Source organism: Phacochoerus africanus, chromosome 8, assembly GCF_016906955.1.
Source record: "Phacochoerus africanus isolate WHEZ1 chromosome 8, ROS_Pafr_v1, whole genome shotgun sequence".
NCBI lineage: Eukaryota > Metazoa > Chordata > Mammalia > Artiodactyla > Suidae > Phacochoerus > Phacochoerus africanus.
Genome location: NC_062551.1, coordinates 153273683 through 153345771, shown reverse-complemented (window position 1 = coordinate 153345771; position 72089 = coordinate 153273683). Strand labels below are relative to the sequence as shown.

General features: G+C 39.4%; 1 protein-coding gene across 4 annotated transcripts; it reads right to left on the bottom strand.

The window, feature by feature from the left end:
- Nucleotides 1-15519: 15519 nt before the first annotated feature.
- Nucleotides 15520-54833, bottom strand: MYSM1 (Myb like, SWIRM and MPN domains 1). Of its 4 annotated transcripts, none has more exons than XM_047788890.1 (21): nt 54734-54833; nt 50451-50526; nt 48874-48944; nt 46950-47027; nt 46835-46858; nt 45637-45715; nt 41503-41601; nt 38652-39430; nt 34982-35112; nt 33765-33868; nt 32131-32208; nt 30396-30484; nt 28252-28306; nt 27853-27903; nt 27057-27131; nt 26318-26506; nt 25288-25420; nt 20853-20958; nt 20617-20674; nt 19366-19543; nt 15520-17042 (listed from the first exon to the last, which is right to left on the bottom strand). In XM_047788890.1, the coding sequence occupies exons 1-20, from the start codon at nt 54796-54798 to the stop codon at nt 19376-19378; spliced, it is 2508 nt and encodes an 835-aa protein (XP_047644846.1). In that variant the 5' UTR covers nt 54799-54833; the 3' UTR covers nt 15520-17042; nt 19366-19375. The 4 variants fall into 4 exon arrangements, with proteins under 4 accessions (XP_047644846.1, XP_047644847.1, XP_047644848.1 ...); XM_047788891.1 differs by having other exon boundaries at nt 25288-25336; XM_047788892.1 differs by lacking the exon at nt 26318-26506.
- Between the last annotated feature and the right edge of the window lie 17256 nt (nt 54834-72089).

The window sequence follows — 72089 nt, the reverse complement described above, 5'->3', positions numbered from 1 at the left end:
CCTAAAGATAAGGATGAGCAATTTCAGCCCTTGGAGCACACCCCCTAGTGGAAAAGAGAGAAAACAACAATTCATATCCAAACAGGCTATGGGTCTTAGTCCTGTGTTGGGACCAGAGAAGTCAGGGGAAACTTGGTGGAGAAGCTGATGCTAAGTTAATCGGGTGGAAGAGAAGTAATAAAATTCCAGGCAGAAAGAACAAAATACTCAGAGGGATAGAGTCTTGAGAGCTGGGGCCCATGAGGTATGAATAGCTGAGTAAGACTGGGATACAAACTGCAAGTTAGGAGAGCTGAGTTGAACCCAAAAGGAGCCATGATAAGCTAAAGGATTTGGAATTTGTCCTAATGATAATGGAAGCTTGAATGGTTTGAAGGAAAACAGGGACACCATTAAACTGATGCTTATAAAGACCATGTTGTCCGGAGTTCCCACTGTGGCTCAGCAGGTTACAAACCCAACTGGTGTCCATGAGGATGCAGGTTCGATCCCTGGCCTCAGTCAGCAGGTTAAAGATCTATCATTGCCGTGAGCTGTGTTGTAGGTCACAGACACAGCTCAGATCCCGCATTGCTGTGGCTGTGGTGTAGGCTGGTAGCTGCAGCTCCAATTCGACACCTCGCCTGGGAACCTCCATATGCTGTGGGTGTGACCCTAAAAAGGAAAAAAAAAAAAAAAAAGACCATGCCATCAATATGGGGATGTGTGGTCTAGAAGGGAAGGATACTAGGGCTGGGGTGGGGCAGGAGTGTGATGAACAAGACAGGAGGTTGAAATAGCATCCAGGCTAACACGCTAGCCCAGGAGAGGTGATCAAGGCCTGAGCTAACACAGGCAGTGTGATTCGGGAAAGGTGGGCTGAGAGAGAGGGCACTGGGAGGAAACTTCACAGACAGGTGGCGTGAGGGGTGGGAAGGGGAGGAGGAGCGTGGGCTGTCCTGCAAGTTTCTGCCTAGCTCCCTAGGTGGGTGGTGGCGCTGATCATAGATATGGGCAGTTGTAGAAGATGAGCAGGTTCTGGTTCGGATCAATGGAGGATGGGAGCTCACCGGGCTCCTTTTTGGATCCCTGGTGTTTGGAATGCTCGTGGGTCATCCAGATGAGGTGTTCTTTGGTGTCTGAAACATAGGCCTGGAGAGCATAAGAGAGCAGTTTGGACTGGAAATGTTTCCTCACCTACAAAGAGGAAAAACAGTACTTTTCCTGCAAGGTGACTATAAGGATTGAATAGCACAGTGGATGTGAAGGTACACTGCAAAATGAAAAATATTGTGTTATTGTACAAGATTGGATAGTTACTCATGGGCAACTCAGTTTTAAGATTCCCAGCTTCTGGAGTTCCCATCTTGGCGCAGCAATTAACGAACCCGACTAGTATCCATGAGGACGTGGGTTCAATCCCTGGCCTTGCTCAGTGGGTTAAGGATCCAGTGTTCCCATGAACTGTGGTGTAGGTCACAGATGCAGCTTGGATCTGGCATGGCTGTGGCTGTGGCTGTGGCTGGCACCTGTAGCTCCAGTTTGACCCCTAGCCGGGAATCTCCATATGCTGCAGGTGCAGCCCTTAAAAAAAAAAAAAAAAAAAAGGTTCCCAGATTCATATTTACTGAAAAGTCATTTGCTCTGTATCTGCCATATACAAGGCATGGGGGGAACCACAAAATATATAATTTTCTGGTCCTCAGGACCTTGCATAGTCTAGAGGAAGAGTTATGGATGATATTAACTATAATATGAAATAGATGGAAAGCTGGTTATTGTACTTGTAAGAGTGTGTGTCTACCAGCTCCCGGAAGGGTTTGCAGAAGGTTCTCATTGTGCACAAAACCTGAGTGCAAGGGTTTGCCCTGCTGTGCCTCTTCTCGGAGATGTCTAAGACCCCACCCCCATTCTCTGGAGCATCTATTTCTCCTTGCAGGTGATCCCCATGTGACCGCCAAAGATGTACAGTCCGTTCTTGTTATTCATGGATCCTGTATTTGTAAACTTACCTGCTTGCTAAAATGTATTTATAACTCCAAAAGCAATTGAGGTGCTTTTGTGGCTATTTGCAGACCTGCATAAAGCAGCCAAAAATTTGAGTTGCCCAAACTTCACCTCCAGCTGAGGTGGAGCTAGGCCAGGCTCTGCCTTCTTTTTCCAGCTCATATTATAAACAAATGTCCTTTTTGTAGTCTATTTAGTGCCACGTTTTCATATTTTTGTGCTTTTTATTGGTGGTTTTGCTGTTTAAAAGGGCCCCCAAAGAGTAGTGCTGAAGCGCAATAAAATATTCCTGTGTATACGAAGGCTGGCATGTGCCTGATGGAGAAAATGCATGTGCTAGATAAACTTATGCCAGGTGTGAGTTGCAGTGCTGTAGTCTGTGAGCTCACTGTTAATGAAGCAATGGTGTATACCAATAAGGTGTCTTTTTTTCTTTTTTTTTTCTTTTTTTTTTTTTTTGCTTTTTAGGGCCACACCCACAGCATATGGAGGTTCCCAGGCTAGGGGTCCGATCAGAGCTATAGCTGCCAGCCTGCACCACAGCCACAGCAACGCAGGATCCACACTGCATCTGTGACCTACACCACAGCTCATGGCAACACCGGATCCTTAACCAACTGAACGAGGTCAGGGATCAAACCCGCAACCTCATGGTTTCTAGTTGGATTCTTTTCCACTGCACCAACAACAGGAACTCCAATAAGCTGTCTTTAAACAGAAACACACACACACAATGGTGTAATGATTGCTGAAGATTTTCTGACCAGGGGCTGGCAGGAATGCAACCCTGCATTTCCCCTAGGAGCAGCGGTTCCGTATTTGCTAATTCAGTGTTCATGGCAACCTTATACATCCTAACTCCTAAGAATAATGAGATTGATGGTACTGCTGATCCTGCACATTGTGGAAACCAAGTTCTTGTTCCCAGTTTCTTTCCCTGGGAGAGACATGACTGCATATGAAGCAGTATATAACCAACCAGTGACATTTTCTCAGGTTCCCTGAAGGTCTGAATGGGCCAAGACATAACGTGATATCACTTGCTTTCTTTATCTGATGCTGCTCATTTCTCCAGGCCTCCTACTGAGTTGTCCCCTCTTCTGCTTCCTACCAGTCAAAGTTGACAGGGTTGTCTAGATGATACAAACTATTGCCTTTGGAATGGGTAAGCCATGAGATCCTGCTGTATAGCACTGGGAACTATATTTAGTCACTTATGATGGAGCATGATAATGTGAGACAAAGAATGGATATATGTATGTGTGACTGGGTCACCTTGCTGTACAGGAGAAAATTGACAGAACACTGTAAGTCAGCTATAATGGAAAAAAATAAAATCATTCAAGTGCCAAAAAAAAAAAAAAGCAGGGTTGTACATGGATGCGGAGACTCTGCAGCATCGGGGAGCTTGCCTCCCAAGACCATCTCCCACGTCTTCACCTTCACTCCTGATCTGCTTCCCTTGGTGCTCCAAGGACGTTAGGATGATGCGTTGTCAGCCTACGTGTGGGGGATGTTCCTGTCTTAGCTTTGTCAGGGCCCCTCTGTACTTGATGATGTGGGGGTGCTTTTACCTGTATGCTCTCCTATGAGCATCAGGCTCACTTCATGGATCACCTGAGCTCTTTTAGCCCCACCGCCCTCCAGAGCCATGGACGCTGGTATGGTTTCTAGCCTCCTTGATATGGCCTGTGTGTTTAGCTCGTAAGCTCTTACCTAATGAATACCAGCTTCACCTTGTGTGCTTTCCTCTCCTGGAGGCAAGACTTAGTTCTTCTCTTCCAATTTCTTAGGTTTTTACAATGGATATAAGTTGGGCTTCTGTTGGATGAAGCTGAGATCAGAAGGTCCCACAAAGGGTAGCCATTGGCCATCCCGGGTCCAAGAGGAGCTCATCATCAGTTGAAGGCTCTTTCAAGGATCTTGCCTCCTTGGCCACTGATTTCTGAACTGGGGATGCCAATAATCTCAAGGCTTAAGATGGTTACTCTCAGTAATCAAAGCATATTGCTTATGGTGACCTAGAGAAGAGGTTTTCTCCCAGGCAAGTCAGAAAAAGGTTCTGGCTCTGGATACCATATTCCCTGTCAGCTCATTTTTCAGTCAAAGCAAATCTTGATTTCTCCTAGGTCCCTACATTAAACGGTTGTAATGGGTTCATAAAAATCTTTCTTTGGTCTCATTGTCATCAACTCATAGGAAACTGCCTTAGAGACCACACTTAGCACACCTTCCATATCTCTGTGCTGCCAAACACACGCACACACACACACGCACACACACAATAGCAGAACATTAACACATTTGTTATTACCCCCTTTTGTTCTCAGTATTTTTGTTCTCAGTATTCTCAGTCCTCCAGAGACCAAGTGTTTCAATGTCTGTGCGTCAGCATCTGTTCTGCAAAGAAGTTCACTGTGTCCTTTTTTCAGATTCCACATGTCAGTGAAAGCATTTGATGTTGGTGTCTCATTGTATGGCTGACTTCACTTAGTATGATAATTTCTGGGTCCATCCATGTTGCTAAAAATGCCAGTATTTTGTTCCTTTTAATGGCTGAGTAATATTCCATTGTGTATATGTACCACATCTTCTTGATCCACTCCTCTGTCGATGGACATTTAGGTTGTTTCCATGTCTTGGCTATTGTAAATAGTGCTGCAATGAACATCAGAGTACAAGTGTCTTTGTGAGTCATGGTTTCTCTGGATAGATGCCCAGGAGTGGGATTGCTGGATCAAATGGTAGTTCTGTTTTTAGTTTTCTGAGGAATCTCCATACTGTTTTCCACAGTGTGGAATTGCTTTGACTCTACAGAAAATGTGGAGGAGAGCCGACATTGGTGGGATTTGATTTTGGCAGGCTCTAGTGGCAGCCTCGGAGGTCCTGGCAACCTCAACAGATCACACCTTGGTCATTCCTGGAAGCTTTGAGCAGAGCCCATACCTTCATCCCTTTTCCAGTGGTTTTAGGAGCTCTAATTTCCTGGGTTAAATCCTTTCTTGCATAAAACACCTACAGTGGTCTCTGTTCCCCACACTGAAACTTGAGTGATACAGGATCTAAGTAATAATGCTAATGTCACCAATAATCATGATAAGAATGAGAAGAGCAACAACGATGATAACTAACATTCATTGAGCACCTGCTTCATTCCAGGAATTGTTCTGAGTGTTTTGCACATATTGATTCACATGTTCTTTGCAACAGCCTTACAAGCTGGTCGCCACTGGTGCCTGAGATGCAGAATCATTGCCCAAGATCACACACTTAGTGAGTCGTGGCAGTGGGTTTAAATCTGGGCAGTGTTGGCCTTAATACCACAAGGATAGCCACAAGGTGATGTCTTGTCTCTTTCTCCCACCTGATCCTAGGACTCCCTGGCCCTTCATTGTCTTTACCTTCTCAAAGCATGTGTTTTAATTACTAGCAGGGAACCAGTAAGATCTGGTTGCAGAAAAGGCAGTCTCATTATTTTGGCTCCTATCCAGTCTTTCCTCTGAATTTACATTGCAAAACTGGCTGAGCCAGCTCTAGGCAGGGACTTCCCAAAGTCAAGTCTAAATTGGGCAATAGGGAAATGCATCTGTTGACACTGGGAAGAAATCACCAAACTTTTAAGTGCCCCACGAAGCTCCAGAAAGATAGACCAGGTCTGGGCTTAGCCTAGGGCTTGAGATCCATTTGAGGATAAATTTGGAGCATTTATCTCAAGTGTGACATGCTTCTTTCTCTTACACCTGCATCTTTACCTCAGGCCTCCAGGGGTGGGGATGGTGTTGGCTACTTTAACTGCCTTGTTGACCATGAATGTCCCTGGGGAGAGCAGTGCTTTGGTTCTGGATGGACGGTGGTGGTGGGTCTCAAGAAACATCAAAGGGCCTATCAGAGACGACTGGCAGCAGGTAATAGGGATCTAGCTACCAGGTGTGTGTTCTGGCTTAGATTTCAGGCCTGGGCAGAAGGCCTAAGAACATCCGGACTTAGGAGACGTTGGGTAGGCTGGTGCCGGAGTTGGGGTAAAAGGTGGGGCCTTTTCCGCTGGATGGTTTTTAAGGTTGAGTGTGAGTCAGAGGGGAATTTGCAGCTGGGCCAACTGGATGCTCAGTGCTCTAGGGTCTGAGGTGCCCTGGATTGCCTGCCTTTGCTAAAGTCGGAACTGGTTCCCAAATCTAGGGAAGCCCTGAGCCTAGGTGCCCTGCAGCAGGGTGTCAAGTGGCTCCAGTTTCCAAGATCAGAGGCACTTGGGGTGTTGGGTCAGGCCCTAATTGCACTGCACACCTAACTGGTCATTCTGCAAAGCTGGTCTTTCCCTGTGTGTCCTATGGTCATAGCTCAAAGGCGAATTCCTCCTTTAAGAATGGGGCCACACAACTGGCCGAACATCATTGAACCTCTTTCTGGTTTTTGATTTCAGCTCCCTGCTAATGGCACCCCTGCCCCCCACCTCTCTGGAGTCCTGCCTTGCTCTCAAATCTGTTAGCAGTTTCCAAGTGCCTCTTTCAAGCTGGCCTCCAAAATGTTTCCCTCTCTCCTTCTCTTTTTTTTTTCCCCCCCAATTATACAGTTAATGTGTGCTAATGGAAGGGAATTTTAAAAATATGGAGGAGGAGTTCCTGCTGTGGCTCAGCGAGATCAGTGGTGTCTCTGGAGAATTGAGACACAGGTTTGATCCCTGGCCTCGTACAGTGGGTTTAAGGTTCTGGCATTGCCGCAGCTGTGGCATAGGTTGCAATTGAGACTTGGATCTGATCCCTGGCCCAGGAGCCCCATATGCCACAGGGTGGCCAAAAAAGAAAAAAAGAAAAGAAAAGAAAGAGGTGTTTCCTCATGGCTCAGTAGGTAAGGGATCTGGTTTTATCACTGCTGTGGATCAGGTCACTGCTGTGGCGTGGGTTCCATCCTTGGCCCAGGAACTTGTTTCATGCCTCAGGAGTGGCCAAAAAGAAAAGAAAATAGAGCAGCATGGCAGCCTCTGGGTAAAAGACAGAAGATTGAATATGCTCGGTGAACCTCCGTTTCCTCCCAGACCATCAGTAAATCACAGCAGGGTTGTTGATTTGTACTGACAGATGTGACAGAGCAGACAGGCAGGAGACGCCTGACTTAGCAGACCCAGGAGAGTCAGGAGATGCAAGAAGTAACCCATTTACCTTGTAGAACCTCTCCCACCCCTCAAGGCTCAGGAATTGACAGCACCTAGCACATCTGGCATTGGGGATAAAGCTGGGCCCAGACAGGTGACGACTGGTAAAATACCTGTTCAAGAAGCAGGTCCCCCTCAGTGTCTTCCTGCTCCATGGCAGGCAATTGAGCCTCCCCAACCCCATTAAGTCACCACCTGTTTGGCGTCCAGAAAGGGGAAAGCAGAATTTTTCTGGATTGGGGACAAACAGGAGAATTAAGTGAAAGTTCACACTTTCAGTTTTAAGATCCCCATTTTTTCTCCTTCTTGGCTCCCCAGGACTCTGGAGGCCAGCTTGAAGCCCTTGGTTGGCAAATGGGGAGGGACACCAGAAATGTTTGGGGCGGCTATGAAAGCTACAGTGCCTCCTATACTTTATCTGGTTTTTGTCTTGTTTTTGAGACAAAAATTCACATACTGTAAAATTCACCATTTTAAAGTTCTTGTTTTTTTTTTTTGTTTTAATGGCTACACCTGCAGCGTATGGCCATTCCCAGGCTAGGGATTGAATCAGAGCTGCAGCTGCCAGCCTATGCCACAGCTATAGCAATGTGGGATCCAAGCCACATCTGCGACCTACACTGCAGCTTGTGGCAATGACAGATCCTTAACCCACTGAGTCAGAGACTGAACCCACATTCTCATGGGTACTATGTCAGGTCCTTAACCCACTGAGCTACAACATGAATGCCTAAAGTATGGCTTTGAGTATGTTCAGTTATTAGTATATTCACAATGTTAATATACTTAATATAATATACAAGGTTGTTCAGCCACCATCATCATCACTAATTTTTTTTTTTTTTTTTGCTATTTCTTGGGCCGCTCCCGCGGCATATGGAGGTTCCCAGGCTAGGGGTTTAATCGGAGCTGTAGCCACCAGCCTACGCCAGAGCCACAGCAACGCGGGATCCGAGCTGTGTCTGCCACCTACACCACAGCTCACGGCAACGCCGGATACTTAACCCAATGAGCAAGGCCAGGGACTGAACCCGCAACCTCATGGTTGCTTGTCGGATTTGTTTCCACTGCCCCACGATGGGACCTCCTCATCATCACTATTTAAGGCCAGAACATTTTCATCAATCCAGAAAGAAACCATGTATTCATTAGAGTCTCTCCCCATTCTTCCCTCTGTGGAGCCCCCAGAAACCTTAGTCTACTTTCTGTCTCTGTCATTGGCCTGTTCTGGACATTTTCATGTGTGTGGATTATGATAGGCTTCTTTCATTGAGCATAATGTTCTCCAGGCTCATTGCTGTTGTAGCATCTACCAGTACCTCATTCCTTTTGATGGCTGAATATCATTCCATTGTGTGGATAGATCACATTTTTTATATGCATTTTCCAGTCGACAGCCAAGGTTGTTTCTCCTTTGGGACTATTAATCTGTTTTACAGATAATACTTGGTTTATTATCTGTCACAATAGCTTGGTTTTTATGTTAGCTTTTCTTCATGCAATTTTCTTTCTTTCTTTTTTTTTTTTTTTCCTGCAGCATGAAGCAGCTTGATGTAGGATCTCAGTTCCCAGACCAGGGACAGAAGAACCCAGGCCACTAGACCCATGGGGAACTTCCAACTACATAAGCTGTTCTTTAAACAAAGATCTTGAGCTAAATAAAAGCCTGAACACTACTGACTTAGTGGGAACCCCTTCATTTTAGGATTTGAAGACAGTGGCTATTGATGGCCTGAATGGCTTTTCCTGAGTCTGACACCTCTCTCTAGAATGACCTGTCGCCCGCAAGAGCTCACCCCATTTCCACATCTCGTGCTGTGGCCCCTTCACATGGAACCATATGGCACTGTCTTCTCTTGTCACTGTGTCACCGCTGCCACCACACCTTCTTCTCAGAATACTGTTCTTTTGTCTTTTACTTTCCCAATCCTGACCTCCATCTTACAGAGAAATCTTTTGACTAGAAATCCCAAGCTTGGGAGTTCCCAATGTGGCTCAGCAGGTTACGAATCCAACTAGTAACTGTGAGGATGGGGGCAGATCCCTGGCCTCACTCAGTAGGTTAAGGATCTGGCATTGCCTGAGCGCAGGTTGTGGACGTGGCTCGGCTCCCACATTGCTGTGGCTGTGGTGTAGGCTGGCAGCTGCAGCTGTACTTTGACTCTTAGGCTGGGAACTTCCATATACCTCAGGTGCGGCCCTAAAAAGACAAAAAAAGAAAAGAAAGCCCCAGTTCCCTCCATGTGGTCCCATCTCTTTGCAAAATCAGAAAAACCCCACCAACTTTGCAAAGCCTTGCAAGATGCACAGCTGAGTTTTGTGGCCCAGGGCCAGGAGGAAGGATGGCTGCACATCAAACCTTGGGGAGGGGGACGGACATGGTGAGATCCTTTTTGTTCCCCTTCTGCAGCCACGACAAAAGCCCTCCAGTTCTACAAAAGCCTGTTTGGTTTTGTCATTCTGTGTTTTACTGTAATTGTCCTTTCTCCCAAGGAGGAGAGGTCAGTCCATTTCGGGTCCAGAGAGCTGGTCTGCCCAGAGCACCCTCTGCTCTCCCTTTGCCCCTGGGGGCTGTGTTGACCCCCTGGATGAAAAGGTGGTGCAGTTCAAGGGCATCTATCAAAGTGGAGACAGGGCTTGGACGTGAGCCAGTGCCACTCCTGCTCCACTCAGTAGGTGTGAGGACAATAGTTCTCCACTTGCCCAGAGAACCCAGAGTCCCTTTCACTGCCCGACTGAAAAGTGCCCCAGCATCTCTGTCATCTTGAGATGGATGGCACCTCATTGCCTGCTTTTTTGCTGCCACTGCTTTTCTCCAGGTGTAGGTGCTGCAGAAAAGAACACGGGGTGATGGATCAAAATGCCTGAGCACCACTCCCCCCCCCCCCGCCCCATCCCCCAGATTTCAGTGATGAAAACGCTCAGGATGTGAAATGGTAAAGCTACCGAAGCCTCATAATATCCAAGATCTGTTGCACTTTTGATTCGAAAATGCAATTATGTGTATTGTGTTATAATCCCACCTTTCTTTGTGTTTTTGAGGAAACTGCAGGAGGACATGTCTTCTGGAACAAGTAGCCCCTGCTAATCAGCTGATTCATGTCTACGGAAGCTCTTGTCGCACTTAAGCTAATGAAGAGATGCTGCTTCTCCCAGGCTCTCAGCTCCCACCCAGACACTGGGACTCATTTTTCAAAATAATCAGTCCTGCCCCAGTTCTTTTCCCTCCTTTTAGTAGGAAACAAAAACACCTGACATCTGAGTGTCAAAGAGCTGATTCTCCCCTAAAGGATCTGTCTTCAGTTTTTCCTTTTTTTTTTCTTTCCTTCGTTCCATCATTTATTCATTCATCAAACTGACATCAAGTGCCTTCTTCATCTATGTTAGGTATCATATTAGGCACTGGGGATACAAAGTTTAGAGAGTTAGAGTCCCTGCTGTTGAGATGATCACAGTCCAGAAAAACAAGGAGACAAACAAAAGGCAGCATGCCTGGGGCTGCTGTGGCAGAGGTAAGACCAGGGTGTCAGGAGAGGCTCAGCAGAAAGGATCAGCCCCGTCTGGACGGCGGAACAGAAGAGCGAGGAGCAGGCTTCCAGGCAGAAGTGGTATTTGAGTGTTGAAGTTTCCAAAGACTTGAGACAATGGTGGGACCAGAGCAGGTGTCCCATGCCGAGCGAAAGGCATGGACAGGCCCGCAGGGTAGAGCTGCATGTGTTTGGATTCACCCAATGGTTCAGTATGACTAGAGCAAAGACATCTTCAGGCATTACCTTTCCCATCCAAAAATGAGGAGGTGGAACTAAATTGTTCCCTAGGTTTCTTTCAGCTCTGAAACCAATAGCATGGTAGTTGGTGAGTTGATTGTAGAATCATATGGATATCAGTTTGAATTCTGATTTTGTGCAAATGTATGTGTGTGTGCACACAGGCTGAGTTGAAAAGGGGGGGCTGGGACTTGTAAGAGGTGAGACTGACGAACAGATAGGAGCGTTTCATAAGGGTGCACTTGGTGTGGAAAGCTTGGTGAGCCACTGGAGAATTTAAAGCAGAGAAATGAGATGCTCAGATTCATGCTTCATAAAAAAATCGCTCTGGCTACAGTATGGAGAGGGCAGGGGCAACTGTTGGAGGCAGAGATGCTAATTACTCTTTTTTTTTCTGTCTTTTTGCCTTTTCTAGGGCCGCTCCCATGGCACAGGGGTCGAACCGGAGCTGTAGCGGCAGGCCTACGCCAGAGCCACAGCAACGCGGGATCCGAGCCGCGTCTTCGACCTACACCATAGCTCACGGCAACACCGGATCCTTAACCCACTGAGCAAGGCCAGGGACGGAACCATTCGTTAACCACTGCGCCACGATGGGAACTCCGAGATGCTATTTACTCTTGAAAATGCCAGGTGTTTTCTGAATTCACTTCTCCCGGGCTTGGCCATAATGCAAAACACAGAGAACCATGTTGGAACACATTTCAATCCATAAGGTCTCTTTCTTCTACTGCTGAGGTAAGAGACTAATCACCCCATGGCTTCATCTGCTGTGTCAGGCAATAGTGCGGTGCAGAGTCTATGAGCACAGGAATTTTTTAGTTGCCCAGAAAAGGCAGGGATTCCCATGAGGAGCCCTGACAACGGGGGGACCTTGATTTTCCATTCTGTTCTTAACTGGGTCTGTGACTTGGACAAGTCACTTCTCATCTTCTTGCATTAGTTTTCCCATCCAAAAATGAGGGGATGGAACTAAATTGTTCCTTGGGATTCTTTCAGCTCTGAAACCAACAACATGGTAGCTGGTGAGCTGATTGTAGAATCATGTGGATGTCAGTTTGAATTGTTTTTGCCACTTTTGACTGCAAGACCTTGGATAAGTTACTTAAACATTATAAAGCTAAATTTAACATGAGGACAATAAAACTTCTTTCAGGGTTGCTGTGGAACTTAAATGTGATACTCTATAGCATTTAGAACGTTATCTATAAATGGATGGATGTTATTATTTTAGTACCTTCAAAAATGAAAATGGCTAACCTGGAGATACCGTGAAACAAGGAAGTTTACCCCAAGATCACACAATGTCAAGGAACTAGGCAACTGAATGTTTAAAACGTTTACAAATTCAGCTAGATGTGTAATCTCTGACTCTGTAAAGCCAATCAGCAGCGCGGGCCTGAGATTACCATGCTCATAGACTGTGACAGAGCGCCCTCTAGTGGCTTTAACATTTTCTTTAAAATGAAGAATAAATACTGCTTTGCGGATTTATAAGCAAACAGCAATGATTTGGGGGTTTTTAATCTTAGATAAAGCTAATATAGCTAATCTTAGATAAAGATAATAAAGTGCCATTAATTATATCATTTCTGAAAGTAATTCATCAATTTTTCCATAAAAGTCATGTTCTGTATATTAGATTGTGCAGTTCTAAAAGACAAAATTACATTTTAAATTAAAACATAAATTATATCGAACATTGGAATTGCACATAAAGTCTTCAGAATAATTCTTTATTAAAATTATTTGGAATAACTCAAAAGGATGGTGCAGTAGCCAAACGGATTTTTCTAGAGGTAACCTTGCTACAAACGTGACTATGAGACTGGGCACATTTCTTCATTTCTGTGGACCTCAATTTCTTCATATAAAATAGGATTCTAAGCCTAAACATTTTCAAATTCCTTTCCAACTTTAAGATTCGTTGAGGGGTATATGTTAATCCTTTTTCTTATAGTATTAGAGTTTTGGCAAAGTAATTTTATTTATTTATCTATCTATCTATCTATCTAGGGCTGCACCCACAGCATATGGAAGTTCTAAGGCTAGGGGTCGAATTGGAGCTGCAGCTGTGGGCTACAGCCACAGCCATGTGGGATCCTTTACCCACTGAGGGAGTCCAGAGATGGAACCTGCATCCTCATGGATCCTAGTCAGGTTCATTAGTGCTGAGCCACAACAGGAACTCCTGGCACAATAATTTAAAGCCTATTTGAAGATGAGTTTATAACATTTTATAAAACCGAGGGTAGCCATCTGTATGTAACAGAGATGGCTAATCACTAACAAAGACTCGAGTTCTCTTTCCACAGTGTAGAATTTTGCAAAGCAGCTGCCCAGTCAGGACCCCAGTGAGCAGCCCCTCTTTGCATCCAGGTGGGACCGTATGACTAGTTCTGGTCAAAGAAATGTGAGCAAAAACAAAATGTGTATACTCTTAAGCCAAGGTAAATATCACGTGTGTGAGCCTCTCTGTTCTTTCTCATTCACCTGTCCTGAAATGGAGGGCACCTGGGCTACTTCGTCACAAGACGACAGAGCCATATGTGAAAGGAGAAATCACCCATGGGAGTCAAGCTGTCCAGGAAAGCCAAATCTTCAGAACACTTGCGGTGTGCTTTGTGTGAGAAACCTGTGTTAAGACATTAAAAATTAGGGGTGGCTTGTTACAGCAGCTAGCTTTAATTATCCTAATACTCTCCAGCTCCATGAGGTTGCAATCTATTTTAAGATATTGCATAAAAGAAACTCTCTCTCTCTCTGTTGGCAGTGGGGAGGGGGGGTGCAGGGAGAATTAGGCCACTCATTTTGTGGTTAGGAAGGTATGTTCTGAAAAAGGCCTTATCAAGATTTCCTTTAAACTACTACATTTTCTTTCACAAAAAGTCGGATATGGACAATCTTCTGGTTACTGATGGCTCAGGATCCCACAATTAGTGTTGAGTCATATCAGATGTTTTCAAACAAAAGAAAGTCCAGTCATCACTCATCAAACAAAATGAACTAAGCAGTTAATTTGCTTTCAGAAACTGTCAAATTCTACGGTTTGAGGTGAACTTTTTAATAGGGGAAGGTGGGAGAGGAAATCATTGATTATACCGAGTAAACAATAGTCCGTTTTTAATTGATAAGCCTTTTAAAAAAATTTTTTTTTCAGCCACACCCATGGCATATGAGGTTCCCAGGCCAGGGATCAAATCTGAGCCGGAGCTGTGACATGTCCTATGCCACAGCTGCTGCAACGTGGTAAGGCTTGTTTTTGATAGCAGGGGAAATACGGAAGACAAAAGCAAATTTTTATTTAGCTGTATCTCTCTGCAAATACTGACAATGTTTTATTTAAGCCAGGTTTCTACAGGAAGATAATTGAGAGTCGTTGATGTAGAAACACATCAGCAACAGAAAGAAGAACCATTATTAGAGTACAAACGGGATTGCAGGACAATGCTGGTCTGAAGCCAGAGGCTGAGTATTACGCAGGCCACAATCAGAAAATTATAGCAAATGCTTAACTAAGAAGAATCCATAACAGCTGAACAGAGGGGTGAACTTCCCATGAAACGAATGCCTTGTAAAATTAGGATTCTTAGGATTTTATTACACTTTGCTGCCTAAATTATTTTCATTTAGGAGCCTGAATTCAAAATGGTTCTGTAAACAACATGATGAATATGGCTGTACTCCTATGAGGAAAATCAGCTTGTGGAAATTGAAAATTTTTCTGCAAATACTAACAAAATTTAAAGGGTACATAGATCTTCATCTGGCAATTAAAACTATTTGGAGAAATTCTAAGTGCATAGAAAAAGGGGAACTATTTTTCATAGAAAAATATATTATCAGTTAAACTGATCGAATTACAGCAAACCTGCATTACAGAATACTATGCATCCTGCAAAGAATGAATACATTTATGTGCTGATATGAAAGTCCTTAATGAAATGATAGAAATTGAAGATACATATGTGCTGAATATATAAAGTCTGATCCTGTTTTTCCCTATTTTTTAATTGATAGGTTTTGCATAGGCTAGCAAATAAGGACTGAAAAGTTAAAGACCAGTTAATGAGTTTATTCTAAGGTGAGTTTTCTTCTCACAATTTTTACTTTCCACGTCGTTGACTGAATGTGAGTTACCTTCCTGAGTGACATCTTCATTATACCCTACCCTCTGACCAGACTCGCCTTTCTCTAAAGCTTTCTCTTTCCTTAACTCCCTGCCTATGCTAAGGTCACTCCTCTCCCCAAATGTCATTTAAATGAAAACTGCCAGTCTGTTTAAAGGCCATCTCTTCCAAGAAATCAGTCTCACTGCTTACCTTCTAGAGGATTATTTCTCATTTACCTAAACACCTCCTCTTTGAAGCCTTACAGGTACTTATAATCAGTCTCAGTTTGTACTCTAGTGTCCTAGCTCCTATGTCAGGTTTTCAGTGTTTCCACTTACTAGATATTAGGATGCTTGTGGGGAAAAAAGCCCAAGACTTATTTATCTTTGTGCTCCCACATGCTCAACAAATGTATGCTGAATTAATGGGGCACTGGATGGAATTCTGTGTGCATGCAGCTAGTAATTCAGAGACCCAATGATTCACTATTTTCAAAATTTTATTTATACAGAATCTTCAGAATGTTTTCCTTTAATTCTCACAAGATAAAACCCCAAAGCTTAAAATCAGTTTTTTTTATGTCGCAGTTAGGTACAGGGAGGAAGGTTCAATCATTTTCAGGAAAAGCTTTCCTGACTATACAAACATTAATATTTACAATATTCTTTAATATAGACAACATGGCATATTTAAATGTATAAAATCATTTAAATCATATTTTGTTAACAGAATATTCCAAAATTCAAAGCAATAAAAGAAATCCATAAACACTGATAACATTGGGGGACAACAAAACAGCAACAGGTTTACTAATAATCACAGTAAACTTACACATAATATATACAATTTACACATCAAATCCACAACTTTAAAGATATACATAACCTATTTTTAAATCATGCTAGAATCTATACTATTTTATAATTCATAGGTTCAAACAAATGTTCTGCAGTAACCTATGAAACAGGAATGCAAACTATAAAATCATACTTAGTATTTCTTCATTCCTAAGAGAGTACTCCACAGAAACCTCAAAGATAGCAGATTGGCACTTTTTGCTGAAATTAAAGTTCTTATGAATATATTCATAAATCCAGTCAAAGGAATAAAATAAAACTACCCAGATATCATGAGTTATTTTTACCTTCTCCAAGTTGGTTTCATATAGACCCCTGATATAATCAGACCTTCTCTGGGATATTTTGACTTTCACCTGATTTAAAGGGATAACATTTATTCTTCATCTTGTTCCAAAAAGGGTTAAGGTGGCTTAAAAGGTAAGATTTAGAGAATACCAGAAAGCACAAATTACAGGGTAAATGAAAAAAGAGTGTGGGGAATAGCATACATAAAAACATTTAAGATCAGGAATTAAGCTCAAGTATATTACAATATTCTTCATGGTGATTTTCTGGAAATACTGCAAAATACGGTATTAATTTGTAAGAAAACGATTACACTATTGGTAAATTGGAGATGCAGTTCAAATTTCTTTGCTACATTTTGTACTAACCTGCTGGAACGATGCTGATACAAATGTATGTGCTTTTTTCTGTTGTGCTTGTGTGAAGGAAGTGTTCCTAAATGTCATGACGGGTGACTTCAGACTTAAGTCTCCAGCTGTGAGAAGACTACAGGTGGGAGGGGACCACAAAATTCAGGTACCCTGACTTAATTTCTACGGAGAATCCCACCAACTGGATGCCAGCTGATGACCTGAGACGGTCACGTGTCGGATGGTTCTTCTGCATCAGTCCTCGGGCAGCCTGACTACACCAGGTCCTCCTTGTCCCATCCCTTGGACCAGATGAACAGGAAGAAGGTAAATGGAGAACAGGAGGCCCCCACAGGTTGCACACTGAGGCTGTGGTCTCCCCTGCTGCCCAGGCATGCCCGTGGGGAGGAAAGTTCTGGAGAGAAGGCTGGGGCAGCATTAGTGCACTTCTGGGAAAGAGGAGTGGGTCTGTTCAACTCTATCCTTCCGGCCCCGGTCTCAACACATGACAGAACGAAGGGTCTTGCGCCTACACGCTGCGAGTTAAGAAGTGAGGGAGTGAGGATGGAAAAAAAGGGCTGGAGGGAAATGCAGAAAGAAAAGGCAGCAGGACATGTGGCATGAGTTTCAAAACTAATGATTAAAGGGAATTCCCTTTGTGGCTCAGTGGTTAATGCACCCGACTAGGAACCATGAGGATTCAGATTTGATCCCTGGCCTCACTCAGTGGGCTAAGGATCTGGCATTGCCGTGAGCTGTGGTTCGCAGACAGGGCTCAGATCCCGCGTGGCTGTGGCGTAGGCCAGCAGCTGTAGCTCCGATTTGACCCCTAGCCTGGGAACTTCCATATGCCCTGGGTGCGGCCCTAAATAAAAACAAAACAAAAAACTAATGATTAGGAACCAGCACAAAATATCCACCTGAAAACTAAAACTAGCTGCTGCAGCCTGTCTTTGAAGGATGAGAGGGAAACGCCCATCAAGAGAGCTAATTAATACCACTTTCTAGGGTCTGTTCCTGATGTACAGTGAAGAAGACATGTCACAAGGAAGAGCAGTAAGGAATGAATTACTGCCTTTAGCAGAATCAGACTTTCTGCCCTAGAATTTCAGATGAAGAGCCAGCCTGAGGTCCAGAAGATTATGTGATTTTATCACTGTCACACAACAAAGCTGGTAATGGAAGTGGGGGTAAGAACTCAGGTTTCCTAATTTTTGGCCTCTAGCTCTAATAAGTCCAGTTCCAAAAGTAACTGCTCTGTAAGTTATGTTTCACTGTTTATCCTAAATGCATACAGAAAAATGGAAAATACTACCACTTTTCTTTGGAAACATTTAATTCGGGAACCATACCATCTAAAAAATATAATCTCCAGGTACTTAGTCTAATAAATTAGAATAAATCTTAAGATTTTAGACCTGGAAGGATGCCAGGAAGATAATCTGGACCTCAGTTACCAGAAGGATGTAGGCCCAGAGAAGGTCAAATATATCCCCCCAAATCACCAGGTTGTGTTAGGACCCAGGTCATCTAAAACTGGCTCACTGCTCCTTCCAATACTGACTTATTTTCCTTAGATATTCATTAAATCAAAAAAAAGTAAAAGTATACACAGCTTAGATGTAATAGATCGTTATTAATAAAGAACTGGCATAAGTCAATTCTTTAGTTAATAGAAATGAACTAAAATCTATCAGAATAAATCAGGCAGCATGACTGCTAACTTTCATTTGAAAATATACTTAAATGTAAATCACAATTTTTACTTTTACTGTTGTTTTGAAGATGGAAGACCGTTCACGGTGTCTCAGCCTCATGCATTTGAAAACTGTTTGCAATTCCTGGAACAGGGCTTGGAAGATAATGGCCAGCAACCTGTTTTCTGTGAGGCTCATGAACTAAAAATGGTTGTATATTTTTACAGCATTATTAAAAAATATAAAGAAGGTCAGAGATGGTATGGTCTGCAAAGCTTACATTACTAACTGCCCCTGTTCTGGTTTCAATAAGTATATGAAACTGTGCTTAATATATTGTTCTGTCCTAGAAGGATTTTTTTGTCTTTAAATTACATCTCTCTGACGACTTAAGTTTTACTGTAATTTGCCTCTTTCACCTGATAGCAGGTAGTAGGAAAAAAAATCCAGTTAAAGGGTTATGATTACCTGTGTTCTAGTTAAACAAAGCTTTACCATATACTAACTTAAAGTGGGCATACAGTTGAAGCTACTTATTTTGTGTTTCTGAAATCCATACAAAATGTTTCAGATGGCAAGAAAATGGCATATCCTCTAGTAGTGTTGTTACAAAATAAAATGCAAGCAAATACCCGTAATTAAAAAACTGGTAATTTGATTCTCTCCTTTAGGTATCTTCAGTTGCTAAGATATTCTCCTGATGCTTGCCCTGGCCTCCCAGAGCTGCTGTCAGGTTCATTACACCAGCACTTCTCAACCATGTTAATAACCTCAGTGACCACCCACCCCTGCCTCATTTGCAACCATAAACTAGCCTGAGGAAAACACAAGAAAAGAATAAAGTACTCCTTATGAGACAGGAGATGACTAGCTCCGGGAGAAGTGAAAATCAGAGACACACTCCATGTACCAACTTGAAGGCAGCAGTGAGGCCACCTTTCAGTCCACACCCTGCTTACTGGCCCTAGAGGACTGCCAGCTAAGGGGGACACAGCTTCACACAACTCTGATCATTGCCGTATGCTACACGGTTTCTGTGGCAAGCTTCAATTTTGTGAACTAACCAAAAAGCAAAGCTGTGCCACTGTTAACTAAATTGCAATAATTTCAACTTTATAACTTTGAAAGCAGGATCTATTGTGTCAAGAGTAAAATGTCTTACTTTAAAATCATCACATTAACAATTCCTTGGGCCCCACAGTAGTGTTCTCTTCAGCCATTCCATTCTCTGGCTTGCTTTTATAATTGGAAAGGAACAAATTTTCTATTTGAGTCAAGAATTCTTCAGCAATGAAGCAATTGGTCACTTTGCTCAGAGTTTTCCTCAGACACTCCAAAAGCTAGTTGAAAAGAAAAGTTTTATATTTAAATACACAAAAATGTGTAAGAGGACATTACTATCATTATTTTATCCCTTTCCAAATTTCTAATGCACAAAAAAGAAACATTCTCCTTAACGGTGGTCAAGGATAAAACAGTATTCAACAACCGTACAGCTGAAGTGTCAGAAGCCACTGTTAGGGAATGCTTAGGTTAGGTGCTTTCTGATTTTATATAAGGAGATAAACCCGAGACTTTACATGTAGTCTTATTTACAAAGCGAAATAATCCTATGGGATAAAAAACCTATGTATGTACAATGCAGGAGTCTATCATTTCAAAAGTAGGATGCTAGAGTCTACTTCCTGGCAAATGCTCATATTAACCTCCTAAAAGAACACAGAGTGGCTATAATAGGAGGGGATAAAAAGAAACAGTACGTTTAAATTTTCTATTTTCAAATTGTTATAAAAAAGAAAGAAAAACAAATGTTTCCAGTCTTAATTCATTCTCTTCACAGAAATAAAACTAGGAGTGAAATAAAAGAACTTAAGACCCTTATTTCCTACTGGAAAGTTAAATAAAATGACTATTTAAATTTAATGGTTAGATACTACTGGTCTTAATTCATTCTTTTCACAGAAATAAAACTAGAAGTAAAATAAAGGAACTTAAGACTCTTATTTCCTACTGGAAAGTTAAATAAAATGACTATTTAAATTTAATGGTTCAATATATATATTATCATTCTTAAAAATGATCAGTTGTTAAAGCTAAATGGAAACATGGAGCTTCTGAATTTAATAAAATGAGAAAAATGTTCTCCATTGTGTACAATAATAATCTGCTAAGAAATTTATCACCCAACATTGACAAATTTATTCTAAAATAGTATCACTACTATATGCAAGCATGGGCAACAAAAACAAATTACTAATTATGTCTTGGAAATTAATTTTAGAAAGGAAAAAGCAATAAAGGAAATACACAGAAAATGTATCCACAAAGCATTAGGCATCATGGGAAAACACATCAAGATGAATAGCTTTAGAATCTGTGAACAATGAAACCAATTAAAATGAAGGCAGCTTACTTTCTGCAAACAAGTCAGGTCAGAATCCCGGCGAAAGATTTTATCCATGGGGACACTGCTGTTGGAAGAAATATGAAAACAAACCGATGAAACAAATGCTATAAACAAATCAGTTTTGTAATAAACTATCACTGACGCCATGCATCACAATTTTATATTTAACTTGGGTTTTCTCTAAAACATAATTTAATGAGCAACACTGCAGATGTGTAACCATCTCAAACCACAGTACATACCTCCGGGATAGCCTGTATTTTTCTATTATCCATCTTGTCTTTTCAAATACTAATCCCCACCGAGGTTCTTCTAACATCTGTTGTACTTCAAATTTGTAAGGTAAACCTAGAAGAGCATAAAGAAGTACATTTTTACCAACTATTTCTTAAATCTCCAATCTTTTAATTACTTAAAATTCCCTTCAGTGTTTTCATAACTGCAGCTTGGCAGACCAGCCAAACAGCGCTTTAAACATAGTGGGCATTCATTAAATATGCATTGCCTGGCTGAACTTGGTCCGTCAAGCATTATTAATGCCAAACAATTAATAAATAAAAGTGCCATTTGCATGACAATTCTATGCAAGCAACTGGACAGGTAAGATGATCACATACTTTATCATCCAAACCAAGAGACTTTCAGAGTGAAAGTGGGCACTATTAATAATTGTGCCAGAACCACAGGCTTAAACTGGGATTGTGGGATTGACCTAGGCAAACCAAGACATATTCTATCCCAGGGATTTTTTTTTTTTTTTTTTAACATAGGTCATCAAGCTTACAACGTCATAAGGTAGGCAGCATTATTCCTATTTAACAGATAAAACTGAGGCTGAAAACAGACTGAACAAGCTGCTTTTGCTAGTAAAACAGAAGAGCATGGATTTTTTTTTTTTTTTTTGTCTTTTTAGGGCCACACCCATATGGAAATTTCCAGGCTGGGGGTTGAACTGGAGCTGCAGGTGCCAGCCTACATCATAGCAACGCAGGATCCAAGCCACATCTGCAACCTACACCACAGTTCATGGCAATGCCAGATCTTTAACCCACTGAGTGAGGCCAGGGATCAAACCCACATCCTCATGGATACTAGTCAGGTTTGGTACTGCTGAGCCACAAGAGGAACTCCCTAGAACTTGGATTTTAAACCGCAGGAGGCTTGCCTGACTTCTGAGCCCACATTTCTTCCACCTGCCTCTGTGTGCTGACCCAAGACTAGACAGGGGATAGGTTTAATCCTAGAGAGGTGTAACTGCATTTGAGTCACACTAAACTCTGGAGGAAACGAGTCTAAGGGGTGAATATCACATACATAAGTTAGAAACAAAGGATGCACCTACTTAGTCATTTCTCACATACCCTTCAAAATCCCCATGTAATTGCATTTGTGGTGTATGAGAAGCTCAGCTGATTCATAAAGGCTAATACTGTAACAATAATAGTAGTCACTCTTACATAATGCTTACTATGTGCCAGGCTTTAGGTTCTTAAAGGCACTAGTTACCGGTATTGTCCCATTTTTTTTGTTTTTGATGAGGTCCCTGAGCCACACAGAGGTTATTAAATAACCTGTTCTTGGACATATATAATTACTAAGAGGTAGAGCCAGGATTTGAACCTAGGCAGTCTGACTCGCATTTATGTTCTTAAATCTTTATACTGCCTCTCAACTTGGGTCTTTGCTATCATAAGGCTTTTCAAGTAAACAAAATGCTAGCAAATCAGAAGTCATTACAGGGGGACAAAGAAAAAAGTCATAACTATACTTCCTCACAATACAACCGTAATTTGTCAGTATGCTCCTAAAAGGCTTTCATCTCCCCTTTATTTTTTCGGGTGTGTGGAAGAAGGGAACAGCAAGCCTGAAGATATAACTGGTCTTTTCTCATTTCTCAATTCTCCTCCATTTCATTTTCTCCCTCCAAGAACTTAAGAAGAGAGACACATTACAGTGTACAAGCCATTAAGCAAACTCTTTTTGTGCTAACAATCATTTACTTAATATGTTTCAATTACCTACCAAGCACAGGCAACAGCCTATAATTCTATTTTAGACCTATTATTTACTAAGCACTTTATATATATATATATATTACTGACAGTCTCTACAACCCCCCCTTTAAACAAGGTAAAGTTTTTTTTCTCATTTGATAGATATGGCAAAGGAGAATGAGAGGGCTTACATAACCTGTCCAAGGCAAAATAATAAATGTGAGAGTTGGGATCTGAATATAGGTGAGCAACTCCTACTCTTAATGAAAGTTAAAAAATGAGACTAAAAGATTTCAGTCTGTGCTCATAAAAAAAATAACACACACACATTGTATACACATTGTATCTGATATTAAGAACATTTTCTAAGTTAAAAAAAAAAAATGGCACTAGACCAGTAAAAATCTCCTTTTGTACTGATTTTTTTGGCTACTGAAATACCAGAAAAAAATTAATCACTAAGTACACTTCCTGCCTATTACAAATAGAGAAACTAATTAACCATTAGAGATACTGTACTGAAAGAATTTGGGTGTATAACACAGGGGGGAAATAACAAATCAATGAATGAACAAATAAATAATGGACTCAGTCAAGGTACTGTAACACAGGGTATCCCACGGATTCTAGGACATTCTTTTTTGGGGGGTGGGTCAAAGTGTACAACACGGGATCTTAGTTCTCAGACAGGAGACTGAACCCAGGCTGCAGCAGTGAAAGCCTCAAGTCCTAACCGCTCGACTACCAGGAAATCCCAAGGAAATTTCAATTTTTTAACTGCAGGGTTTCCAAGAGGAACAAAGAGAAAGACCAAGGATTAAGACCTAATAAGCAGTACTGACAATGATCAAGTCAGGAAAGAGGCAGCTCTGCCCAAGAGACCTTTCTACAACAATGGTAGCAACGTGGAATACTTGTACGCTGTCTGATGTGAGCATCCACTGTGCCTGCTAATCTTGAGTGATTCTTTCCCGTCTGGGGTAGTTCCTTCACACACAAGCATTGGTCTCTATCTATATCTTCGAACTGTCTACAGATCTCAGAGTTTGCTCTCTAGGCAGCTGGCTTCCTGTTCTGTTTAACAAATTTAATTGCCCTGGTCTCCTTGGTCTCACCTCTATTATCTCAACTCAGGGACTGCTAGGCTTGGGGTGGGTTTCTCATTCTTAGGCCATACTCAGAAGCTCTTTTAAGTTAATAAACCAGGGTAACTTGGGTTCCCTTTTTCATCTCTCTATACAGTCCTTCACTGCCTGATGGTATATCATAAAAACCACTAATTCATATATTTTGTCCAGTATTTTGGTTGTTTCTGACAAGTCCTTATTACTTCTTTTGGGACAGAAGTAGGGTTCCAGGAATTGAATTTTAAATTTAATTCCAATTAATTTACACAGCACATGTGGCTACATCTGTTAGACAGCAAGAGTAGAAGCTCACCGCCAAAATCTAGCACAATGTGATATTAAGACATGATTTAAATTAAAAACTAGTAAACTGTGATTCCTTTTGTAACTTTTTGTAAAATTCTACTGGGGTAAGATGATGCATATATGTGCTATGTTCAAAATGAGCATTTTGTACTACAGTTAACGTCAGTACTATTCAGTCAATGAAATCCTACAGACCACCGACATTCCTTAGGTGGACAGCAATTGATTAGGTGCTACTGGAGATACAAAGATGAAATAGTTCCTGCTCTTTGGGGCTCAGAGTTTAGTGAGACGGGCTAAGGAGATAAATTACACTGAGAGACGAAAGTGACCATGAAGGCAAGAACACAAAGAATAGAGCAACTAATAATAAATGACATGGGGGGGAGGGGGGGTGGTAGTTCTGAGGTCTTTACCAAAGAGAGGGCATCTAAATGGTATCATTAAAAATGAAGAAATTTGTCAAACATTAGTTTAGTACCTACTTTATGCCAGGCCCTGTGCTAGAAACTGAGGATAGAAAAAGAAGTATAGTATATCTACCTTTAAGGAGCTCAGGAGCTAATGGGGGAAAGTATAACGTAGAGTGGCAGTATTCAGAGACAGCAATGACCTAGAGCAGAGGTATTAAGGATGAAGAGAATATGCTAGAGATGCAATTGTTTCTTAAGCCCCCTCTACTTTTCCTAGTCTGCTACATTAACTCTCTATCCAGCCAGAGTTAACTAGACCAGAAGTGGGTATAAATCCCAAAGGAACCAAGTCATATGATGGGCTGAACCAACCAAACTACTTCTTGAAATAGAATGGAAACTAAGAGATATAAAAATAATTAGGCACTGTTGAGCCTACATTGGGAGGTCAAGGAGAGCTGGTGATAGGGTGGTCATTATTCTTTGTATTTTTTTCATTTCAATGCCATCACAGAGAAAGCCAGTCTGCCTTTATCAAAAAATTTTAAAAGAACAGAGATTTTGTCTTTTTTTTTTTTTTAACTGCAATGTCTCCAAGGCCATAAATAAGTTTTCTCTATGTCGTAATCCTTTTGCCCAGTGGCCATGGTAACAGTGGGGACTTGAATATAAGAAGGAAATCATAAAAGGAAAGCAGGTGGCTGTACTACATGGTATCCAGGCAGTGATGCTCCAGCTGAGGACACAAACTTTTCCATAAAATTGCTTTGCATAGTGATTCAAAAAAAGGAAGGCAGAAGTAGGATAAAGTTGAGGTTGTTTTTGTTGAAAACTTACGGTAAGAGCCATCTGCGCTAATTTCATCACTTATAACAAGGCAGGTAATCTGAGAATAAGGTAAAGGATTATTTCGATTATAGGGACTAACAATCATTCCAATGAACTTTGCACCGCCTCTGGAGAAGTAACTCTACAATTTAAAAAAAGTGTAATTAGTTTCAACTACATACATTTACAAGTAGTATTTACCCATACTAACATTTTAAACATCTAATAGAAGAAAAGGGAATGCAAAGATGTGTTAAAAAATTCACATCCAAACAGCAACGAAATTAAGCATCTTTTATATTCATTTTGTACCCTAAATTTTTCAGGCCAAAACATGTTCAAACCAACTTGAAAAGATCGCCATTAAAAAGATCACCTGGGAGTTCCCGTCATGGCGCAGTGGTTAACGAATCCGACTAGGAACCATAAGGTTGCAAGGTTCAAACCCTGGCCTTGCTCAGTGGGTTAAGGATGTGGTGTTGCCGTGAGCTGTGGTATAGGTCACAGACGCAGTGTAGGCTGGCAGCAACAGCTTCGATTAGACCCCTAGCCTGGGAACCTCCATATGCCGTGGATGTGGCCCTAAAAAGACAAAAATAAATAAATAAATAAGTAAATAAATAAAACAAAAAAAGATTGCCTGGCCTGCAAGATCTATATTTGGCATCAATACAGTTACAAATCATATTCACTACCCCTCAGCTGTAATCTTTATCAATGTGGTAATAATTTATAAACAGCTGTCTGTGGGAAAAACATCCAAATATCAAATACAAAATGCAGAATAAAACAAAATCTTATTTCTTCCAAAGATGCAAAATATATTATATTCCCAAATTATTTCAATTGTACCCAGTCCCTGTACCAGTCATTCCCATCATTTTTGAAGGCTCTGGAAGGAATTACCACTGTTATTTTGATGGCCTGTGTGTATTAAAGTAGCTAATTTTTAAAATTTAAATAAACACAATTACTCTTGAGAGAATGTGAGAATATGCAATTATTTACAGACTACATACACAAAGACCTATAAACACACCTGGTATTTGGCTTGAGTGTCAATATCTCGTAAGGAAGGATTAGGATCAAAGGCAGGATGAGAATGATACCATCCAATAACACTATAGCCCCTGACAGCCAAGGTTTCCGAGGCTTGTGTCTGTGAGACAGGATCCATCTCACACTGCAGTCCTGTACTCAGACTGTTACATGGTTCTGCTGCACAGACCTATAAAGGATTAATCCTTAAATGATTACACTTTTACTTTATTGTTTTAGTCCTTTCATACACAGATAAGAAACTTTCATTTGCCTATATCATTGGCAGCCTTTAACTGCAAATGAATTACTCTCCAAAAGTGGGGCCGTATGCTAGGAATTCAAAATCCATTTTTCTACCTAAACAAATTAAGAATGTGTACATATCTGTACATTCTTTTGATGACCCCAATAATTTATGATGATAATTTCTAGCAAATGATATATAGCAAGTTTCAACTATAAGGTTAGCATAGCCTCTTAGCAGCTGAAGTTTTTTATTGTGAAGGCCAACAAGGAACCAAGGCCTGGCAGCATTTCCTTTTCTTGATGGTAAAAGGAAACAGATGCTCATTACATGGAATGTCCACCCACCTCTGGGAATATATAACTTTCCACATTTGCATATTCTCATTTATATCATAAACTCTGTATGTTAGTTATATGCACTTAAATCTATAAAAATATTTGGTATGGCAGCAGGACTAAATAATTCTTAAAATTTTAAGAAAAAAACTTACTTCAACTATCCTATCAACTTCTGAGTATCTTCCTCCTAACAGACCAATCACTTCTGCCATAGATACATGAGCATGCTAGAAGAAATACAAAACAGACTCAACTCAAACACAGAGATAAAACCCACCTGAAGAAAAATCAAAATCCCACTTAGCATAGGAGAGTAATTTACAATAGCAGTAATTACTTTTTTCTAAAGTAGAGTAGCGGAGTAGAGGAACCAGATGCTAGGCTCAGCATACTGAGGCTTAAGATTTTAGATCTATTTTCACTACTGGCTAAGAAACTTTGAACCAAACACTAAAACCCTCCAAGATGCCATTTCTTTCATTTACAAAACGAAAATACCATTTATTTTCTCTACTGAGGAAAGGTATCATAAGGATACAAAGTAAAAATCAGTCTGGGTCCTCCTATGGAAAAACATCATGAACACACACACACACAACTATTGGAGGTCTCAGTGGTTTAGCACAAAACGAGAAGCCTCCAAATGCTAAGAGTTGTTCTTTGTTGCAGTTATCTAGAAGGCAGCAGACAAGAATACTAGGAGATTAAAATAGGGTTAATGGAATAAACAGTCTGCAAAAACTCACATTAATTTATTTTCTCTAAAATATGGAAACATGCAATTGTTTGGCTTTTCTCCAAAAGAAAAGACTTATTTTTAGATTCCTTGTAAAAGAGGATAGTTAAGATCCAAAATACACGTCTTCCATACTCTCTCTTATGCCTGCAATAAAAATACACAAGAATAGAAATCAGAATAACTAAGTAAACACAATATAATATCCTTACCAAATCCATTATTAAAAGTGCTTCTGAAGCCACTTTCACCTGAAATGGCTCCTGAAATATAAAAAAAAAAAAAATGGGGGAGCATAAAAATAGAGATTTTGTTTTTCCTAACTGGAATGTCCACCCTTTTCTCCTTTACCTATCACATCAAATTCTATCAATCAAAGCTCAGCAAAAATAAGACTTAAAAATACATATAATAGAATTCAAACCCCTAGCATGGTGAAATTCTCATTTTCCATCTGTATCACTTAGCTGACACTTAGCGTCTTATCCAATCTTTCATATACACACGCCTTATCCAATCTTTCATATTCACATGCCTTTTACACAGAAAAAAGAAATAGTTCTTGAGCGGAGAGCATCATTTATGGTTATTCAGTGATGCATAAGTAGTACCTGCTTTTCTTCATTGAAAAAATTACAAGGTATCAGTTGGAAGGGATCGAATGAGCTGAAAAGAGGAAAAAGAAAAAAAAATCATTCCTAATATAATCTCAAAAACATAAAATAATTAGGAAACTAACATTTATTTACAAATTTGAAAATACGTATCAATAACATAAACCTAAATTCTGCACAAGTGAGAAAAATATTAAACTAGGAGAATTTCTTAGGACATGCCATACAATCCTTGTGGAAGAAGCACTGTTCTTTTGGACTCAATTAAAAATCTGGGAAACAGGACTTTGGGAACAAAGCAATTCTGTTGTCTTAATTACTTTTAACACCCAAAGAGGAGAACATTATAAATGGCTAGACATGTGTCTTACACTGAAATCAAGTTTCAAAAGTTCAATGAAAATGTAACCCTGACATAATACAAAGAAAATTCAAGAGACCGAAGTTTCTCAAAATCCCTTGTCAGTAAATTAAGGTGTTCAGCATGGAGTAGGGACTCAGTATTTGTTGAATGAATAAATGACAAACAGTTCTGTTAAATAAATCTATGATAGATTCATCTTTTAAAATGAAAAAGAATAAAAAGATAGAAAGAGGGACACCTAAGCAAAGCTAGATACAAAAACACATGTAAAACTTTTTTTTTAGCCATGCCTGCACCAAAGCAGTGGGCGACCCAGGCCACAGTAGTGACAAGGTCAGGGGTCAATGGTGGAAAAGGCAAGCTTACTGAAATGTTGATGACTCAAAGCTATGAAGGCTAACGTGAGAAAAGTGGATCTGAATTCAAAAAGAACCTGATAAACTGAAATGACGTGAAAATTATAATAAATATGTCCTACATTTAGACTCAGAAAATCAAATGTCTAGACAGTTGATGAAGAGTCCCAGCTTGTGGATGACTGTATTTTTTTTTTTTGATTTCATTTAATTTTAGAGAGGTAATATGCAACATAATAATCAGGGGTATGGACTCAATCTTTAATGCCTGGGTTAAATCACACCATCATCACTAACAAGCATAGGCAAGTTATATACCTCTTTGTGCCTCTCAGTTTCCTCACCTATAAAATGGTTAGCTATTACAATTATGATTATATAAATGAAGACCCAAGGTTTATAAAGGCTTTATGTAACTTACTCAGGGATATACAACTGGTTGAGTATTAGGGCTCTTTCCACTGAAAATAACCGAGTAGTATTCCTGGATATCTTATTTTAAAAGGGACACTGGAGTTCCCGTAGTGGCTCAGTGGTTAACGAATCCAACTAGGAACCATGAGGTTGCAGGTTTGATCCCTAGCCTCGCTCAGTGGGTTAAGGATCCGGCATTGCCATCAGCTGTGGTGTAGGTTGCAGACTCGGCTCGGATTGGGCACTGCTGTGGCTCTGGCATAGGCTGGCGGCTGCAGCTCCAATTTGACCCCTAGCCTGGGAACGTCCATATGCCGAGGGTACGGCCCTAAAAGGACCAAAAAATAAAAAAAATAAAAAATAAAACAATAAAAGGGACACAGATAAAAACTATAACCTATTTCAGGGGTCATCTGTAGGAAGTTAAGGGTCTAGAAAATCAAGGCAGGAGTTCCCACAGTGGGTTAAGGATCCAGCATTGCCACAAGTTTTGAGCCCAGGTCACAGGTGCAGCTTGGATCCAGTGTCTCTGTGGCTATAGCTCTGATTCTGCCCCTAGCCTGGGAACTTATGCAGAGGGAGGAGGAAGGGAGGAAGGGAGGGAGGGAGGGAGGAAGGAAGACACAACTTTTGGTGAGCTTTAATGTTTCAAGTTACAAATTTTATATTATTTTTTTTTAAAAAGCCTCCCTAACAGTCAGTACCAACCAAAGAGAAAACTAGTTACTTCATGAGGTTACCTGTTCAGGTCTAAGGAATTCAATTACCACTTGTCATAAACCAAGCCCTTTTAAAACATATGTTGGATCCTACATTCATTCAACATGAACTAAGTAAAACTCTTGCTCAAGGTCTCCCAAATTAATGAGTAAAATAAAACATCTCAGCAGTATTTTTAAACAATGTGAATAATACATTATTGTAGTATCAGATATTCCTTCCATGTATTTTCTAATCACTTGTGACATGTTTAAAAAAAAAAATCACACTTATGTATCACAGTATACCTTTTTGTTGGTCTTGGCACTTTTGAAGATTTACCAGGTCTGCATTTTTCCTCCTCTCTCCTTCTTGCCAACTCCTCAGCAGAGAGATGCTAAAACATAAGCACCAGTTGATCAAAGGGTCCATCAACCATGGCAGGCAGAATTAATAGAGAGACATCACAGCAGAAAGCTAAAGATCACAGATTCTGCAGAGAGAATGCCTGGTTCTGCTGCTTACTAGCTGGGCAACCTTGGCCAAGTTACTGAAGCTTTCTGTGTATTAGTTTTCCGTACTTTTTAAAAACATCTTTCATTTTTACTTATTTAGCTGTGGTATATAGGGTGCAATGGCTTCATGAGGGATCTTAGTTCCCAGATCAAGGATCAAACCCAGGCCACAGCAGTGAAAGCATGGAGTCCTAACCACCAGACCACTAGTAAACTCCCAGTTTCCTGCATCTTTAAAATGGGAACAATAATAATAGCACTAATAACAATGTCAAGGTGTTTCTGTGAAGCCTAAATGAGTTAATGTTTGTAAAATATTGACAATAGTGTCTGATATACTAAGGCCTCTATAAATACAAAATGAATTGGATCTCTCTCATTTCACTTCCACTACCAACCTTATACTCTAGCCCAAATGGACTACACATTTTCCAGAATATATCTGGTATTTTCCCGTGCCTATATTCCTTTGCTTCAGCCTCTCCTTCAGCTTGGAGTTCCCTCCTCTATTTTTCCACGTTTTGAGATTCTCTGTTCTTCCTTCAAGTCACAGATGACAAACGTCGCATCTTCCGCGGAACTTTCCCTGATCACAGCCCTTTGGGAGGACCTTATACCTCTTGAGTTCAATCTCATGGAACTTACACAGGATTTATCTTTCCTACTAGAAACATAAGTTCCTTCTAGGCAGGAACCACGTGTTACTAATTACTGTGCCTAGAACAATGCTCGGGTGTGTGGTTAGAGGCACAGAATGGGGAAGAAAGAAAGAACATTTATTGAGTTCTTGGTGCATGCAAGGCTTACTGAGTTCTGAGTATCAGGACCTTCATACATTTGATTTCATTGACCTCACTTAACTCAAGCAAATCTCTGAGGGAGGTATTATTATCCACATTTTATAAAGAAAATCCTGAGATTTGATGTGATTACACATATAAACAAAGCCAATAAGTACACCTTCACACATTCTTTCCACTTGACTGACTGGTTGTTCACATGTTGCATACAGACAGAATATGTGTGTGTGCGCATGTACGTATACACGAACATTCACTCCCCATGTTTCTTTTTCGGACCATAATTTTTATTAGTAGAAATACTTTAATATTTGTAATTCAATTTTACGGCTAATGCTTGCAACAATATTTTAATTGGTAGATCAGAACATCATTCAATGACTTTTCACTGAAATGAACAGGGCACAACTCCCTGGCACCTTAGCGGATACTCTAGAGCTAAAGACCAGAATGTAGAGGCAGATAATCCGAGTTCTGAAAATGCCCAAGCTCTTAGTTAACTGCATCCTCAATGCCTTCTACTTCGCTGCTTACTAGTGACTTCTAAACAAATGGGAAATATATATATATATATCTGTGTGTGTATATACATTATATAATACATAAAATGGGAACCATATTTATCTATATATACACATATACAACAAGTATAATGTATGTGATGTTAAGATATACAAATATATACTGACAACTTTCACTTTTGAGCCATCTGAAAGGATCAAAGTTACCTCAAACGTCTGCCCTTCTAAGTCTTTTGCATCACACCAATTTCCCCATGGGTCTCGGACCCTGCGTCTCCTTGTGCGCTGCAATGGAATTAAAACAAAGCACGAGGTAACAAGATAACAAGATTAGCTTAGAGAAACCAAAATGATAGTATTCTCAAATCAAAGCACATTAATACTCAAAACCAAAATGATAGTATTCTAAAAATCAATTTTTCTATTAAAATATTATAATCCCTGATCAGCAAAGCCTGACTACATTTTATTAATTTATGTTCAATAGGTGGCACTCTGCTCAGAAATAAATCAGTGATAATTTACTAAATTTTATCCCAATTTTTTCCTTAGTTTTCATTTTCTTTCACTACTTGGTAGTTAAACTCTAGGACAAAAAAATATTTTTTTCATTTTATAAAATTTTATTGAAGTATAGTTGACATAATGCTTTGATAATTTCTGCTGTACAATAAAGTGAAAAAATATTTTTTAAGATCAAAAAGAACCACCCAGAAAATGACTTGGTGGAAAACTTCCAAGAACACACAGCAAGAGGTATAAAATATTGAAAACTAGAAGCAAAATAATTATATCTCAGGCTTAGAAAGGAAGACATTGCCTAGTTAATACAAATAGCAAAAACTTATAAAGTTGGTTTACTGGATTAGTAACATCCAGTTTTACAAAAATAGTACTGAAGCTTTTAAACTAGACTGGCTGCCAGAAGCCAGTGTGTGACTAGCACCAACTCCAGCAATTGTATATGAAAACATCCTTTCTTAATAAACTAGACAGAAATGGTGTCCAGGCTACTCTCAGAAAATTACCTACTCTAATCATCTTTACTCCTTTTCCATTTATCTTACCTATTAACCAATTTAACCTCTTTTTTTAGTAAAGCCAACAAGACCACAATTTGACTCTGCCTTTTAGGAGACTTATTTTTAAAATAAGAATACTGCAAAATTCACTAACCTTAAGAATTAAAAAATAGGAGTTCCCGTCGTGGCGCAGTGGAAACGAATCTGACTAGGAACCATGAGGTTACAGGTTCAATCCCTGGCCTTGCTCAGTGGGTTAAGGATCCGGCATTGCCATGAGCTGTGGTGTAGGTTGCAGACGTGGCTCGGATCTGGTGTTGCTGTGGCTCTGGCGTAGGCTGTCAGCTGTAGCTCCAATTAGACCTCTAGTCTAGGAACTTCCATATGCCATGGGTGCGGCCCTAAAAAGACAAAAAAAAAAGAATTAAAAAATAAAGACTAAAATATTTTGAAGAGCTATTCCAAAAAGCTAAATCTTGTGGTAAGAATTTTAAGCAAATAAAAACAAATGAAGAAGAAGAAGAAGAGAGTAACTGTATAGTTTGAAAAGATACATTACACATAGGAATCAAAACCAAGCAGTTTTAGTGAAGCATCATGCTCTGTGTAAAGTTTGTGAGGAAATGTTGAGGGTTTGTCTTTTGCCTTATAAATCAACATGAATGGAAACAAGAAAAGTGATAGATGAAACACAAGAGAAAAGGTTTTCTTCCACTAGATGGCCATTTGTTAAAGTGGTGAAGAGAAATAGGCATACCTAACCTAATAAGGTGAGGAGCAATCTGGAGAGATCATTTGGTAAGCGAGGGGGCTGCTTACCATGGACTGCAGACGCTGGGCAAGCTGGTAGGCTTCTACTGTGTCTCTTCTGTCTCTGATTCGTACTTTATCAACTGGTTGTGGCCTGTTATATACAGCCTGTTCTATTGGAGTCCAGGAAAAACAAAACAATCTATTATAATTTTATGGAACTCATTTGTTAAATAGGAAGACACAGCTATCCTATTAATTATAAGCCAATTTCTAATTTTTTTTTAATACCTGAGCTTCTGTCTTATTCCATAATACACGTGATGTGCTACTTGGTAGTTCTCACATAAAAGTATTTCTATTATTATAAGGAAATCTCAATAAAATGAAACATTTAGAAAATAAGTCTTTTGTTTAATTTCTGATTAAATAAGTGCTAGGCCCTCTTTGCTAACTTTAAAAGTCTAATACAGAAAATATGATTTTGTAGTTCCTTTAGTGGCTACGCAAGCTACGACATCTTGTTTTCCTATAAAGCCAGTCCTATTACGGTGCTTTGGGCAAACAAAGACACTGAAGTGAAGGACAGATTCCAGGGCAGACTGTAAATTCTATCTATCTGTACATGAAATAAAATAATCTCTGGTTGTCTTTTCATAGACACAGAATACAGAATACGCTCCTCTCAAACCATGGGTTACAGGATTCTAATTACCTTATCATTTTGCAACTACAATTTTTCTCCAAAATTCTGTCATGTTAATTCAATAAAAGGGCAGAATACATTTAAAAAATGCATATTCATTGACTTCAGATTTGAGAAAAACTAGAGTGAAAGAAACTTTCTACCATGAAAAATATTTTGGCACTTTTATTACATTTAAGTGTAGAGGCTCATAAATTATTTTATTTAAACACTGCTAGAAATTATTTCCAGCATTTAACACAGTACTTCCAAATTAAATGGGCTTTGATTAGACTTTTCAGAAAATTACTTTTACTTGACAAAGAACTGCATTCTTCATTTCTACTACTCAGTTTGAATATTGTTCCTTTAAATCACACCACCAATTTTTACTGGAGGTTAAAGGGAAATACAGTTTAATCAACAGAAATCTGTTTTAAAACAAAACCTTGATAACGTATTTATGCCATAACATGACAGCATCTTTCTGTATTCTTTATCTATAATAAACCTACTTGAATTTTAAGTATCAAAGAAAGTAATGGGGGTTGCAAGGATAAAAAATGTCGAGTAAAAGACGTTGTTCGGTTTTTATTTTTACCACATCCAAAATTGATTGCTCCTATCAATTCGAGGTATGTATGAATCCGTCCAATACAATTTACATCCCCACAGTTCTTCAGGCCAGGACGTACTGAGGTCTTATTTAAGTATTTCGGTTTGCATATCTCCCTAATTAAGAGATGGAAGTACAATTATTTTGGATAAATAAAAGCATCAAAGATTTCTGGGGGAAACTTTTAATACTGAAATATTTTAAAAAGGTACCCCCTTCTCAATGCGAATGTGTAGTAAGTACAATGCTAATACATAATACCCAAGAGCACTTTTTTCCTGAAATAAAATATCTTTAAACAAACTTAAAATAATGTGATTTTTACTAGTATCATTTCTTTACCAATATTAAATTCAATAGATTTGTTATCCTAAGACCCTGAAGGTAAAAGCTTATTTATCTACAGATCCAAATGCAAGCCTAAATCTCTGAATAAAAACAGAATTTTCATAATATGTTGAAAGTATTTAGTATTAGATGCTCCAATTTTTAATACATTACTTATGTTCATACACTTTTACTTTGCTGGATAGCATCTTTTAATTACAAGCTAGCTTTTACATCCTTAAAAGGTTTATATTAGTTTTTAATGATTATGCCAACAAATATTAAGTACTCTAAGTGGAAAAGAGAAACAGATACAATAGGGCATTCAAAAGGAATCGAGAAATGCCCAAAGAGATATGAAAGAAAGAAGAGGTTGACATAATAAAACATATATTTACTGAATAATTTAATGTATCATTAAATCTGAGTAACGGAACTCAGAGAACTTTGTCATAGTATCAATTACTCAGTGCTTATAGCAGATGCCCAACTAAGGGTTATACACAATTCTACAAAGTAGATTTTATTACTCTTATTTTTAGAGATGAGAAAACAGGAAGGAAAGAGAGACTAAAGTACCTAAGGAAGTGACAGGATTCAAACAGACTTTATAAACCAAGTATTTAGATATATCATATAGCACAGGTATTTAATTTTTATTCTACAAATATCTGTGTTCTACATACCACAACAATTTCTAGGCACTAAGGATATAGAGATAAATCTGCAGCTCCTAAACTTACAGAACTTACATTTTAATAGTCAATAAATTAATGAATCATATACATTATTTTGTTAAGTAGTGCTAAGTGCTAGGAAGATCGAGTGAGAAGCATAAGAGAGGAGTTCCTATCATGGCTCAGCGGAAATGAATCTGCCTTGCTCAGTGGGTTAAGTAACCGGTATTGCATGAGCTGTGGTGTAGGTTGGAAAAGTGGCTTGGATCCCATGTTGCTACGGCTGTGGTGTAGACAGGCAGCTATAGCTCCAATTCGACTGTTAGCCTGGGAACCTCCATGTGCCAAGGGTGCCGGCCTAAAAAGACAAGGAAAAAAAGAAAAAAAAAAAGGCTAAGGATAAGGGGACAGAGTAGGACAAATAGGTAAGAATATCTTAGTGTGTTTTGGGAAGACCTAAAACTAAATTTTAAACCATAAATTCTACAGAAGTTCAGGAAGGGTAAAACGTAATTTGGGACATGAGAGTATCAGAAGTTCCATTAAAAAGGTGAGATTTCGGTGTGTCTTGAAAGAAAAGGAAACGAACTGTGTAAATGAAGGCAAGAAAGCTGGAATGAGCATGCTATACCCAACAACTAAAAAACTGTAGGAATCTATAAACTGTGTTGATTTAATTAAAGATTACCCACATCAAAAAGCTTTAAACAAAGAGTCTACTAGCACAGCACTGAAGGGTAAGGCCTCTAGAAGTACCTGTTCATGACACAATAATTCATTCTTTCAATCTGCCTCTGTATTACAAGCATTGTTCTAAGCAATAGGAAGAACAATGAACAAAACAGAGAAGAGTTTGCCTTTAGGGAACCTACATTATCATGGCAATGGGGTGGAGGTCAGGGGTGGAGAAAGAGACAACAACACACAAATAAAAATACAGTATTATCAATGGTAATAAATTCCTTAAGATACATAAAATGCAGGGTAAGAGAATGAGAGGGAGGAGATATGTGAGATACTGTACACAAACGGTGGTCACAGAAGGCCTCTTAAAACCCCTTGAGCAAACTGAAAGAGAAAAGAGTCTCCAACATGTGGGAGAAAAACATCCAACCGACTGAAGTCAGTCAAGGCCTTGAGTTGGAAGTATGAAAATAATGGGTCAAGACTCTGGAATCACCTTCACCTAAAGTGAACTGGAACGGGAACAGAGTCCTTTCTCCTCTCTGAACCTCATTTTTCTTATCTGTTAAATGAGGATGAGGTTCTCAAGAGGACTAGCAATGATTTAAATACAATGCATGGCACTTGGTAAGCATTCAGTAATGATACTGGTTACTATTTTGATGAAATATTACTCTTAACAGGGAGTCAACTGCATATGCTTCTAAAAAAAAGGATCTTTTAGCTACGAACAAATCTAGCAGGACTTTTTAATCTTTAAAACTTAACTCTTCCTTCCCCTGCCCCTTTTTTAACATCACCTCTAGTCTCTAAACATTCTCTTTATTTCTGAATAGGTCTGAGTTTCTGTTCAAAGCATTCCTTTTTGCTTTCACATTGTTCTGCTAAATCATCATATTGAATCAGCAATACTTAACTGGTTTCATGAACTAATGGCATTAGGAAAACTACTGCCAAATTTATGCTATCTATATAAATTATTTTGCCTCATAAATCTAAAATTCAAATTAACAAATGATATCTGATTAAAGTAACATTAAGTAATCACTGATAATTTATATAGGCGTTTTTGAGTTGGTTATTATTTTGAAGTACTTTAATTTTGGCCATTCATGTTTTTATTTAAAAATTAGATACCAATAGAGATCTAATTTAATTCATCTTTTTTAATAGTGTGAATTAGACAATGTGGAATAATGGAAGAGTGATTTACAAAGTCGAGACATGCACTGAAGTCCCACTTCTGTCAGCAGCTGGTTGTATAACCAAAGGCAGCTCCAGAAACCTTTCCTAACCTCAAAATCATTCTATCAAATAGAGAAAATACCTCCTGCCTATTACACAGGATCATCGTGAGGAGTCAGATGATCCTGTAAACTATAAAACACGATGCAAATATCAAGAGTTGTTCCTTATAGATATTCTTCACTTTGATATTACCCTTACCTAAATATTTTCCCAATCTCAACAATCTACAAGATAACCAAGAGTTAAGAACAAGAAAAAAAAAACCTTTTAGAATAGGGCTATCTTTAGATGTCAAAATACTTAATACTGTGTGAGTAAAATGAAGGTTACTGATTTAATAAGCCTGGTTATTTGTTTTCCTTTGGTAATCTTCCTAGGTTACAGCAGAAGCCCTCTGAAAAGATGGTTCTAAACAATTCTGTAGCTCCTGAAACAGTACGAATTAAGGCAATCATCTATCCCTTTTCTTCTAGGACCAAAGACTCTTAAAGAACAGATACATGGGTTAAGAAAGCCACAGAAGACAATACCTACCAAAACTTTCAAAAGTTTTCCTTTCACTTTGAAAAATTCTAAGTTTTGCCTACTGAAATACATTACTATGTTAAAGCTCTTTGGAACTCTAGGAATGTAAAATACTAAATTCTACACAGGCCTAATCAAATACTCTAGAGTATCGTAAGTTTTAAAACAGCATCTAATACACAATTTTTCCTTACCACTGATCCAAAATATAATTCCTAATTTTCAAATAGCGTTCTGGTGTTTTAGCTTGGCGCCCCTCAAAAAACTCAGGAATTGCTTGTTTTTCTTCTTCTTGAATGATATTTCTATCTATTTCTACTTCCTGTTCTGGTGGCTTAAGCTCTTCTTCCTCATGGCTCTCCTCCTCCATTTGGCAGGAAGAATGAAAAAGCAATTCATTATCACTCAAGTCTTTCTGAACTTCACAAGGCTCTGGAGAAGGCAACTGCTTGGTATCATCTATTATTCCATTTCCATCATGCTTATCACAGTTTTTCATCAGTTTATTACATTTCTGAACATTTAACTCAACTGATTTTTGGTCACTGGTATTCTGATTTTCAGTCCAAAATGTAATTCCTGCACTTGTCCGTGTGTCCATCGCACCTTGCTTTATATTCTCAAGGCACTCTTTGGAAGATTTAGAAATGGGATCTTCCTGGCTGCCAGAAGCAATGAATTCCCCTTGATTGGTTGCATGTCTTTTATTATTAGGGATGTCTAATAAGAGATCACGGCTAAGACTCTTTGGGGGAGCTTGAGATGTCAACTCGTCTGCCTCATCTGTGATGTCTACTTCTTCTTCTTCATCATCAGATAACTTTTCAATTTTTACAGCATTCAAGTTGGGATCAGCACGTCCCCTTAAACCTGAAGGTGTCCACACCTCTGTGCCTTCAACATCATTTTTCATCTGAAAATCACTGCTGTTCTTCTGATTTAGTGTTTCCTTCTCTGGACCATCTAATTTTACCTTATTGAAAAACACGATAAAACCCCCATAATATTAACATTTTAAAACATAATCACTGGCACACAAAAAATAGGATACCAAGTTGTAAAACTAAGTGCATGTCAATGGAATATTACACCTTTATTGTGCTTTTCTCTGAAGGGTTTAAAACTTCATCTTAAATATAAAAGACCATAATTTCAAATTTCCATAAATGTATTTGACTCATTCATGGTCTGGTAATTTTTTAGCAAATACCTATGACCTATATAGGCCTACTATTTATTTTTCAATAGTAAGTTTAAAGTAGGAATCTGACTTCTATCAACCATAGATGATGAACTTACAATTGTCACACTAAGGTATTCTCTACAAGATCAAAACATTGTGAAGACTTATTTCTCAAAATGTCTGATATCTCAACTAATCATTTTTTATAATGCTAAAAACTCTTTAGTTAAAGGAATTTATCTCGTATGTATTAGTAAATTAAAACTATCTTTCATCTGAATACGAAGTCAATAGAAACTGGTTTTCACATGTTCATTTAATGTACCTCTAATATTACAGAGTTTATAATTTAAGGCCTGAAATTATCTTTTATATCTATTATAAACATAAATATCTGGTAATGTAACAAAAGATGAATGGCAATGGGTAGGATTTGAAATAAAATCTTTGTTATATACAGAGTTTTTGAAAACTCTTGCATATGACAAACACACCCAAGAGGTTATTTATAGATCTTTTATAACAATAGACTCCACAATCCTGTATTTGAGGGTAACTGGCTTTATACATAGAGGAGAAGGAAAGAGCAGCAGGAGGGAAATGGGGATTTGGCCATTTAGCTTGAAATAGCCTTCAACAACCCTATTTATTTCAAGTCTGTGTTTATTTTTTAAAGTTAGATAAAATTTTGCATTATATTTCATTATACATTAATGTTTCTTTTACTATTAAAATGTACCTTTTCACTTCTCCAAAATACCCTACACATTCTGGTCTGAGGGGTATGGAAGTAGAAATGAAAAATTAAGCTTATTCTGTTTCATAGTACTTTATGAAAGTAACCTGGTGAGCTGTCTTCAAAATGCTTTTGATGGTTAAAATATGGAGACAACAGATCTACAACAAATCCATTCCATTACTTCCTATGCCTAAATGACACCAAGTCAGATAAATCTGGTATATGGGGTAAAACCCTTTACAGCGGACCCCTGAACAAGGGGGTTAGGGACACCATCCTTTGCACAGTCAAAAATCTGGGAATAACTTATAGGTGGCCCTCCATGTATGGGATTCGTCAGTATTTGAACTTCCTCCATATGTGCAATTCCACACCAGCGGAATTTACTACTGAGGTATTTACTACTGAAAAAAAATCCGTGTATAAGTGGTTCTGCTCAGTTCAAACCTGTTTTTTAAGTGTCAACTGTACTTACATTAAAAGAAAACACCAAATTTTGCTTAAGACACTTTCAAATTCTGTATAATTATGTTCCCAGAGGTCAGGGAGAACACACTGGAGTAATTCTAACTGTCAAAACAACATGGTTGAATACAGTACAAATTACTTGAAAGATTAAAGAACTAGACTATACCTTTCTGACCACTGAAATTTATTAAAGTTTCCAAAGACAATTCTTCAAAACAACTGTGCAAGTTTCATTGCTATTAAAAAGATTTTAGATTAATGTTACTAGCATTTATGGCCACTAAGCTCTAATTATTCTTAAAAGTTTAATGCAAATATTTAAAGATATTTTCCTGGAAACAATGAACTCTAAGGTTTTCTCTCTGGAATACTACTTGCTTTATAGGATGTTTTTGAGCAATTAATATTTTGTCCTTCTATTTAACTGTATGAAATAAAGCGGAGTTAATCTAATACCTATTTACTAGCAATACTCAATATACTCAAGATACGCCTTGACATTTCTGAAGACAAACATTTATAGGGTACTTTATGGGTATAAAATACTTTCACTATAACAACTTTGAACATTAAAACATTAGTGCCTGAATTAAAAAACTATTTTTGCTGACTTGTATTTTAAATATTATCACTAGGACATTTATATTCTGCTTACCTTATTTTTAAAGTATTGTCTGGCATAACTCTTCACTTGTAAAACAGTGCGACTTCCAATTAGCTTTGCAATTTTAGTCCACCTTCGGCCAAATTTAGCCTATATTTTAAAAATGGAAATAAACTGCGTTACTTAATATTCCAAACAACTGCCATATTTTAAAACAAAACAAAAACTAGAACCCATATTTATTTATTTTCTAAAGCACACAATGAAGCCTCATATAAAGTTAAGACTCTTAAAATCAAAGCCCACAATCTTCTTTCGGAATCTTGACTTCTGAAAAGAGACCAAGATGATTTAGAAACTTGTTTTCTTTTTATAGTTATTGTCACTCCTGAATATTCCTAACAGTGTCCTATTAGTATTACACATTATGATGTTCCAAATTTGAGATAACTTAAAAAAGTGCCCAAAATGGAAGCAAGTTATATATTCCAATTATAGAATCATCTGAATATATTATGACAAGAATTTCAAAATATTCCTTTAACCCAGATTCCATCTATTACATGTTCCTTAGTGGATATTCTTACACTACGTATCACAGTAAATTGACTTACAACAGAAAATCACAAATGAAGCAACCTTCAACCAACACCTCCCTACACCCCTCCACTGTCAAAGGCTGGGTACCTGCAGACACTGAAGCTGTGGAGTGAAAAACTGAGAATTCTGGTGTGGTCTGAAGTACAGACAGGAATGCAATATAATCTTAAATCTAGATAGGATTTTTAGGTATCGTCTATCATTTGACACATAAATCTCCTTTATATTATCTCCAACACAAGATATTCTCTATTTCTCAAAGTAACTCAACAAGCCTTTTTAAAGAATTCTTAAGGGAGTTCCCGTCGTGGCACAGTGGTTAACGAATCCGACTAGCAACCATGAAGTTGCAGGTTCAGTCCCTGCCCTTGCTCAGTGGGTTAACAATCTGGTGTTGCCGTGAGCTGTGGTGTAGGTTGCAGACGCGGCTCAGGTCCCACGTTGCTGTGGCTCTGGTGTAGGCCGGTGGCTACAGCTCCGATTAGACCCCTAGCCTGGGAACCTCCACATGCTGCGGGAGCGGCCCAAGAAATGGTAAAAAGACAAAAAAAAAAAAAAAAAGAATTCTTAAGACTAAAGAAAAAAAAATCCACAACAACTCAAAGAAGCTGATCCCAGGGCCAGATTTACAGGCTAGACAGTCATGATTCACAGTAGTAAGTCACTGACCTAAATGATTAACTTATACATTTACTTCTGGTATTTACTAGAAAATCTGACATATGGGAAATGTCTTAAAACTGAAGGGACTCGCAGTGGTTAACGAATCTGGTTAGGAACCATGAGGTTGCAGGTTTGGTCCCTGCCCTTGCTCAGTGGGTTAACGATGCGGCGTTGCCGCGAGCTGTGGTGTAGGTTACAGACACGGCTCAGATCCCGCACTGCTGTGGCTGTGGCGTAGGCTGGCAGCTACAGCTCTGATTAGACCCCTAGCCTGGGAACCTCCATATGCCTCGGGAGCGGCCCAGGAAATGGCAAAGAGACCAAAAAAAAAAAAAATGAAGGTACTTCTGCAAAAATTATTAGTGTGTATAAATTATTTAAGATTGTTCTTAGACAAGTATCGTATATCACTTATACCTGGGATCTAAAAAAAAAATGATACAAGTGAACTTATTTACAAAACAGAAACAGACTCACAGACTTCAAAAACAAACTTATGGTTACCAAGAGGAAATGGGGTAGGGGGTGGATTGGGAGTTTGGGACTGGCATATGCACACTACTGTACATGGACGGTCAACAGGGACCTGCTGTATAGCACTGAGAACTCAATATTCTGTGATGAACTATACGGGGAAAGAAGCTGAAAAGAAACGGCTATGTTTAACAATCACTTGGCTACAGAGCAGACATTAACACAAGATTATAAATCAACTATATTTCAAAAAACTAATAAAAAAATGAAAAAACTTTTAACTTCGCTGAGATCAGTTTACTGAAAAATTAGTTATCTCTATCATGTGATGAAGGCAAATGGGTAACCTGGTAACATGGAGCACTTTCGGAGATCTAGATAAAGTTAGACTTGTTAGGATTGTAGGGGCTTGGGCACTATAAAAACTGGAGAGGGGACCTTAATGAGAAGAGTGAAGAAAACCTTCACCAATTTCAAAATAGAGCAAAGGGACAAGACAGGAAAGAAAAACTCTTCCCTCATCATTTAAGTACCACATAATTTCCTTTTCTCAACCTGAGAAAATTCAATCTATAAGCAAATGATACGTAGGTTAAAAAGGCAGGAATACAACCAATGGTTCCCTGCATTTCTGTGGGAAAACATTCTAAGTTTAAAGTAACTATAGGCTGGAGTTCCTATTGTGGCACAGAGGAAATGGATCCGACTAGGAACCATGAGGTTGCAGGTTCAATCCCTGGCCTTGCTCAGTGGGTTAAGGATATGGTGTTGCCATGAGCTATGGTGGAGCCCAGAGATGTGGCTTGGATCCAGCGTTGCTGTGGCTGTGGCATAGGCCGGCAGCTATAGTTCCATTTGGACCCCAAGCCTGGGAACCTCCATATGCCACGGATACAGGCCTAAAAAGCAATAAATAAATAAATAAATAAATAAATAAATAAATAAATAAATAAATAAATAAAGCATCTATAGGCTGAGACAGGAGTCAGAGGGAGACTAACATCTTACATACAACCTTAGGTACCATTTGAATTTTGAACAATGCAAATAAAGCCCCTATAACTACACCAAAGTCAACAATAATAACTGAAAAATTCACAACCCATTTGTCTGTGTGTGTATGTGTCTATTCTGGTCTTTGGTAATAGAAAAAACACTAAAGCTGTCAGCAATTTTAAATAATTGATTGGTTAGATTATATAAATGATAATCATGCAACAAACCAAAATGCCAATATTAAAAAATTAATAGTATAGAAGAAAAATCTCACAAGGAGATAAAACCCTCAAGATGGTTTATGTATTTATATAAAACATCATAGAACACAGATGTCATGGTGATGACTAATTATAAAAATACAACTACATTTTATTTCCCATAATCTGTAGAAGTATTAGCAATGAAGGGAGTTCCCGTTGTGGCTCAGTGGTTAACGAATCCAACTAGGAACCATGAGGCTGCAGGTTCGGTCTCTGGCCTTGCTCAGTGGGTTAAGAATCCGGCGTTGCCGTGAGCTATGGTGTAGGTTGCAGACACGGCTCGGATCCTGCATTGCTATAGCTCTGGCATAGCCCTGCGGCTACAGCTCCGAATGGACCCATAGCCTGGGAACCACCATATGCCGCAGGAAGCGGCCCAAGAAATGGCAAAAAGACAAAAAAAAAAAAGTATTAGCAATGATGTGTCAACTTGCATTCATGAATTCTATACAAATATTACATAAATATTCTACATATGTAATATATAAATACATAGAATTTCAAATTTAATTAGTATAATAACGGATAACATGTAACTTAAAGACAAAGATATAATCTACTATTGACAGTTAAAAAAATATATATTTCTGAACATTTTGTTAAGTTTCCTTACATTAAGGAGTTTTTTCCATAATTACAAACTTGCATACATATTTTTTCCATTAAGCAACCTGTGAACATTTAAATAGATCTCAGTGAAACATTCATGCAAAAGAAATGTTTCTGGTCTTAAATTATACCCACTAAAGTATTAAGACTGTGTGTACAATGCCAAATAACTGAATTAAAAAAACTCAGCTGAACACCCAGACAGTTCCAAACATACAAGTTTTTTCCAAGTGAAAAGATCAGGTAACTAAATAATTTTGCCTTTAAATCCAGGTAGCTGGTGACATATACACAGATACAACTCAATTTCTTGGATTTTATTAATACCAAAAAGGGGGGGTGAAAAACTATCTAAAATATCAATTCAAATCTATCTTAATATTTTATTAACTTAGATATGAATTAAAAGGAATCCTCTTATACTATACTACAAACATCACTTAACTATAGAAAAACTATAGGTGTGATCACTGTAATTAAAAAGAAATCACTAGTCTCTGTAAATTAATTTAACCTTATAATTCTATCCATATTTGCTTCTAGAATTATTTTACTATAAATTAAAAATTGCTCTATTTACCAGCCCTTGTTCAAACAGCTCTTTTTCTTCTATCGTCCACTTTACTGAGTAACTGGCTGGTTTTGTAGGAGAGTGTACCCTGAGGGGAAAAAAAGGAATTGCAAAAAAAATTTCTGAAACGGAACATTCTATATTTATACAGCTAAAGGTTATAGATAGCCAAGGGCTAAATTCAATACCTTGAGTCTAAGAATTAAAAAGAAGAAGAAGGCGGCTACAGCCTCTACCTGGGGGAACATATTTACCCTGACTTGTATACTTCTCTAGCTCAGGATGATAGGAGCCTCAAAAGACATAATCCTTGGGTCTGAGTGGAGGTAACACTAAAAGACATCAAAGGAAGTCAATGCGATGATAGACAATAGGCTTCCTTAGACTGGACACAAAACAGCAAATGTTAATACATTTCCAAATCCTGAGAGGCACGTCAGAGTTTAAACTTGGCTCCATAAATATCATCTCTCTGATTCTTCTTTGTTAATCAATGTAAATATCAAGCCAGAAAAGAGGTAAAAATACTAAGACATTATTACATTTATTGCTTTTGAAGTTCAGGACATTAAGAATTTAAAAATAAAAGTCATGAAGCTCATCAATTTAATTCAAGCAAACCATTAATCTTTTCACTGACTTCACATTTTGGTTATTGCTGTTTGTTCAGCAAAATGCAAATGCCAAAGCATGCTCAATGCTCAAACTGTTAGCAATTGCAAATTTGCAAACCCAACCTTTAAGGGACTATAAACATGCAAGTTTAGAAAACACTAAATAACATCAAATTTTTTTCTATTACAGGGAAAGGATGTTTATAAAATAGTTAATACTTAATTTCTCTAGACAATTCAAATTTTTGTTTGAAATGACTGAAAGTTAAGTGACAGGGCAAGAGAAATCAAGTCAATTCCTAATATATTAGAAAGCAGCTTTAAATAATTTTACCACAAATCCCATAAAAACATCTTTTCCACAATCCAAAGGAATTACTTCTGTAGGGCCATGAAGAAATTCCAACAAACAAATAATATCATAAAATTACCTGTGACATTCCAACACCTGCACAAGAAATTCTGATTTTATATTTTTATATAACCCAAGGTCAAGAGGGCTTTTCCACAGGCCAACTGTAACTTTTCGTTTAATTTTCCCATAATTTTTAACTAACCAAAAGGATTTTAAAATATAAAACGTAAGTACATACATGATTTTTGCTGTTTTCTGCAGACTGCACCACATGAAAAAAAAAATAAGGAAGCTTGTGAAGAAGTTTTTAAAATACAACTCAGACTTTAAAAAGTTTTATAAATTGATTTTACCTCTTTGTGTATTTCTTATCATCCTCCTTTTGATCAAGCCAGAATTTTCCTGGAAGTGACTTTTTGGATAAATAATACCTTTGTAATTATTAAAGAAACTTTTAAAACAGTAAATCATATAATTCTTATGGGACTTAAAGTAGGCACTTATATACTCATGAAAGTCACACTTGAATTCTAGCTGAAACAATTCCTCTCAAAAACTGTCCAGGTCTGCAAAAATCATAAAAAGTATTTTAAATTTACTGGGTTTACATATACTTCACAGGGTTGTTACATGGATTAAACATTACACATGAAGTCACACACAGAGCCTGCAAAGAATGGGTGCTATATAAATGCTAGTTTCTCTTCCCTATTAGAAGTGGCTAAGAGAAGATATTTTCAGAGTTTTACAATCCTTTTTTCTAACATGTAGCAGATGAATCTAAATGGTTGGCAAGGATAATTGGAAGTATTTGTTTTCATACTTCTGAAGGTAACAGAGGAGTTCAGTGTTACTCTCTACCCTAATAAAAATAACACTCAGGTCAAATCTACCAGGGAGCCTCTTTCTCAGACTTCTTAAAACTGGCCTATATGGATACACTCTTAGATTAGTCGGAGATATTCTTCACTTAAATAGTGACTGTGTGTTGTGTACATCAGCCGCTACGCTAGGTACTAGATGCTGAAGATAAAGATAGAAGAAAACATTATCCCTGTCCTCAAAGAGCTCATACAGCTTCTACTACTCTCAGCATTTTGTTTCCAAATCTGGAAATGAACCAGTGACTACTTAAGTATTCCTTCATCTAGAACTGCACTGTTCAATACATTAGCCAATAGCCATATGTGTAGTTACTGAGTACTTGAAATGTGGTTAGCACAACCTGAGATGTACTCTAAGTACAAAATAACGCACTGGATTTCAAAGAGTACTAAACAAAGACAGCAAAATACCTCAATATTTATATACTGAGTAAATGTTGAAATGGTTAGTATTTTAAATTTACTGGGTTAAATAAAATGTTATTAAAATTAATTTCACCTGTTTTAAATGTGACTGCTAGAAAATTATAAATGATATATGTGACTTGCACTATTTTTCTACTGAAAAGCAATGATCTAGGCTTTAACTGCAATGTTTGGGGAGAGTCTGAGAATAAGAAAGCCTAAAAAAGGGTTTAACTTATGATATTAAAGGTACACAGAAACCCTGAAAACAACACAGCAATAACTGGGAATAAAAAGAACAGAAATTCTGGCTTTAAAAAGGAGGTAAAAATGCATGCAACACAGAGGAGTTAATAAACCACTACTTATCAGACTAGTATTAATAATCCTCATAAATAATAAAATCAGGAATCATTTTGTTCAATCCCTTCATTTTATATATAAGAAAACAGAGTCCCAAAAAAGTTAAGTTGCAAAGACAGCAAATGGATGAAAGAAATAAGGACAAGAAGCCAAAGGCTGAGCTGTGAATAAGGACCTACAACTTCTATGGGAAAAATCTTCATTCTATAATTTTGGCTTTTTACTTAGATTCCCTCCCACTCAACACCTGTAAATTGGCAGAGTGAGAAGTGAGAACTTTTACATATTCTAATTCTCTGTCCTTGAACAAATTATCATCTCTGGGTTTCAGCTTATATAAATGAAAATGGAGGTTTGGACTGTATGACTTGACTTAGACTAAAGAGTCTAGCTGATTTTTCTTAACACTCTAATTTCTATTCAATAGTATAAAGAGTTGGCTCAAAAACACGGAGTCAGATCTCAGACTTAAAGGTAAAACAAAACAGGCAGAAGCATTATATACTAGCAGTTGGGGGTCAAATAAAATCTGTCTAGTAACTAACAATGGTCTCATGTGTAAATTTTGCATTTATAGATTTTTAACCCTGAAATCTTTACTTTCCTCATAATCATTAAAGGATACTCTTCTTCCAACAACATTTTTTCAATGACAGCTCTGTTCTCTTCACTGATGGTGCTGTCCAGAGTCCAAGGCTATTTAAAAAAAGGAAGAATAATTTTTATTTTCTGCATTTTAAAATTACCTTCTGTCTTGTTAAATAATACAATGATTACAACTAAAAAAGCTACCACTTAGTGAGCACACAAACTTATCTTTGATTCCCACAATAATGCCATGATAGGCATTATTGCTTCCATAGATGCATTCACTAACATTTCGAGTGGAAAAGGTGAGACTTGAGGCTTAGATTCCAAAGCTCAGGCTCCTACCGATGATAAAGTAATAATGTCTATCGTGTTTGAGAAACTATGAAGTATTAGGCATTTTGCTAGATACTTCACCTATTTCCAAAATTCACAATTCTTTTTTTTTCCCTTAGCCCACAATCTCTTCTTAAACAATCATACACCTTTTCAACTCTCAAAACTTAAAAATTTTCAACTCAGGTTTCTTCTCCAAGCTCTTTTTAGACTATTTTAACTACCCACTCAAAATTTCCACTTGGATATCCAATAGACTTCTTATTCTTAGCATAGTCAAAGCAGAACTCACCAGCGTATACCTTCACCTGCTTCTCCCCCTGCCTTCCCAACTTTGTAAAGAACACTTCCAGTCATCAAGCTATTCCAGCTAGAAACCCAGGAACCATCCCGGATTTCTTTCCTTTCCCCTCAATCTCCACATCCAATACACCAAGCAGTGCCATCTCCAAAACATAATTCAAATCTGCCAACTTCTACCACAACCTCAGGCCAAACCACCACCAAATCTTGTCTAGATTAGTACAAATGTTTCCTGCCTAGTTTCTTTGATTCCCCTCCTCTTCCTACAGGTATGACAGAGCTGTCCTTTGCTTCTCCAACCTTGTCTTAGCTGTCATCCCCTCCCCTTTCCTACCATGCTCCAGACACTGGGTTTCAACCAGAGTCTTACTTCTATTCTTTCTACCTATAATGTTTATCCTCAACTCTTCACTTATCTACTCCTATTAACTTTTCAACTGAAATGTCACCTCCTCAGTTTACCTCACAGAGGAGGTAAACTTTATCTAAAGTAGGTTCCCCACCCTGATACTCTCAGTCAGCATCTTGCTTATGTTCTACATGATCTATAATTAGTCTGTTTGTTTACTACCTGACTCCTCTTTAGAATATAAGCACCTTGAGAACAGGATCATGTCTGTCTTGATGAGCTGTATCCCCCAAATTTGGCCTATTATGTCTGGCACATAGTAAGTACTTAATAAATAACTGCTAAATGAAGAAATGAACCATGCAATGATCCCATTTTTTTTAAGATGAACCAACTGAGGTTCACAAATCTGATAAGTGGGAGAGCACCGATGTGTACATAAATCTAGCTGGCTCCAAAGTTGTTTCCAAAAGACCATTTTTCAAAGTCAAAAGAGGTAGAAGTAAGTTCCTTCTATTTTTAAAGAAAAAATACTTCAATGTATTACTTCTGTGCTGAGAACTAGAACCAAGTTTAAAAAAAAAGTTCTCTAGGCACTGGACTTGATAATTTCACAAAATACTTACAATAAGACCATTCTCAGTTCTCCACGATGAATCAAGATAGTGATCTTGTAAAACAGATGCTGTATTTTCATCACTTCTGTAATAATAAAAAAAACGGGTATAAGAGTGAGATTATACCAGTTAATGAATGTGATTTACACAGTACAATGACTGGTAGGCTTCAGATCTTAAGCAAATAATTTAGTTCCTTTCTCCCCTTAAGAGATTTAACATTGCAGATGTCTATGTCTGGCCTATGAAATACATAAGCGGCTTTAAGCCACCCTATTTTGATCAAGTCTGTTCACTTCTTTTGTTTCCTAAGAATAAACAACTTCCTGAGGAAAAAAAATACCCCAAAGCCACAACCACAATATGTCCTGTGGCTATGAACCAACTCTTCTGATTTTCTTTAATGGATATGAATGTGGATATAGGAATTTAATTTTACAATTAATTGTTTTAGTTATATCTAAAGCATAAAAGCCACCCATCAACAGCACCTTCCTCAAAAGAAAAATAAGAACAGGTGGAAGAACCAAAAAGAAAATACTCAAAGGAGGACAGTACAATGCAGAGATAAGAAATGTGATGTTTTAGTAACAATTGAAAAAAAGTTAGCTTGGGTTATTTGGGGGCTCTTCTACATCCACTGGTGATTAAACTTAGTTAATTCCCACTTCTTTCACTAATAAGAACTCTCTAAAGTCACAGTGTTCACTTCATATGAAAAAAGGCTGAATGGTTAAGTTTGGGACAGTCCAATCTATGTTATAATTAAAGCTAATACTTGCTTCTGTATATTTTGAAGTTATAAAGTTTCTTAGCTACTGACCTTTCCCAGAGGTAGTCTAGTGATAAGAATTTTGTAGCTCTTAAGACTGCAAAAACTTCTCTACAAGTTTATCTCCCTCTGGGACACACATAAGGTGTACTGTTTGTCTCATCCAATAAGAATGTTAGTTGTATGAGAACAAGGACTCGTATGCCGGGGCTTGGCATATATAAAATAACGGATATTCATTGAATGATTAAATGAACAAAGTAGGTAGAACAGAAACACAGGTTTCTAAGGGATAAAGATTTCTTATCATAAAGCCAATTGAGGATTTTTTTTTTTTTTGGTCTTTTTAGGGCCACACCTTCGGCAGATGAAAGTTCCCAGGCTAGGGGTCGAATCAGAGTTGCAGTCACTGGCCTACACCACAGCCACAACGCCAGATCTGAGCTACATCTGTAACCTGCACCACAGCTCACAGCAACAACAGATCCTTAACCCACTAAGTGAGGCCAAGGATCGAACCTGCGTCCTCACAGATGCTAGTCAGATTCGTTTCCACTGAACCACAACAGGAACTCCTTCCCCATTGAGGATTAAGGGGAATAACATGATCAGATCTGCATGTTAAGAAAAGACTGCTCTAACTTCAGGAAAGAATAAAAGGGGGCCAAGGAGGAGTTGCCGTCGTGGCGCAGTGGTTAACGAGTCCGACTAGGAACCATGAGGTTGTGGGTTCGGTCCCTGCCCTTGCTCAGTGGGTTAACGATCCGGCATTGCCATGAGCTGTGGTGTTGGTTGCAGACGCGGCTGGATCCCGCGTTGCTGTGGCTCTGGCGTAGGCCGGTGGCTACAGCTCCGATTCAACCCCTAGCCTGGGAACCTCCATATGCTGCGGGAGCAGCCCAAGAAATAGCAACAACAATAACAACAAAAGACAAAAAAAAAGGGGGGGGGGCAAGGAGACAAGGAACAGTTAAGAGTGATTATATAAATACTTGAGAGAGGTAATAATAACTTAGATTTGAAGAACAAGCAGTGTGAATAGGAAGAATGAACACATATGAGAGGATATTCAAAATCGATAAACTCAATAAATGACTGAATAGAAGGCGAGAAGTAAGGAAAAGGAATAAAGTCTACGTCTATGCCTTGTGTGACTGGGTGGATGGTACCACTTACTGAACTTAGAGAACTTGGAGAGGCAGGTTGGATGAAGAAAGTTTATAAGCTGAGACTGCAGAACACCCAAGGGGAGAGAGATTCAGAAAATTGTATAAATGGACCTGAAACTCAGGAGAGAGATTTGAGTTGGTGACAAATTTGGGAAACATCATTTTTGTAGGTCAAAAATGGTGGGACATTGGCAAAATTTCATACTGTCCAACCTAACAAACAGAAATTTAAATCCTGAGAGACAGACTGTGTGGTTAGTGAGAAGTCTTATGACAAAAATCCCTTGGAACATTAAAGGTTTTTTTGTTTGTGTGTGTTTCCCTGCATTTGTGGCATATGGAAGTTCCCAGGCCAGGGATCAAATTTGAGCCACAGCGGCAGCATCACCAGATCCTTAACCCACTATGCCACAGAGGGAATTTCAAAACATTAAGATTTAAAGAACAAGCAGAAGAAAACAAGAATGAGAAAGAGAGGCAGGATAGGTAGAAAGGAAATCAAACCATTGCAACGACATCTTCTAACTTTGGTAACTAGCACTTAGCGAGACCTAAACATGTTTTTAATTAATCCTCAAGGCTTCCACAAATGCTATCAGCTGTAACTACACAATTCAAGTGTTTATTCACAAGAAATTCTATGTGATTGGAGCCCTAACACCAGGGAGCAATTTTCACCAGGATATGTTACTGATGCTCCCTGAAGTTCTGTAAGGCAATGGCTCTACCCATCAGGAACCCATAACCCTATTACTGGTTACATGAGACTAAGATGATCACAGGTGCCACCAATAAAACTGAGGCTCAAGCAAAATAATAAAAAAAAAAAAGAGAGAGAAAAAGGGAGAAAAATAAAATACAATCAGAAAAATAAAGAACCTATGGAAAACGGATAGATAGAGCCAATGCTCTCAGATGATCTTTGGTGTTTCCAAGGCCAATTCATTTCTCTCTGGGCTGCAGATAAGAATCCCTCCCACTTATTTCACAGGCTTGTGAAAAGCAAATTAAATCACACATGCAAAAGCACTTGCGCAAGATTAAGGAGGTCTACACAAATGTGAACAATGATTGTTAGTAAACCCTTCCTATCCATTTGTATAGCTTTGGAATATTTTGCCTAAGGATTTGAGGGAGAATGACTACATGAAGTTGGTTACTCATTTTCACAGTGCTTTAGGGTTCAGAAGAACTTTAAACCCACTATCTTAGTTCCTCATGGGCAGGGTCAGTACACTTCAAAATTTACAGAGGCCCTATCACTAGGTTCGACCACGTGAAATTGCTATTTAATAGGTCAAAACCGTCTAAGATTGGCAAATCCACATGGTTCTAGAGACTTCGAACGTTCTTTCTAGGTACAAGCAACATAGCTGAGTTTAGAACTGAGGTCTTAGAATTCCTGACCCATCTGGGCCTTTTCCATTACTAAAAGGAGATTCTGAAAGCATATTTTAAAAATGGTTGCTTTCATTCCCTGCAAGCAAGGAGTCAAAGGGATAGATGTCTCAAGCTGAAGGTTATTGTTTAAAACCACACTGGCCTGCTCTGCAGGTATAGGTACTAAATAAATTGTGACACCCCCCCCGCCGCAGTCCTCACAATACCACCCCTGGGGATAACGGGCCGGTAAAGAACACATCTACAGAGCAGCTATCCCATAATCACTTCATTTTTTCTTCACAATAATCATACGAGGTACCTAACATGATCGTCAGCCTACTCACGAACTGAGGCTCAGACAAATTAAAAGTCTGGCCCAAGGTCACACTACTAGTATCTCGCAGGACCAGCCATTACAAGAGAACCCAAAGCTGTCTAACTCTACGTCCTGCCTTTTCCTTTAAGTCACGCTACCTCTCTGGAAGTTTTTCACAACTATCCTTATGTGGAAGAGAAAATCGATAGGGGGTAGGGATAAAACGACACGCCCAAGGTCACAGGGCTTGCAGGCGATGGTACCAGAATCCCTACGCTCAGGTCCCTTCTAGGGACAGCCCTTGTTCTAGTGATTATTGGGCGGTGGCAAGGGGGCGGATTCTAGGGAAACACTAACGGAAGAAGTAATTGCTTAAGAGCCCGCAATGTGCTAGGGGCGACCGGCGCCCTCACAGCATCCAAGTAAAAGGAGAAAACGCTGTCCGTCCCAAGTCTCAGGTACTCGCTGGCTGCGCTTTGGAAGAGCCGGGCGGCGGGATGGGCGCGGCGCCGCCCAGGCCTTTGGGAGACCCCGGCCCCAGCGGATGGTCTTTCGCTCCCCTGGACCCTTCCGGAACCCCGGCCTTTCTAGGGTACCCTTCTCACATCCGCGCCCCTCCTCGTCTCTGCAAAACCCGGTCTCTATGTCTCACCCAGACTGTGCCGCCGCTGGCATGACGTCCCCTTCGACATCCACATCCGCCTCTTCTGCCGCCATGATGGGACCTGACCCCAGCCGTGCTCCCGAGAGATCCCGCGAGAGGTGGAGGGCGTGAAGGCGGGGCCGCGTGCGTCATGGGGCGGAGTTGAGGCTTCGACTAGCCCCTCCCAGGCCCGAGAAGCGGGGCTTTCGGGGGAAAGATATTAGCGTCCTGGGTCTGGATTCTTCTGACTTTTGTTGACGTGTAAAAAGACCTTGGCAAGTGGCCCAGGCTTGGATTTTGAAGACGTTGTGGTCTTGGATAAATTCTTTGGCGCCTCGCTTCTCTAATTTGTAAAATGGGGTTTATAGTAAATACCTGGAGTGCTGAAAAGATCAAGCCAGACGGACTTTGAATGTGAAAGTGGCAACAGCGACCCTTATCTGCTGGTTTTTATTTTTTAGAATAGGATCATTCAGCACTTATAAAAATGCTGAACATCTGTTTTAATATTCAAGAAAGAGTTTAGAATATAACAGGATTGTGTATTTTATTTCGTAGATATCTTTACAGTTAATTAAAAAATCACTCATCACCATTGATCTTCACAATAAGCTGGTGAGGGAGTTTCCTTATGGTACAGCAGGTTAAGGGCCCGGCGTTGTCCCTGCAGAAGCTTGTGGCAAGAGTTTGATCCATAGCGCAGGAATTTACGCATGCCGCTGGGTGTGGCCAAAAAACAGAAACAAAGAAAACTCCAAAACCCAGTGAGATAAGCAGGACCAATAACATCAGTCACACTTTGCAGATAAACTGAAGCTCAGAAAGTTGAGATGACTAATGAGAAGGATGGACAGCTAGTTAAAGACAGAACTGGGACCAAAATCCAGACCTTTTGACACTTTACTAAGTGTTCACCTGTACAAATCATGTTGTTAGGAACTGTGAGAGACAAACACCATTTCTCTCAAAGAACTTAAGGCTTTTTAAGAAATTAAATATTACTCTTATGTATTCTTCTACCTTAGCATCTATCATTCACATTATTGTAGCTGTTAATTCATTTTTCTGCCTCTACCGTCTGACTATGAATTCATTAAGGACAAAGGCTGTATCTGCTAGTCTTTGGACTAGTCCTTAAGGTATCAACATTCAACATGATGTCTGACACACAGTTGGTGCTCAATAAATATTGAACTGATGAATGAATCAATCAATTAATGGAATGAATTCACTTCCCACAATATTCTGAGTTTGCCCCAGTGCACCTTTGCGCTCAAGCCATAAGAGGAGCTGTAATATGACTGTGTGGCCAAAGATGGAGAGAAAGTTTTGTAAAGACTTAGTTATCCTGTTGCTAAAGGGCCTATCCTGTGAGCAGTCTCAGTGGTAATTGGCATGTTTGGCACAGAGTAGGCATTCTAAGATATTTGTTAGATGTAATTAACAGCAAGGTTAGAAAGATGGACATGGCCAGATGGTCAGAGCTGTAGAATATAGATGCCTTTCATTGATCTTCACAAAACAAGTGAGGTAGGAACCCTTGTAGTACTACCTGGACACACAGGGTATCAAATGTCTCCTAGACACAAAATACCATATGAACAGCGTCTCCTATAATACAGAACTGAAGTCTTTCTGGCCCAGTATTAGGCATCAGTAGGCATTAAAATATATATGGAAGGAAGGAAAGTCCTGCACAGAATTCCAATATGCCCCAAGGCCTTTAGGCATAAAGGCCTCCCCAAACAGGGAGACTAATATGAATCCTCCCCACACATGCGCCTATGCACCTGGTTTGCTGGCTTTATGTGAACGAGGCTCCTTAAGGGTATAGCTCAACCCTACCTGCAAGGAAGCGGCTATAACCCCACAGTTGAGTACACTCCCGAAGCCTGGTCTACTGTTTAAATTTAACTATTTATTTAAAAATATGTAGGAGGAATTCCCATCGTGGCTCAGTGGTTAACAAATCTGACTAGGAACCATGAGGTTCTGGTTTCATCCCTGGCCTTGCTCAGTGGGTTAAGGACCCAGTATTGCCGTGAGCAATGGATCCCGCGTTGCTGTGGCTCTGGCGTAGGCCAGCAGCTACAGCTCCGATTAGACCCCTAGCCTGGGAATCTCCATATGCTGCGGGAGCGGCCTTATAAGAGGCAAAAAGACAAAAAAATATTTAAAAAATAAAAATAAAAATATATAGGAGTTGCCATTGTTGCACGGAGGAAACGAATCTGACTAGTCTCCATGAGGATGCAGGTTCGATCCCTGGCCCTACTTGGTGGGTTAAAGATCCGGTGTTGCTGTGAGCTATGGTGTAGATTGCAGACGCTGCTTGGATCCTATGTTGTTATGGCTGTGGCATAGGCAAGCTGCTGTAGCTCCGATTTCGACCCCTAGCCTGGGAACTTCCATATGCTGCAGGTGCGGCCCAAAATAAAATAAATATAATCACTTTCATTTTAGAGATGAGGAAACTAAGTTTCAGATAGTTACATAGTTGAGTACCAGAGCTGGGATTCCAACACAAGTCTTTCCCACTCTACACTTACTCTGTTACATTTTCATTTACCACAGAAAGAATAGGGTATTTTGTGTTACTATGATATTTTCTCACTTGGTTTAAGAATAAATCACAATCAGGTATTTCTGATGTCTTTGAGGTGCTTAGGGCTAGAAATGAATGGAAAGTGTATTCTGAAGGCTGGAAACTTGTCTTGGGTTTACAAACTTTCTGTGCCTCATTAATACACTCTATTTCCTTTGTTGATCCTAAAACAGAATTAGCAGGAGTTGCCATATCTGTAAATTTTCCTGAGTTTTTGGAGGAACAATCAATCAAGTGTCTGTCTCATATCTCTGCTACATTGTGTTTGAATTTATTGGAGAGATAGCTTGATAGCTTATTCATTTCATTTTCTCCCATTTCTGGTGAAAAAAAAGATCACTGCATTTTTATTGAAAAAGCAAAGTATGGTGGCAATATTAATCCATAAAAAGCTGGCATGTTAGTAGTCATGCTAATTAGCCCAGATTTGTAAAGTGCTTTAAAAGTGGGAAGTGTCATACAACTGCTCACTAATGTTGTTATTATATTATGATCCAAATTGTCAGCTAAATGATTGCCAGGGATTGAAAAGAGTTCCCATTTGAAAAGCAAAAAGGCCAGTGAGTGGGGAGGAAAACCACTTTATCTAAATAGAGGTAAGATAATAGATGAATGCAGACATAGAATTAAAGGCTACACTTGGCAAGCATTGGATGTGGCTTGAATTGTTCCAGGAAAGCAAACTGCATTTTATTTTATTTTCCCTCCACAATTCCCTGAAATCACATAAGGTGCTACTGAAAAAACTGTTCTCAGTATGTTGTAAGGAAAGTCTGCCAATGCACTTCTTACATTTTAATTACAGTAATGCTGCATCCATCTGACATTATTTGGAAGGGAATGAAAAATGCCAGCATTAATGAGTTCCTACTGTGTGCCAGGCATTTTACATACATTATTTCTTTACAGCCCTTTGAGGTAAGGAATTGTTACTTCTATTTACAGATGTAGTAACTGAGGTTCAGAATAGTCAAGCAATTTACTCAAGGAAATGTAGCTTATCATCTTTTTATCACATCATGCCATCTTAGATTGGGTACTAATAGTATCATTCAGAATTGCGTCTTTTCTTCTTCAGTAGCCCCCAGTGGAAGGATTATGTCTCTTTCTAAATTGTTCTAGGAGGATGAGTGTGGTAGGCCATGCTTAAGTCTTATACTATCTCAGAAACCAGGTGGACTCAGTTCCATTAGAACCACATGGAATTAGGAGGAATGGTGGCTCCCCCCAAAAAATAAGAGGAATGGCTGCTGTGTTGGTAAAACAGCAGATGCCCACTATACTGTTCCATGTTGCATTTCCTCTCTGTTATGTTACCTCGAGCCTCAGGTACAATCTGAAAACCACTACAGGCTTCTGTTAGAATTGCTTCAGGCAAATTACTCGCCCTCTCCAGACTCCTACTTCTTCATTCGTAAAATCACCCATAAAATAATCTCTTCTGGGGTAAAATTCTTTGTTCCTGTTCTTATTCATCTCACAGACAATTATTGAACATTGTTATGGGCAAAACAGGGGTATGGGACTTTTGGAGTTTGCATGGGTATACATTTGATTGGCTGGTTAGTCAAGTATGGGCCACAGAAAAATTATCCCCTCTGCCACAAATCCATACTTCTGCTTCCACATTCTCAGCAGCACTCTGTCTCCCTCCCCATCTCTGTCTGTCCTTCTCTTCTTTCCTTCCTTCCTCCCTTTATTTCTTCTTCCCTTCTTTTGAAAGGGTGGGTCCTGACACAGCTCTGGTTTTCTGGTGCTATTTGAAACTCTGGCTCAGAGTTGCCAGATCTGATTTTTCTTTTAAGCCCAGCCAGAAATCAAGATTAATTTGTGAAAAACAATTTAAATTAAAAATAAAAACACTACTGAACAAAAAAAACTCTTATGTAGACTACATCTGACCTGCAGTTTGTGACAGTTGCCCTAAATAATTCTCTTATACAACATGTAATTCTTCAGTTTTTTTTGTTGTTGTTGTTGTTTTTATAACACAGACGTTGTGTTATAACATCCATTATTGAATGGATGGTTGAATCAATTGGAAAGACTAATAAGGCCAGAGTTTTGTTTTTATTGAAACAAAGAACTGACTGTATAAGGACATAATCAATGGATATTTTAAATGAGAAATAGATACAGCAGTTGAATTATGATCTTGGCCAAAAACACACAATACAATAGAGAAGGGGAAAATTATAAACCTAAATCGACCCTCAACATTCCTTTCTATTACTGAGGAAGCTCTATTGCCTTCCCCATATATATTAATATGGTCTATACCTTTGAAGGGAAATGAGGGGAGGCAGAAGATAAATAAGTTGAGCGAAATAGTTCATCGTGTACTGATTCTAAAGGACTGTTTAAGATCAAATGTAAACCTGTGCTGACTCTCATTCCTATAACTCACATGTGATAAAATCCATGTGCGCAAAATACACTCCAACATCCTTCCCTTCATCATCTCTATAATTCTGTTTCTACATGAAAAATCAACTTTAGTGTTAACACTAAACACTTAACACTTTCCTGAAGTTCTCATTGTGGCTCAGTGGTTAATGAATCTGACTAGGAACCATGAAGTTGTGGGTTCAGTCCATGGCCTTGCTCAGTGGGTTAAGGATCTGGCGTTGCCTTGAGCTGTGGTGTAGGTGGTAGATGTGGCTCAGATCCTGAGTTGCTGTAGCTCTGGCATAGGCCGGCAGCTACAGCTCCAATTGGACCCCTAGCCTGGGAACCTCCATATGCCATGGGAGCGGCCCTAGAAAAAGACAAAACAAACAAACAATAAACAATAAACACTTAATACTTTCCTGACCATCCACAAACAAATACCCACTCCTCTGCAATCCTATAGCCATAGTGCACGTTTGTGTCAGCCTGGCCCGTAATTATCTGTGAGCCTACCTGTCTTCACACTAGCCTGGGCCCCTTTGGAAGACAGGGATCATGTGTAGGTTATCCGTGTCTAGCATTTGGTGGGTGCTCAGTCAATGTTTGGAGAATTGCATGAACAACATGTCTGCTACATGAAGAAGCATATTATCTTCAGAGCTTCAAGATATTAAGTTCAATTCAAGAAATATTTATTGAGCATCTGTTATGTGCCAGACACTATTCTGAATGCTTTGAATATACGATGAATACAAAAGACAAAGTTCCGTACCTTTGTGAAATTCACATCCGAGAAGAGAGGGAGAGAAAATAAACGTAATTAAAATTTTTTCTTTTTGGCCACAAATGTGTTGAAACATATTCCTTCCCTTAATAAAATTATTCTTAATATCGCATACTATCTTCTTAAGTACAGATACTTTTTTTTTTTTTTTTTGGCCGTGCCCTCAGCACATGGTAGTTCCTGGGCCAGTGATCTATGCCTGGCACAATGGAGGTCTGATTGGACAAAGCTTATTCTATGCACATTAGGAAAGTGACCTCTCATGCATGCCGGTCTCATCCTCCTAGCCCACCATTTACTCCAGCTGTTGCCATGGCAACCAGCATCCCACAGGTAAAATCTGAAAGCACCCTGCATCTTTCATTTTCTGTACCAAGGTTTCCCGGACTCACTCACAATCTACAAAAGCTAGGATGTTAACATCCCATAAGGCAGCTAATGACCAATGGGGAGCAGGATTTGATGAATAAGTGCCACAGGTAACAATTCTGAAGCGTAGCCTGTGCAGATCCTCAAATGACCCCTGTAGGATGGAGCATCAATTGTACAAAGAAGGGAACAAAGCAATAACTTATTCTTCTATTGACTTTGTCTTCTTCCCTGTTAAATTCTTTCCAGTCCTCCTTCATAATCTTTGGGACTACTCAGATAAATTACCCTCTTCAATTCCTGGTCTCAGGCCCTTTTTCCCTAGAGAAGCACAAGCTAAGACCATGTATTAGACCTTGGTTTTGAAAGTTGAGCCTGAGTTTTCCAAATATGAAGTCAGGGAAACTGTATTCAGGGAAAAAGGAAAAATCAAGGAGCAAAGACAAGAAGGCATGTACAGCACAAGGCATATTTAGAGATTTGTAGTCATCAGCTGTAGCTGAATGAAGGGTGTATGAAGGGTGTGAGGAGGAAAAAATTGGAAATGGGAAGCTTTATTGATTGAGAAATACCTATCAAATATACAAAGCTGAGAATATTTTTTAAAATATTCCCCTAAACTTCTTTTTTTTTTTCCCTTGTCTTTTTTTGCCGTTTCTTGGGCTGCTTCCGCAGCATATGGAGGTTCCCAGACTAGGGGTCGAATTGGAGCTGTAGCTGCCAGCCTACACCAGAGCCACAGCAACGTGGGTTCCAAGCTTCATCTGCACCCTACATCACAGCTCACAGCAATGCTGGATACTTAACCCACTGAGCAAGGCCAGGGATTGAACCTGAAACCTCATGGTTCCTAGTCGGATTCGTTAACCACTGCGCCACGATGGGAACTCCTCCCCTAAACTTCTGTTTGTTGTTTGTTTCTCATTATAAGCATCTTTATTGTTCTTCATCTCTGAGAAATCAATGACCCATGGACTGGATAATGTTCAGCCATGCAATCAAAACAAAAGTGAATGTCTGGGTGAAAGACCAAATTCTGGAAAGTAAAACTCCTCTTAGAGTGCATATTATCTACAGATTTATAAAACAATTTACAACCATCTCATCCTGACCAAAAGAGGAAGTTTCTGAAACATTTCAAGGAAGTAAAGTAAATGGAAATGAATTGTCTAGTACGCTTTATTATTAATTAAAGCTAGTAACATAGCAGTGCATTTTCATTGTTTTATTACCATGAACAAGAATGTTTTGGAGTTCCCTGGTTGCCTAGTGGCTAAGGATTCAGGGCTGTCACTGCTTTGGCTCAGGTTACAACTGTGGCTGGGGTTCCATCCCTGGCCTGGGGACTTCTACACAGGTGTGGCCAAAAAAAAAAAAAAAAAAAAATCCTTAACAAGAGTGTTCACATCAACTTCACCTATAAAAGTGAAAAATGAGAAACAAGCCAAATGCCCCCTGTTGAATGCTGGCTCCTACATTATCAATGAAATTATCTGTAAATAAAACAAAACTGAGTCAAGAGCTACCTTCTCATCGTCTTTGTAGTGTCTCAGAGTAGAAAGGGTGAAGTCATGATATTTACTTTAAAAGAAAGTTTTATAAGTGCCTTTGTGTAGTCATTCCTACCTTATTTACCCCTTAGGACTTAAATTCTTTAACTACAAATACCCTTCTAGGGAAGGGTGGTGCATTTATATTTGCAAGGGAATTTTGGACCTCTTTAGTACAATCTACTGATTTATACAGTAATTACCATATTTCATCAACTCTTAACTTTGTGGCAGTGGATGGTGAGATACTCCCTTTTATCATGTGCCATTAAGAAAGAAAAAGCCTGCCAATTATCTTTTGACATGTCATCAATGGTAAGATGCATCCCAATTTCGGAGACTGAAGAAAATAGGCAACAGAAAATGGATGCCTGCAATTCATTCTCCTTGCCTAATGGTGAGCTCTGGAGTAGGTGGGAATTTGACTTGTTCAACTTTGACCTTTTGTCTCACTGGTCCAATTCCTTGTGCATGTGTGGCTGACACGTGTTCACCAAATGTTTGCATAATTAAAACTAAGCAGATCTCTATCTTTACCCATTTTGACACAGCTCTTAATATCCGACCAGGACATTGCATGAGATTTCATCATTCATCTCAGAACCCTGCATAATATAATAAAATAGACCTACTACTCATCAGCATCAACAAAAATATCATATTACCGTCTTTTTGTTTATACTGAGCTGAGAACTTAAAAGTGTGCAGAGATTTTCCACAATGTGTTTTATGTATGTTTGTCTCCATGCCACAGATCATACTCTATTATAACATTTATATGAAAACCAAGACCTTCTTTTTTTTAAGAAAAAAAAAATACCATCCTTTATAAGTAAATGTGGTTGTAAAAATGATTTTGAAAGGACAGATATTGTGTCAATTGTTTACACAGGAGGGTGTGTTTGAAAGACCACATGCTGTCCCTAACTCTTCCAACCCTTTGAAAGGCTTTACTTGGAAAGAAAAAAATGGGATATCAAGGAATTATTTATATACATTTTCTGTGGTTTTCATTTAAGGCAGGAAGGGATTTTTCCAGGTTTTCCACACTTTGATTTGATTTAATTTCATGCTCAGTGAAGCCTGTTTCCATCACAGTCACCGACACCTTGAACTTGCTGTGATTTTTCCCTCTGTTAAGCAGCCCAGATGATATTTAGTAAGATTCTTGGCATCTAAGCCCCATATCTTGGAAACAGACCTCACTGCATTAGTGAAGATTCCTGGGCATTCTTCTTACTGATCCGACTAAGCCTTTGAAAATATACTGTGACCACTCGGATTTTTCAGCCTTAGTCTGGACCTGGCATGAAAGGACCTGGGGACCTTGGGAGGCTCTGATGCCTGGGGTGTTGTGGTTACACCTCATTAGCTCCAGAGCAGAGGCTCCTTTCTCCCCTTTCTCTGTGGGCTACATCTTCCCATCCTGGCCCAGGGCCTAGACTGTCTACACCATGGATAGACAGCACAGGTCACCAGAGGTGCTTCCCCAGGGGAGTAGAGACAGACACACACTCAGTCTTATACTTCTGCTGCAGAGATTCCATCCTTACTTTTATTTTGTCTGCCCCCAGCCTGTCCTAATTTAAGAGCTTAGGTGGATTCTCTGAATGTAAAAGGTGATGTTTGCCAAAATGAGCAGTGAATGGGTGAGTGGAAAGTAAACAGGAAGGAATTTTGGCTTTGCCTTGATGAGCCCAGTGCATTGGCAAGGTCCTTGTTCTTACTGAATCTCAGTTTCATCATCTGTACTGGTGGGTAAGGATCCCTTCCTCGGAGGGCTATGGGAAGGATAAAATGATACAAAAACAAAATGTCCTGTTTTGGCACAGCAGTAATGAACCCAGCTAGTATCCATGAGGATGTGGGTTCGATCGATCCCTGGCCTCACTCAGTGGGTTAAGGATCCAGAGTTGCCATGAGCTGTGGTTTAGGCTGGCAGCTGCAACTCTGATTAGACTCCTAGCCTGGCAAATTCCATACACTGCAGGTGTGGCCCTAAAAAGCAAATATAAAAATAAAAAAATTAAAAGAATCATTCTATGCTGAGCAAAGATTTCAAAGGAGGGCAGGAGTAGAATCAGGGAAGCCAGTTATCAATGGAGAATGATGGTGACTCGGTGAAAGCAGAGAAATGGAGAGAAGGGGCTGGATTCTGGACACATGCGACAGGTCAGATGTGGGGTGTGAGAGATGCCCAGGAGAGCGACTTCATTTCCCAGCCTCCCCTGAAATTAGGCGAAGTCACCCAGTTCTAAATCTTGGCTCACATGAGACATAAGCAGAAGGAAGTGACCAACTTCCCAAAGAGAAGGGGTGTGCCCTCCACTTTGCCTCTTACCTCTGCCTTGCTGGCTGACATCCAGTTGTTATGCTGGCAGCCACTTAGGGATGCTGCCATATTGGATCACCCCAAGAAGAGCGGCACCTTAGGGAGCCACTGAGGGACCCAGGGAGGAACTGCCACGTCAGCCTTGGTCTGCCAGTGCATGGCTTGTTGCATGAGAAACAGACACTGGTGTAGCATTGAAGCCCTTTTACTTTAGGTCTTTGCAGGAGACCTCAAACGTCCATCATACCTAAGATAATGGCCATGTGTTCTTTATGCCACAAATTTCAACAGGACTTTACCTTGCAATCTGAACGTCTAGGTCAACCCCAGGAGATATTTTAATGGCAGAAATCAAGTCTTTTAGAAATTACGAAAAGGAAGTCAGAAGTGTTAATGCCTTTTTATGATGAACCCTTCAGTTCCCAAAATACTTTTAATTGCAGTATTTTATTTCATTCTTGAAACAGTACTGTGAGTTGAGTATCCTTCTCCACTCTAATGAGGTCACCCAGTAGGTAGGGACCATTATTTTCATCATCTTTGTAGCCTCGTCCCTCATATATTCAGTCTAGGGCCCAGCATCCAAAGGTGTTTAGTAGATATTTGAATAATAAGTTAACTTACAAATGCTTGGATACATGAAAAAATATGGCTTCCTCATTTCTAAGGCATTAACAAAGTAAGATTTAAAGCAGTTAAGGGACTTGTTCCAGGTCACACAGTTTATAAAAGTTCAAGGCAGAGAGCAATGCCCTCTGGGTTGACTCTTTGCTTCAAATTTTACCCAACGGTGGCAGGAGAGGGCAGGAAAAAGATGGAAAAGGGGGGTGGGGGGAAGAAAGCAGAGACCCATTAAAGAACTAGAGGAGACAAGGTAATAAGCAGAGCCCCTACTCCTTTGCTGGGCACAATGTCTTAAGGAAGGAGACAGATGCACACTGCAATTTCTTCATTTCCAGGTCCTTGCATGGGCATCGCCATATAGTAAAAGTCCTTTAAAAGCCTAGCCTCTCTCTGAGGCCAGCACACCCCAGAGCAGGCCTTTGAGCTCCCAGCTGTCTGAACTCCAGAGCTGCTGCCAGTCACTTTCCCACTGGCAGATTCCTGACTCAGATACTCCCTCTGGGCAATGGTTCCTTCTGTAAGTGAAAATCATTAAAAAAAAAAAAAAAAAACAGACTAGAAAAGCATTAGCAGCTTGTGTTTGGCAAGAGCAAAAATGCATGTGTTTTTTCCTTTAAATTGTTCTCATGCAATTTTAAAACCTTCTTGCTTGCATAACCTGGAGGGGAATTATTAGACTCCAGATTTTGTGTTTAAATCATTTTAGGGTCTGTCTGGCCTAGTCATTTAGCAGGGGGGGGGACGTGGGCAGGGCCGTATGATCTCAGATATAACAGAGTGAGCGGCAGATCACGATGGTCATCGCAGGCTGCAAGTGACAGCAAAGGGCCTTGATGACCAGAAAGTACAGAGCTCTCCTCCCCCAGGTCGGCAGCAAAGCCTTGGCCCCCAGTGATGTGTTTAGCTGTACGTCACAGGCAAGCTAAGCCCATTTGAAGGAGGGGCTCTTTGGAACACAGACCTACAGCAGATGTTATGGTCAAAACCAGACACAGTGTGTTTGGAGTACAGCTGTAGCCAAGAAAAACTGCTGCCGGAGGCAGTATAACATTTATTAGTTAAGGCTTTCACTTAACATGACCTTTATTTCATTTGTTGTTTGTTTGTTTGTTTTTGCCTTTTTTAGGGCCACACCTGTGGGTTGGCGAGCCACAATGTGAACTCTTTAAAATGATTCTTTCACTTTTGTATTTTTTATTTCTGGTCTTTTTAGGGCTGCCCCCACTGCATATGGAAGTTCTTAGGCCGTGCCACAGCCACAGCAACGCAGAATCCAAGCAGCATCTGCTACCTACACCACAGCTTGTGGCATCCTTAACCCACTGAGCAAGGCCATGAATGCTGGTTGGGTTCGTCACTGCTGGGCCACAGAGGGAACTCCTAGAATGATTCTTTTCGAAGTCAGATTTTTTAAACTCCTTTCTTAAAACTCTCCAGTGGCTGGTAAGGGTCTCCTGGATGAGATTCCTGTTACCTATGGCCTCTCTACTCCTCCTTCGCCCACTCCAGCTACACCTGCTCCCTTGCTGGTCCTCAGGGTGGCAGACATACTCTTGTAGGGTATTCTTTTACTGGTCATTTCCTCAGCCTGGAAGTCTCTCCAACTCAGATATTTACATGGCTTATTCTCTCACCTCCTTGAAAACAACACTCGAAAGTCACCTTCTAATAGAGGTTTACTATGGCCACCCCACTTAAAATTGTAAGCCCCGTTTCCTTCCTCTGCACTACCAATCTGCCTTGTGCATGTTAGGTGCATTTTTGTAATATCTGGTATACTTTCCTTATTTATTATCTCTACCATTCTTGTGTATCTGCCTTTGCTAGAAAGACAGCTCCATGAACATAAGGATTTAAAAACAAACAAACAAACCTGATACACACCCAGCCTATAACAGATACTCAATAAATATTTGTTGACCGTACAATTGAATGAAGATATGGAGTCAAATCTAGTCCTGAAATTTGAATGCTGGATCAACTTTGCCTGAAGCAAGACCAATTCTAGACTTTTCAATTCCATGGGTCAAAATATTCATTAAAAAATATATTTAAGAAAAACCATTTCTTTAACTAAGTCATTTAGAGTTGGGTTTTTGTTAAAAGATCCCTGGTCTCCAAAGGGAGCTCATATAGATTGGAAAATCATGGAAGACCTCTCTGAGGAAGTGACATTTAAGCTGAGGCTTGCAGGGTGAATAGGAACTGGTCGAACCAGGGTCAGGGAAAGAGGTGGGCAGCAAAAGGAGAGTATTCCAGGCTGGTAAGTGATGGGAGCCCTGAACCAGGCAGGCATTGAAAGCTATCTGTTGAGCCTGAAATATGATTAATGATGATGTGAGATGAAGCCAAGAGGTGGGCTGAAGCCAGATCATAGGAGGGCTTTGGAAGCATTAGGGAAATTTTTTAATGATATTCTGAGAGCAACAGATAACCATTTATGCTTTTAAGCAGGAAAGTGACATGGTCTAGTATATTTTTCTAAAAGATCACTTTGACTATTGGACGGTTAATGGATTGGGGTGTGTGTGTGTGTGTGTGTGTGTGTGTGTGTATTTTGGGGAGTGTATTGTGAAGGTGGGGGAGATCAGGGACCCAGATGAAATATGATGGTTGTTTGGACAAGAGTAGTGGCAATAGAGAGAAGCAGATGAAACTGAGGTATATTTTGGATGTATAATCTACAGGATTTGGTGACAGACTGGCTGTGGGGTTGAGGAAGAGGGTACAACTCCAAGGTTTTTGACTTGAGCACGGCAAGGGAAGCGGGTACCATTTGCTGAGATGTGAAGACTGGAGCTGGAGCAAGTTGAGAAAGAGGCTCAAGGTCAGAGGCATCCAGACCTGATACGGGTTGTTTCTTGGCTGTGTGCTGATAATGCTTTCTACCAGAGTTATGTATTGATATTATCTTGAATATGCTGGACAGACAATTTATTGCTACATATTAAAATTCCTTTCCCGTGAGGTTTTGAAAACTAAGGACAGCACTATATTTGCTCTATTTTCCTCTGCAAATGATGTGGCAGAGGTAAATCTCCTCAAAGAGAGAACGTAATCCCAGCCAAGGTGTGTGCCATGCTGGAGTCATGGTATTGAGGGCACTGATTGCTTCTAGAGTCATATTCAAGAAATCGTTAGAGCACCCCCTGCTGGGGAGGTTAAAAAGCCTCCAGCATCACATGGGGGCTTGGACTAGATCGTCCTTGGGGTCCTTCCAATCTTGGGGTTCTGTGAGTCAGTGGGTCAGCAAATGGGAAGGATAACAGAAAGCAAAACCTGGAAAGGATGAAGGAGATTCCTGGTAAGTGGTTTCTAAGAATTCATTCATGTCTTAAAAGTAAGGAATATACTCTCTTGGGGTGGCCTGGGACTGTTGAGCCATCTCCGTAGACTTATGTCTTCCCAGTATCAAATTATCAAAGTGGAGGTTAGAATTTTGTACCAGTATAACATTTTTTGGAGTCTAAATTTAAGGTGAGGGCAAGGAAGAACATAAGGCTTATGGCTTTTGGAACGTAAATGGGGGAGTTAGAGCACCAGAGAGACTCATGTTTGAACCTAATCTGCATGTGCCAGCTGTGTGATCTTTAACAAATGACAACCTTTCTGTGCTTCACTTTTACCTTATGTAAAATACCCTCATCCCTTGGTCTTCTGAGGGGGATTAGTTCCCGGCCCCCCTGGATGCCAAAACCTATGGACGCTCAGGTGCCTTATATAAAATGGTGTATCATTTCATAGAGCTTACACACACCCTTCAGTATAGTTTTAATCATCTCTAGGTTATTTATAATACCTAAGACAATATAGTCCTATGTAAATAGTTGTAAATACAATGTAAATGGTGTGCAAATATTTACGAGTACAGCAAATTCAAGTTTTGCTTTTTAGAACTTTCTGGAATTTTTTTCAACTATTTTTTGATTTGAGGGTGGTTGAATCTGCAGATGTGCAACACATGGATATAGAGGGACAACTGCAAAAGAATTTATAGTTCCTGCCCCAGAGCTTTGCAGTAAGGACCAACTGAAATCACAGATCCTGGCATGGAGTAAGTAAATGCTCAGTAAACATTGGCCCATGAGCACTTAGAGCTCAAATAAGCTATTTTACAAACATCCTAGAAAATATAGAAAAGTTTGAAAAACTTAGATCACTTAGAATAGATTCAATATTTTAAACCTTTTTCTATGTGTGGTTTTGTTTTGTTTTGTACATTTGTATTACATAGTTATGATCGCATTGAATTTTTTTTTTTCTGTCTTTTTAGGGCCGCACTGGTGGCATATGAAGTTTCCCAGGCTAGGGGTCAAATCGGAGCTGCAGCTGCTGGCCTACACCACAGCCACAGCAACACAGGATCAGAGCCAAGTCTGTGACCTATATTGCAGCTCAGGGCAGCGCCAGAGCCTTAACCCACTGAGAGAGGCCAGGGATCGAACCTGCGTTCTCATGAATGCTAGTCAGATTTGTTTCCCCTGAGCCATGTCGGCAACTCCATATGGGATTCTGCAACAAAATACCATAAACTGAATGGTTGAAACAACAGACATTTATTTCTTGCTGTTGTGGAGGCTGGGAAATCTAAGGTCAAGGTGCTGGACGATTTGGTGCCTGGTGAGAGCCACTTCCTGCCTTACAGACAGTCACCTTCTTGCTGTGTCCTCACATGGCCTTTCCTCAGTACACATTCCTGGAGCGAGAGATGGATCTTCTTCCTCTTCTTATAAAGGCACTAATACCATCATAAAAGTCCCATCTTCAGGATCTAATACAAACCTTATCACCCCCCAAAGGCTCCCCCAACATGGCTCCTGCTACATTATGTGGTCAAGCAGCAGACTGATCCCGGCTCAGATTCAAGGAGAGGAAATTCAATTCCACTTCTCATTGAGAGGAATAGTACAAAATTTGTGGCTGCATTTAATTCATCTCATAGATATTCCTCATAGAAGAATGAGGACAGGGAGATAGCTAACAATTATTGAAATATTCTGGGTCAGGAGCACACTGAAAATATCACGGCCTATTCGCACAGAGAACCAACAAAGTAAGTGTTATTATCCCCATTTTCCTAGTGAGGAAGTTGAGGCCCAGCTATTAGGGGACTTCCTGGCTACTAGGTGGCAGAGTTAAAAATCAAACCCAGCTATGCCTGATTGTAAAGTTTTTGTTTTTTCTGCTATCATTCATCTGTTATGAATCTCTCATTTTATGGAGAACATCAAGAGCAACTTAAGTGCCTGTGAACTGGTAGATTTCACAAGAATCACTTTTCTGACAGTTCCACTGACCCAGTATTTGCTCTTGTCCAATATTAAATGAGTTGATATTAAGCAAAACTCATCCACTACCTTATAGAATGCACTATAAGGTGGGAAAGAGTGCTGTCAACCAAGAGCTCATCAAGAGAATCTTTTCACAGCAGAACCATGGAGGAGAGTCTACCCTGGATCATATTGCTAGAGAATAGGATTTCTCCCAAAGCCCTCTCTCACAACGCTCTCAGGGTTCCCACTTAGAACCTCAGCTCCCACACTATCCTAGAATCAAATCCAAAATCCTTATGTTTAATGAAGTTCTATATCAGTGGTTCTTAAGTCCAGAACACCCACTTTTAATAATAAACATTTAAAACACCTCTTTAAAAATCCTGAAATGGAAATTGTATTACCAACCCATAAAGCTCAAAGACAGCCACGAAGGAAAAATAAGAGGAAGATGTCTCTTTTTTTTTTACATTTTTTTAATTTTCTATTTTTAAAATTACTTAATGAATTTTATTACATTTATAGGTGTACAAAAATCATCACAACCTAATTTGAAAGCATGTCCATCCCAAACCCTCAGTACATCCCCCCACCCCCCAACCTGTCTCCTTTGGAAACCATAAGTTTTGCAAAGTCTGTGCATCAGTATCTGTTCTGCAAAGAAGTTCACTGTGTCCTTTTTTAAGATTCCACATGTCAGTGATAGCATTGGATGTTGGTGTCTCATTGTCTGACTGACTTCGCTTATCATGATAATTTCTAGGTCCATCCATGTTCCTGCAAATGCTGTTATTTCATTCCTTTTAATGGCTGAGTAATATTCCATTGTGTATATGTACCACATCTTCTTGATCCACTCCTCTGTCGATGGGCATTTAGGTTGTTTCCATGTCTTGGCTATTGCAAATAGTGCTGCAGTGAACGTTGGAGTACATGTGTCTTTTCGAGTCATGGTTTTCTCTGGATAGATTCCCAGGAGTGGGATTGCTAGATCAAATGGTAGTTCTATTTTTAGTTTTCTGAGGAATCTCCATACTGTTTTCCACAGCTGTTGCACCAATTTACATTCCCACCAACAGTGTAATAGGGTTTCTTTTTCTCCACATCCTCTCTAGCACTTATTGTTTGTAGACTTTTTGATAATGGCCATTCTGGCTGGTGTAAGGTGGTACCTCATAGTGGTTTTGACTTGCATTTCTCTAATAATCAGTAAAGTTGAACATCTTTTCATATGTTTTTTGGCCATCTGTATGTCTTCTTTGGAGAACTGTCTGTTTAGATCTTCTGCCCATTTTTTGATGGTTTGTTTTGTTTTGTTTTGGTATTGAGTGATAGGAGGTGTTCATAAATTTTAGAGGTTAATCCCTTGTCAGTTGCTTCATTTGCAAATATTTTCTCCCATTCTGTGGGTTGTCTTTTTGTTTTGTTTATGGTTTC

Coding starts and splice junctions, on each gene's coding strand:
- MYSM1 (XM_047788890.1), bottom strand. CDS start 54,798: ATGGCGGCAGAAGAGGCGGATGTGGATGTCGAAGGGGACGTCATGCCA. Junction 47,028..48,873: donor AAAATGTTGTTGGAAGAAGA/GTATCCTTTAAT, acceptor ATAATTACAAAG/GTATTATTTATCCAAAAAGT. Junction 41,602..45,636: donor AGCTGTTTGAACAAGGGCTG/GTAAATAGAGCA, acceptor TTTAAAATATAG/GCTAAATTTGGCCGAAGGTG.